This window comes from Petaurus breviceps, unplaced genomic scaffold (genome assembly GCF_028583685.1).
Source record: "Petaurus breviceps papuanus isolate PSGF00001 unplaced genomic scaffold, PetGlider_PUasm1.0 91133, whole genome shotgun sequence".
Classification (NCBI taxonomy): domain Eukaryota; kingdom Metazoa; phylum Chordata; class Mammalia; order Diprotodontia; family Petauridae; genus Petaurus; species Petaurus breviceps.
The window spans coordinates 6,380,744-6,442,986 of record NW_027187419.1 but is presented as its reverse complement, the minus strand read 5'-3'; the positions used below and the strand labels follow the sequence as shown (position 1 = coordinate 6,442,986).

At 40.8% G+C, this 62,243-nt stretch overlaps 2 long non-coding RNA genes across 2 annotated transcripts in view; both read left to right on the top strand.

Moving 5' to 3' along the window:
- LOC138154943 (uncharacterized) overlaps positions 1–19,798 on the top strand; it is a 40,358-nt gene extending 20,560 nt beyond the window's left edge. The window contains exon 4 of the long non-coding RNA XR_011166713.1: positions 19,743–19,798. This is a non-coding gene — a long non-coding RNA (uncharacterized lncRNA). The remainder of the gene's footprint in view (positions 1–19,742) is intronic.
- Positions 19,799–31,830: 12,032 nt separating this feature from the next.
- On the top strand, positions 31,831–53,938 carry LOC138154999 (uncharacterized). Its single transcript, XR_011166733.1, has 4 exons — positions 31,831–32,173; positions 32,445–32,541; positions 48,190–48,269; positions 53,318–53,938. It is a non-coding gene; the product is annotated as an uncharacterized lncRNA (long non-coding RNA).
- The last annotated feature ends 8,305 nt before the right edge of the window (positions 53,939–62,243 follow it).

Below are 62,243 nucleotides of genomic sequence, written 5' to 3'. Positions count from 1 at the left end.
GGAAGGAAGGAAGGAAGGAAGGAAGGAAGGAAGGAAGGAACATGGTGATCAAAACATCTGACACTTCAATCTATAAAAAGACTAAGGAATAGTCTGGGGGAAGAAAAAGCAGAATGCTTTGAGAGTAGCACTTGGAAGATATTCATGCTCACCTACTAGGGATGAGTAAGGAAAATGAAATAACATGGCTTCTCTCTCTTTGAGCATAAATGAAGGCAACTGATTCTCACTCCATCATCTTTATCATCCCCTCTTTTTCCAAATCACTAATTTATGAAGACTAATGAGATTCCATAGAAGGGAGGGCAGATTGGGGGAAGGGGTGGTTGGGGTGTACGTTGTCCTGGAATGGGGGGAGGGGAGAGATGAGGAGAAAATTTGGAATTCAAAATCTTGTGGAAACAAACATTGAAAACTGAAAATAAATATATTATATGATTAAAAAAAAACTAATGAGATTCCAAGATTGTTCAAGTTGACAGGCTCCCAGCAGTCACCTTAGCCTAAACCTTTGTTCAAATTTCTGGTTCTGCCTGAAAGAGAAAATGACAGTGCCAGCTGAGGATAGAGGTTTGCATGCTTCCTGCCATGCAAAAAGCCCAAGCCATAGACCCAAAAGTAATAGTTCTAATTTGCATATGGTTTACATGCATGCTGGTTGTTTCATGGTAAAACACATGAACTCTTAGTTCTTGGAAGCTTGAGCAGGCCCAGTCTAGGAAAACTATTACCTTAGGTTCAGGATAATCAATTTAGGAATTAGAAAAGACAAGGGAGGTCACCTTGTCCAACTCCTTCATTTTGCAGACTAGAAAACTAATGTCCAAGGAGTTCAAATGACTTGCCCAAGTAGTACTTGAAAGAGGCAGGATTTGAATCCGAATTCTCAGATTCCGGAATCAGTCATTTTTCCATATGATCTTCTATAAAGGCATATTTATGTCCTCTAGATATGTTTAGATTCCCAGTCTAAAGAGGGATCTAACCCAAAGGTTCTTAACCATTTTTGGACCCCTTTGGCAGTTTAGTGCAGCCTATGAACCCTTCATAAAATGTTTTTATTTTTGCAACAAAATACATAGAATTACAAAGAAAATTAAATATATTGAAATATAGTAATCAAAATATTTGAAGAAAAAAATTCACAAACTCCAGTTTGAGAACTTCTGCTAAGCAGAATAAATCTTCACATGGTGGAGAGGAGAGGTAGGAACTAAGAGTGCCCCACCCCAAACCTAAGAGAAAACTGGATGCAACTGTAATGCCTTTTGGAAGCAGGTATGCGGGTCAGCCTTTCCTGTGTGTTCCCTCCCCCTTGACAGTAATCAGTGTCATGTTTCCAATCCATATATCCCTGAACAAATAGGGAAAAAGCCCGGGTCAGGTGCAGTCCTGGAAATCACTCCCCACTCCTACCTTTCCTATTACTGTCAAAGGTAACGCTATCATCCCAGACCCTGAGACTCACAATCTAGAAGTCATCTTCTTATATGCCTCGCTATCTCTCACACTCTATGTCCAAGCTGTTGCAAAGACCTGTCGATTTCACCTTTGCAGCATCTCTCCAACACTCATCCTTCTCTCCTCTACACTCCCCCTACTCTAGTGCTGGCCCTCACCATCTCAACAGCTACTGCAATAACCTGCCGGCAGCTCAGCCTGCCTCAAGTCTCTCTCCACTCCAAGTCATCCTCTGTTTAATTACCAAAATGATTTTCCTAATACTCAGGTCTGATCATGCTGCCTTCCTGATCAAGAAACTCCAGTCACTCCCTGTTGCCTCCAGTAGCAAATACAAACTTCTTTACTTGGCATTCAAAGCCCTTCATAACCTAGCTTCCTCCTATATTTCCCATCTTCTTACACCTTATTCCCTATGATGAACTCTTCAATCCAATGACATTAGCCTTGTTGCTTCATGAACAAAACACCCCATCCCTTGGTTCCATACATTTTCTTTGACTATCCTCCATACCAGGAGGATACCATTCCTTCTCAATTCCAGCTACTGGCATCTCTTCAAGTCCCAGTTCAAGTACAGTCTTCTATAGGAAGCTTTTCCCAACCCCTCTTAATTCTAGTGCTTTTCCTCTCTGTTATTTCCCATTTATCCTGTATATAACTTGCTTTGTATATTTTTGATTGCATGTTGTCCCTTTCATTAGATTGTAAGCTACAAAACCAACTCTACAGTGGTCTTCAGACTATGTCTGCCTTTCTCCTCCTTACCTATCACTAACTTAAAGATAATACTAATTTAAAAAGATAATTATATTACACTTCAAGGTTCTCATTTTATCTTCACAACAACTTAGTGAGATAAGTACTAAGGGTATTGTTATTCTCATTTTACAGATAAGGAAACAGCTATTGTTCAGTGTTGCTGGTTTTTTTTCTTGGTGACCTATTTGGTTTTTTTTTTTTTGGCAGTTACTACAATGGCTTGCCATTTCTTTCTCCAGCTCTTTTTACAGAGGAAACTGAAGTAAACATGGTTAAGTGACTTGCCCGGGGTCACACAGTGTAAGAGTCTAAGGCCAGATTTGAACTCAAGGAATGAGCCTTTCTGACTCAAGGCCTGGCATTCTATCCACTGTACCATCTAACTGTTCCTAATAAAACAGAAGCTAAAAGATTAAGTATTTTCCCCTGGATCACATGGCTAATTTGTTTGAGGCAGGATTCCAATCTAAATCTATGACTCGAGTTCAACGTTCTCTCTACTCCGCCATCTTGCCTTCCTGAGAAGTGTCACAGGCACTGGGGATAGTATCATCATTTCCTCCCAAAGTTCCCAAAATTTCTACTTGAATGGACATTTACTTCTTATTGATCAGAATTGGATTAAAACACACACACACAAAACCCTCACCATTTTTCTGACTGCTTCCTTTATCTTTAGAAAAGTAAACTTAAGCCACTAGACTAAAAGCTCCATGAGGTCAAGGACTTAATCTTATTTAAATTTTATATCTATCCTGGTACCTAGTACAATGGTCTACACACATAGGAACTCAATAAATGTTTACTGAATTAAATCTAATATATAAAAAAGTTAGTATCAGTGATTTGGAAATTTTCTGTCCTGGGAGAGAAGGTGGGTTTTACAGTAGCAAACTTTCAATTCAATTCAATAAACATTTGTTAAGCACCTACAATGTGTGGGCCCTGTGCTAAGTGCTAGAAATGCAACTAAGAAAAAGATAATCTCAGCCCTCAGTGAATTTACAATCTATTGAAGGAAGACAATACACACAAAATACATAGAGAAAAGGGCAGGGTGGATGTCTGGATGGGATGCAAAGCTGAAACAAGATCTGTACTTTTTCTTTTATTAGTACCTTTTAAAATATAATATTATTTATTTCATGAAATATTTCCCAATTAACATAGAAAAATTTTTAACAATATTTTTTTAAAAAAATTTGAGTTCCCAATTATCTTCCTATTCTTGCCCTTCCCATCTCTTTTAGAAGACAAGCAATTTAATATCAATTATGTGAAATCGTACAAAACATATTACCATATTAGCCATATTATAAAAGAAAACATAGGCAAAAAAAGAAAGAAAACCAGAAACATAAAGAAAGTTTCAAAAAGTATGTTTCAATCTGCATTGAGTTCATCATTTCTCTCTCTGGAGATGGATGGCATTTCTTATCATGGGTCCTTTAGAACTGTCTTGGATCATTGTCTTCATCAGAGTAAAGCCTTCCATAGATGAAGATCTGTGCCTTCTCACCAGTTGGGCACCATACCTGGAATTTTCTTCCCTCCACACCTCTGTCTCCTGGCTTCCATAACTTCCTTCATGACTCAGCCCCAAAACCATCTTCTGAAGGAAACTTCCCAGTCCACTGCTAATGCCATTGCTATTAGATACCTTCTCTCTACTTTGCATCTATCTTGCTTATATATAGGTGTTTGTATGGTGCCTCTTCCACTGGAATGTGAGCTCCTTGAGGGCAGGCACCATGCCCTTTTTTGTGCTTTTTCACACATAGCACAGAGTAAGCACTTACATCTCTGACTGACTGTCTGGGACCAACAACCTCATGTCCTCCTCCTAATGCATGCTAACTATGTGATCCTTCATGAGTGACTACAAATTACACAGCATAGTCTAAGCCGCATTCAGGAGAGGAATTTCTTCATTGGGAGTTTATCTAAAGCAACTATAAGGTCCAGAGAAGAAAATGAAAAGAATACCGGACTTGGAAATCAAGGACCTGGGTTCAAATCTTTCCTCTAGTACATTTTACCTGTGCGACCCAGGACAAGTCACCCTCTATGAGCCTCAGTTTCCTTATCTTTCAATGAGAAGGTTGGACTAGATGAATCTTTAAGGTCCCTTCCAATCCTCAGTCCTATGCCTAACTAACGGCTGTGACTCCCTACATCCTTTTACTATCCAACAGGATCTTTAGTACTAACTGCTCACTGAAGCTCATGATCTTGGTTCCAAAGTCAAATCCTTACCAAACTCCCAGGATTTGTTTTTCTTTCACTGTCCTTATTATCTCCACACTCATAAAGCTTCTTTCCTCGCTCTATTTTCTCTTTCCATGCTTCCTATCTTAGAGCTGGCCCTTTGCCCAAATATAGAGTCACAATCCCCAAATCACTACATTTCATTCACTCTAATCCAAGTGAGATGGAAATGGGGGGAAAGAGGAAGTACATTTCAAACATGGAAGACATCATTAGCAAAAACACAGAGGTGTAAGCATGTGGGACGCAGCATGTTCAGGGAATAGTGAGTAGACATGTTTGGCTGAAACATAGAATATGAAATAAAATATGAATAGAATTGAGCATGAAATAGGAATAGAACATGAAAACTGAGGAAGAGAATGGTAAGACTGAAAAGGCAGGGTGAAACCAGATGCAGAGGGCCTTGAATGCCAGGGTAAAGAGTATGAGCTTCATGCTGTGCAAATCCAGATCTTCCAGTCCTCCCCCTACCCCCGAAGCTATCCTTAAAATCAGTTTACAGAGGGCTTTTCTAATGAATCCCACCTCCCTCATTTGGGAGACTTCTCATGTCTTTTGTGCACCAGAATTATCCTAGGGCTGCATTGATCTTTGGCCCAGGGACACGCTGGACACATAGCCTTTCTCTGAAAGGCATGCAGACCTAAGGTCCCTGCAGCTCACAACATCTCTAATAAATTTCCGAGGCTGTGTGATGGGAAACAGCAGAGACATTAGACACCAAACTAACCATGGAAAAAGGCAACTCATGCTTAACTGAGCCAGCACAGGCCGCATCCTGCTCCTTGGTAATGAGCCCCCAGCACAGGTGTGTTGCTCTAGGGGACCCCCCCCCCCGGAGTCTCAGCCATCTGGGCACTCTAGCCAGGTGTTGAAGGGAAGGGAGGGCAGGTAGACAGGGCAGGGTGAGAAGCCTGTGAGTGTTTTCATGGTATTATTTTTCTGATGTAATCTCCTTCATTTTCCCCTCCTCCTCTTCTCTCTGCCTCCTTCCCTCCCCCTTGGGGAGCAATTTGTGTGTCTCTGGCTCCTTTTAGATGGGAGATAGAGCTAATTAAGTGTCTGATACATCCCAGGCCGCCAGTCCCAAGATACTCAACTGCCGAGGCCAGACTGGAGCTCTGTTCGGGCTCTCCCTGGGTTAAAGAAAAGCTCCCTCTGGGCACAGTGAAGCCCCATCTGACGCAGGCAGGCAGGCAGCAGATCGCTCAGCACCAGGAAGGGGGGGTTTGGTGCTTCTGCCTGTGTCTACACTGCACCAGGGATCCAGTGAACTGAAAACTTATCCACATCAGGAGAACCTTTAACCCTTTCAGGCCCTCTCCTGGAAAGCTGTTTGCTAAGAGAAGTGCTAATGAACTGTCTCCTGAGGCTCTTCACCACATGCCTTGTTTTCTCCTGGTCTGTGGACATCACTGTCTGTATTCCCCATCGGCACCCTGCCTGCGTTCTCCAGCATCACTGATTGGCCTGAATGAGTGATTTTTTTTTGTTTGTTTCAAATCCTCACTCCAAATCTGAGAGCAAGCCTTTGAGGGTTTACAGTTATAACTAGGACATTTGCTGACTCAAGACAACTGAGTTTTGTTTTTTTTTTTTCTGGTGCAGAAAAGGAATAAGCATTTATATAGGATCTATTATGTTCCAAAGCACTGTGCTAAGTGTTTACATTTGATCCTCAAAACAACCCTGGGAGGTAGGTGCTATTCATATCCCCACTTTGCAGTTGAAGAAACTGAGGCAAACAGAGGTTAAGTGACTTGCCCAAATTTGAACCCAAGTCTCTCCTGACAGAAGAAGGCAGCTAGATGATGAAGTGGATAGAGCACCAGGCTGAAAGTCAGGAAGACTCATCTTCCTGAGTTCAAATCTGGCCTTAGACACTCACTAGCTGTGTGACCCTGGGCAAGTCACTTAATCCTGTTTGCCTTATTTCCCTCATCTATAAAATGAGCTGGAGAAGGAAATGGCAAATCACTCTACTGTCTCTTCCAAGAAAATCTCAAATACAGCCATGAAGAGTCTGTACCCAACTGAAATAAGTAAATAATAACAGCTATCCCAACTTTGGGGTCAGTGCTCCATCCACTGGGTGGCTAACTGGGAGGTTGGCAGAGAAGAGAGGGGGAAGGAAACAATGGAAGAGCAGAGGGACTAGTTATAGGTGTTTTGAAGGTTCTCTGAACTTAATTTGGACTACTCTGGAATTTATTAAAATCCCTGGGAAACACCAAATCAGTGATTCTTAACCATTTTATGTCATGCACCCCTGTGCAGTCTGGTGAAACCTATAAGCCCCTAATCAGAATAGTATTTAAATGCATAAAATAAAATACATAGGCTTACAAAGGAAACCAATTATAATGAAATACAATTGTTCATTTTTTTAAGTTCAGAGGTCCCACTTTAAAAATCCTTACTTTAAGCCTTTGGAACCCTCCTGAAACTGTGGGAAACACCTCAGGGCACATGGGATGAATTCTATCTCTTTCCTCCCCTTACCCAGGCCTGGTCCAGGTCAGATCTAAATTCTTGAGCAATCCTAAACTCTCAAGATGCAAGAAGGCCTAGGGGTACCAAAACCTAAACTCACTGATAAGTAATCAAAGCAAACTTGCATTTAATTAAATTGCAAGCAGATTCAGAAATTTCCAACCTGAGGTGAAGCGATATGTGATATATAAATATATTCTTGTGTAGATCCAAAGGAAAAAAAAAACATGTAAATTTGGGTTTTAGACATGTGTACATCAGAACTAACTGATGAATGATGAATTGAAAATATGTTCAGAAAATGTGTACAGAGGCTGGAGACTGGGCTTGAGTAGCAGGCATAAGAAAATAGAAAGGAAGCTTTTAGAAAAAAACATTCAAAAAGCAAGTGGATTTGATGTAGCCCAGAGAACTACAGGGGCAGCTATAATGCATTAACTGGCCAGAAACAAATTATCTAGAAAAGGCTTAAAACTTGGGAGCGGCTGCTAAGGGGATTTTGTCCAAGCAGACAGAAAGAAAATGAAGGAAAGAATGTTGATAAGAGGTGCTGAACCAAGGACAGGATGGCTAAGGAGGAGTTCAGGCTTCAGGGAGAGGAGTTCTAACCCAGATCTGAGGGCTAGGGAGGAAAGAACCCTTTCAAAGGGTTCTGAAGAAACAAGCTGGCCAGCCTGGAGGAGATCCACCATTAAGAGCCAGACTGAGTTCCAAGAAACAAATTTAAGTACCCAGACTCCACAACAGTGACTTGCCTACCTCAAAGAACCCCAGTGCTCAGCCCTCTGCCCTATGGCACTCTTTTCTGTCTGCTTGCAAACACAGTTTGGTGACTTTCTGCCTGCCTGCCCACACAAGGGCAGAAGCACAGAATCTCAGAGCCCAGAGGGATTTCAGAAGTCATGTAGTCTAACCTGTATCTGAACAAAAGCCTCCTCTTTAATAAGCTCCACAAGTGGTCATCCAGTCTCTACTTAAAGCTTGTGAAGGATGGGGAGTGACCTCTAGACTATTGCATGGGGGACCATCTCCAGTCATCCTGATCTATATCTCACCACTGGACCCAGGTGGCTCTGGAGGAGAGAGTGAGGCTGGTGACTTCAAATAGCCCTGCCTCACTTAAATCCGATTCACTTGCATGTTCTGACATCATGTCATCCCGATGTCATGGTCCTCTTTGAGAAATGAAGGACAAACAACAACATTGCATGAGTCACCAAAATATTTGGTTTTTGATACAGACGCTTGCTGAGTAGAGGGGGAGGGAAAACAACTTTGGACTGGAAACCATGTTAGAAGAGGAACTGGAGGCAGCCAGGTAGCACAGTGGGTAGAGCACCAGACTTGGAAGGAGGAACCTGAGTTTGAACACATAGCTTGCTAGAAGACCCAGACAAGTCACTTAAACCCTCTGTGCCTCAGTTTCCTCCTCTGTAAAATGAACCTGTCTCACAAGGTCATGGAGAGTAACAAAGGAGATAAGCATTTTGTAAACCTTAAAGGGCTATTCAAATGCTAACTACTATGATTAGTGCTTTACAATTTGCCACCTATTGTATCTCATTGGAGCCACTAGAAAACACACTGTTATTCCCATCTTATAGATTAGCCATGGTCACACAGCTGATAAATGTCAGAAGTAGGTCTCTAATCACCAGACTACCTAGTGTTTGCTCTTACATGAGTCACAGAATTTCAGAATTGGAAGGAACCCCCAGGAGTCATCTAATGCAACCAAAAGGATTCCCCACTTCCACGTGCCTGAGAAGTGACTGATCTGGCCTTTGCTTGAGTCCTACAAAGAGAGGGAATCTACTGCCTCCTGAGGTGACCCATTCCATCTAACTCTTAAGAGGTATTCACCTATGGGTTCTCTAGAGGAAAAGTCTATTTCTCCTTTCTCTTCCTATAGAACAGGTTAAGATCATTGGTCCTTAGCTCTACTGGTGTCCTCGTCCCCTTTGGTGGTCTGAGGAAGCCTATTAACACTTTCTCAAAATTATGTTTTTAAATGCATAATCTTTATATTATGTTATGTTATGTTATATAACATTATACTATATTATGTTAGGTTAGGTTATATAACATTACATTATATTATGTCATATCATGTCATGTCACGTTATATCATATCATATCATATTAAAATAAAGATCTATTTTTATCCTTATCCAAGATCAAGGATCTCCCCAAAACTATCCATAGGCCCCTTGTGGGGTCCATAGTACCCATGCCAATAACCCCTGCTCTAAAGGTAGCATCACACAGTCCTTTATATATACAGTGCTCTCCAAGGCAGAACCTCTGATTTTTTTTCTTTCCTATGTCCTTTATTTTATTTTAAAAAATTAATATATTTTGTTTCCCCCAATTATATGTTAAAACAATTTTTAAAAATATTTTTAAAATAATAAAGTTTTGAGCTCTAAATTCTATTCCCTACTCCAATAGGAAGCAAATACAGGTTATACATATGCGATCATATAAAACATTTCCACATTACTCATTTTGTACAAGAAGACTCAAGTAAAAGAAAAAGAATTAAAGTTGATCCAAAACAATCCCAAAGGCCTCTGATTTTTTTAAGAAAATCATCTAAAGAAGGGCCTTTGTGCACAGGTTCTAGTTTTTGAGGAAGCAGCCAGATTGAGGGTTAAGAAGACCTCAGTTTGAATTCTGATTGCTCCTTTGCTACCTCTGTGACTCTGGGCAAATCACTTCTCCTCCCAAGGCCTCAGCTTCTCCAGCTATAAAATTGAGAGGGTTGGACTCTATTATCTCTAAAGTCCCTTTCTGCTCCAAAGCCTATGGGTGACCTTCAGCTTGATAATAACAGCCCGTTTATTTAAAAGTCAGGCTTCCAGTGATCTCAGACCTCTGAAACATAGCCCCATCCCAGAAGTAAGCTTAAAAAGGTCTCTCAAGGCCCAGAGGAGCTGTCCCAAAGCTCTTGCAGTAAAGCCACTCACTTTCCCCCTTTGGCCCTTGTTCAAAGCCTTATTGATTTATTCAACATACAATTCTTCACAGGCTTGAGCATCTAGTTTCTCCCCTGGCAGATTAAAAACAACAAAATAAGTGGAGGCTGGGAAGGCAGTTAGAGACAGACCCAGAGACAGCAGCTGACAGTCTGACATCAAAGAAAAGGCAGAAGACTAAAAAACAGGCAGAACTATACTACATCACAGTCAGATTAGATTTAGTATCCTCTGTTTAATGAGTGATGGAACAATGATATGTATTTGAGAATTATTTTCATTTTTAAATACTTAAAATTTAAAAGCTTTGATGATTGAAGAGGGTCAAATTAAGTCAACAAGCATTTATGAAGCTATGTGCCAGGCCTTGTACCTAAGTACTGGGGGATGAAAAAAAGGGCTTAAAAAATTCATTCCCTTGAGGAACTCATAATCTAAGGGGGGAGATAACATGCAAATATCTATGAACAAACAAGATATATAGAGGATAAATTGGAGACAATCTCAGAAGGAAGACATTAGTATTCTGGGGTCCTGGGAAAGGTTTCTCGTAGAGATGGGAAGTTAGCTGAGCCTTGAAGGAAGCCAGGAGACAGAAGTGAGGAAGGAAGGAGGACAGATGATGCAAATGTGAGGGGTCAGTGATGGAGAGTTGTGTGGGGGCTGCTTGGTCGTTGTCCTTAGCTCTCAAAGAGACCCAAAATGACATCACTATGCTAGAGTCAAGTTTCAATGTGTCCAACTGTGGCTGATCAGACCAATGCGATCTCAGAAGGTTCTAACACAGGTCAGGCACGAATAGTCCTTGTGAATATTTGGGGTGGATAAGGAGCAGGAAAGGCCAGACTCACTGGATCCCAGAGTACAAGGTAGAGAGTAAGGTATTAGAAGAGTAGAAAGGAAGGGGACAGGTTATAAAGTGCTTTAAAAGTCAGAGGGAGGCTTTTGTATTTGAACTTGGAGGCACGGGAGATTTTGGAATAAGGGAGTAACATGAGCAGACCTGTGCTGGGGGCTCCTCTTCTAAAGTTCTACTCTGATACCTCCTGGTACTGTGGCGGTGGCATGTGATTCCAGGTTCTTGAAGGTGATGTGAGTAAAGTGTTAGCTCCAGCAGGGTCTACTAAGCTGGAAAGGCTGAGATTAATAATAGCTGACATTTAGATAGTCCATTAAGGTTTGCAATTGCTTTATATCCTTTCTCTTATTTCACCCTCACAACTTGACCTCTCTGTGTCTCCATTTCCTCAACTATAAAATGGAGATAATAATAGCACCTACCTCCCAGAGCTATTGTGTGGACCAAATGAGTTAACATAAGTGAAGCACTTTGCAAACCTTAATTTGTTGTTGTTCAGTTCTGTCTGACTTTTAGTGATCTCACATGGGGTTTTCTTGGTAAAGATACAGGAATAGTTTGCTTTTTTTCATTCTCCAGATCATTTTACAGATGAGGAAACTGAGGCAAACAGGGTTAAGTGACTTGCTCAGGGTCATACAGCTAGTACGTGTCTGAGCCTGAATTTGAACTCAGGCTTTCCTGACTCCAGGTCTGGTGGTCTATCCACTGTACCACCTACCTGCCCCTTTGCAAACCTTAAAGTCTTATATAATTCCTAGCCAGTAGAAGTAGTGGTGGTGGCAGTGCTGGTAGTAGTAGGAGTAAGAGTAGGAATGGTGGTGGTGGTGGTGGTGGTAGTAGTAAAAAGGTACTATAAGTATTTTTAGGCCCATTTTACAGAAGAGAAAACTGGTGTCCTCAGAGGCTAAAAGACTTACCTGTCATCATAGATGTAGTAAACATCAGAAGCAGGATTTGCTCGCCTGTCTTTCTGACTTGTCCGCTCTATCTACCAATTCATTTAGCCTCTCAAGGACTCAAAGGACCTACGTATCTGCTGTCAAAGAGCTAGCTTCAGTTTATAAAGGTTTGTCACCAGCTTGGACACAGCAACCAAAGACCATCTCCTAAGTCAGAGACAGAGAGGATTGACTGCCATCTGCATGAGTGAGAAAATATACACAGTGAGGAAGTTAGAAATGTTTGAAATATTGATTGGGATTGAAGGGATAATCTTCAGCCATCCAAAGAGTTCCCCACCAACAATAATAACAGTAAAATCTGATGTAGCACTTTAATACGTACATGTTGTTTCATGTGCTCTCAGTGTGACCTCACAACATTCCTGTGGGGTAGACAATGCTGGTGTTATTATCTTCATTTTATAGATGGAGAAACTAGGTGGGACTCAGATTTCAAATGGTTATGCCCATGGTCATACAACTGCCATACATGGCAGGGCTTGGACTTGAACCCAGACATTCAGACTCCAAATGCACTATAGACCTAAGCGTCCTTAACAGAAAGGTGAATTCCAGTCTGATAGGGTTCACCATAGCTTTGAAGCCCACCTTCCTACTCTTTGGAGGTCTCTGGGAGTTAGGGTTTCTCTCCCTGAAGTTGAGGTTGGGAGTGACTAGTTTTTATCCTAGGGCTAGGTCTCTATCCTAGAGCCTTTCTGTACTTTTATTCCCAAACTAGGCTTAAGCTAGATGGTGCAGCAGATAGAATGTTGGGCCTGGAGTGAGGAAGACTTGGGTTATAATCTGGGCTCAGATATTTAGTAGTTGTGTGACCCTGGGTAAGTCACTTTACCCTATTTGCCTCAGTTTCCTCATCTGTAAAATGAGCTAGAGGAGGAAAAGGCAAACCACTCCAGTATCTCTGCTAAGAAAACACCAAATAGGGTCATAGAGAGTCAGACACAACTGAACAACAACACTTTTCAGCATGGCTAGATTTGAATAACTTTGCCGACCTTAGTCAAAGGGTCCAAAGAGGGGCCTACTGAGGCAGCTCTCACAGCTGTGATGCAAGAGACAGAGGCCACTGGAGCGGCTAGGTGGTGCAGTGAATAGAGCACTGGCCCTGGAGTCAGGAGGACCTGAGTTCAAATCTGGCTTCAGACACAACACAAAACTATCCGTGTGATCTTGGGCAAGTCACAACCCCAATTGCCCTACCTTCCCCCCTCCAAAAAAAAAAAAGATACAGAGGCCACCACTGGAAAATAAGGGAGTGGGCCACCAGAAGACACCAGAAGAGTTTGAATTGAAGGCTTGGTTGGGAACAATGCTTGACTCATTGGGTTTCATGACTTTTCAGTGAACAGAAGGAGTTGAAAGAAATGGGATCCAATCACTCCATTTCATGATTTTTTAAAAACCTCTCATCTTCTCTCAGCCTTAGCCCAGTTGTCCTGTGGCAAATCATTCATCCATCAACAGGTGTGAAATCAGAATAGAGGATGAAAGGAGCAAACAGGCCTTTTAGTGAACTGGCAAAGTGACCAGTAGCATCAGCCTGAAAAACCAAGTTTCAAAACATTTTCTTATCAGTCCTGGGTGGAGCTGAAAAAACCAAGTGTGTAACACCACAGGGAATAATAAATGGATTTGATGCACCTGTGTGCCCTGTGGTCACCATGGCAACTGCCCAATTCTCCTAGGATAGAGCTCAGCCATGCCTGACCTGGATTTTAGGGACAGAAGCCTTGTTTCCCAGGGGCTTGCAAGGGGGTAGCCAAGTGGGCCTCAAATCTTGGGTGTGTAAAAGACGGGCACTCGCCTTTGTCTGGGTCACTTGAAGATCCCCCCCCAGGTCTTCTGAGGCTCTCCCCTTAACACTGTCCCTTATTAAACACTCAGCCTCTCTCTTGGTTGGGTACCTCTGAGAATTGCAGGAAATCTGGGGTCTCTTTCATCACTGTAGGTGCTCTGTATTACTCATTTGAAGGTAGCAACCTTGTCCCTACAGACTGCAGGCCCTCCCCACCACACCCATTCTTTCTCTGGCTAGCATTTCCTGGGGCACTTGGGTTCTATGGTCTGACAAAAGGGTAAGTCTTTCTTAGATGTTTTGTGTTTTCCCTCTACCCTACCCCCTGACTCCCTGGACACTCCTGCTTCCCCTCAACTTCAAGAACAACTCTAATATCCAGTCCTGTTAGATTTAGAACTTATGTTCCCACATGACATTAGGGGGCTCTCCTAAATCTCTCTCCACCAACCCTACCGCACCCCAGCTCTCTTCATACAAGAGAGAGAGGCACAGGCCATGAAATCCTAAGAGATTCAATCTGTTATGAGGGCCTAAAGGGATTTGGTGTGTCAGGAGCCCTGGATTTGGAATCAAAAGACCTGGGGTTCAAATGCTGACTCTGCCACTTATCTGAGCCTCAGTTTCCTCATCTGTAAAATGAATATGTTAGACTAAATCATCCCTAAAATTCCTTCCAACTCGCAATCTGAGCAGATCCAAATGATGGGGAAATGGGGTGGAGGGGGGGGACCTCTCTCCCAGGAAGGCAGCACTGCTTTCCACTGAAGCCCTGGTGCAATTTTGAGGGGTACTCAGCAGCTGCACCTTCCTCCTCACAATGAATCTGCAAGATCATTCACTCGGGTTTTAATTGCCTGTCAAGCTTTGTTTCTCTCTCTCCTCCCTCCCTTTCTTCCTCTCTCATAAGATGTCACTTTTTTATTATTATTATTCCTTCTGTGTTGACAAGCCATTTAAATATTTCACTGAGAAAGGGGGGCATTGGGAAGTTACAGTGGGGAGAGTAATCTGGGGGTGGTCATTTTTTTTCAGATGAACAAATAAGTCACTATGGATATGTAATTAAAATTAATAAATTAATTAGAGAACATTTTAGATCCGTCTGAAAACAATCACTGATTGTCTCTTTCGGAGGCAGATCACAATTGCAAGAGCTAATCCTGACTCCATCTGCATTACATATCCAGCCACAGTGATTTTAGTCTCACTACAAGGATTTTGCTACAAACCTGCTTTGTCTCATGCTTGGGTATCCAGAGTTGATATTTACTGAGAAAGACCCCAGAGAAGGAAAACTGAAAACTGTATCCAGGTTCTTCCTAGGCAGAGGAAGAGCAGCTGCTACTGAAAAGGACAGATATTTTTCTAGTCTCTCTCGCTGGCTGGCTGCTCCCCGTCTGTCTCCTCTCTGTCTCTCCCTCCCTGGCTATGCTCTCTTCCTCTCTCTCCCTTTCTGTCTGAGTTAAGCTCCCAGGCTCCCAGACAAATGTGATTTCAGGGAGTGTCTGTGCACTGACAAACCTTCAGAGTTGGGTAAGGGACAGAGTCAATAACCCCGAGAGACTGAGAGTGGGAGGGAGGAAGCATGTAGTAGTGTTAAATTCACTTCTGCCTGCTCGCTGACCATATCCATCTGGCCTGCAGGCATGGCCTCCAGTAGAACTCTCAGCTATGCCCGGGATTAGTGTGCAGTGATCCAGGGATGTGTGGGATGGTCTGGAAAAAAAGTGGTTATAATGCTTAATCAGCCCTGTTGAGGCCCAAGCCAAACCCAGAATAGGGGGAGGGAATGACCTTGGTTCCCCATCCTCAACTACACTCCTCTTCCTGTATCAGCCATGTCTGGAGCTCAGGAATGGATCTTTAAAGGCAAAATGAAGCGTCCATTGGGCAGTTGTCCAACATGGTATAATGAAAAGAAGCATTGGGGCTTACAGTCAGAACACTTAGATTCAAATAGCATCTCTTTGACTTGTATCTGTGTGATGAGGGGCTAATTCATTTCTCCTCTCTTGACCGTAGTTTCTTCATAAGGGGGGGTTGGACAGAATGACCTCTAAGGTCCCTTCTCACTCTAGATCCAACTGAGACTACTACAGGCCAAATCTGTTAGTCCCTGAACAGGCCATGGATGGGATATCATGGGAGACATGAAACCTAAGAAAGTTTTTATTTCAAATTCTCATGCTAAGGTATATCTACTATTGCCTAAGCAAACCCTACAGTATTTGTTGTTGTTCATTCGTGAACTCTTTGTGACTCTATTTGGGGTTTTCTTGGCAGAGTTACTAGAATGGTTTGCCATTTCCTTCTCCAGTTCATTTTACAGATGAGGGAACTAAAACAGGATTAAGCAACTTGCTCAGGGTTACACAACTATTAAGTATCTGAGACTGGATTTGAACTCAAGTCTTCCAGACTCCTGACCCAGTACTCTATCCACTATACCACGTAACTGCCCCTACATTATTTAGGGGGCCATAAAATACAAGTTGAAGCCATTCTAGTAGCAAATGATCTCTCCCTCTTTGGGTTCCTTGTGGTACTCTTTATTTTTCCTGTGGATCTGACACATTCTAATTTCCAATTATGATTATTGGTATGGAATGACTTATTTCCCCAACCAAACTATAAGCCACTTGAGGGTAGAGACAATTCATCTTTGTATTACAGGTGAATATGCATAGTGCCATGTGCATAGCAGGTGTTCAATAAATATTTGTTAAACTGAGAAAGAAGGAAGTCCTTATAAATAAATGTACCCAAATATCTCATCCTCCTTCCTTCCTCAAAAAGCACAGGGATGGTTTCGACGGCCTGCTACACATTGATGCTGCTACATTGGAGCCATAGACCTAACGTAGGAAAGAGAAACCACAATCCTTCACTATGTTCTTCTCTGAGTGAAATGATCTCAAAATCTCACCTAGAAATTAAGCAGAACTGCCATTTTTTTCTGAAAAGCACAAACAAGCTGAAATTTCAGCCTGCAAAGGTCATCTTTGCTAAATGTTTTCCCTTATTCTGAAATGCATTATTCTCATGCATGTCTGGCAGACAGGTGACTCAGTGGGTAGAGGACAGAGCCTGGAATCAGGAAGACCTGAGTCCAAATCCAGTCTTAGACACTTAGTAGCTGTGTGACCCTGGGCAAGTCATTTAACCCTGTCTTCCTCAGTTTCTTTATCTATAAAATGAGCTGGAGAAGGAAATGGTAAACCATTCCAGCATCTTTACCCAGATAACCCCAAATGGAGTCACAAAGTGTCAGACATGACTGAAAAATGACTGAACAACAACTCACATGACTGGTTCTCTTCTTCCTTCCTGCACCGTCTCCCAAAACCCTACACTTTACAGTTTCTGCATTTCCCTGGCAGGGAAACATCCACTCTGACTTCTAGGATTCCTGTGAGGTTGCAGACAATCAAGCCAACAAAAAGGGGAACTTCAGCCAGCGCAAAAAGCACCTATGTTAACAACCAGTTAAAGAAGAGGTAAATATAATTCTTTTCCCAGGTGGAGGAAGAAAAGAGGATGTACAGAAAGCACTGGGATTTGCAGCCTTGCTTCATTCTCTGTTCTTTGAAGAATAGGCCCAGAAGTCAAAAAGCAATTAGTTCAAAAGACATTTTAGATCATCACTATAGAACTATTAGACAATTTCTGACCCTGAAGCTTTTGCTCCTTCTGGGTCCCCCTCCTCCATTAAGCATCCCTTTATGCCTCCTTTCTCCACATGCCGAAAGCAATTTCTCCCTCCTGGGATCTCTCATGGTGTTTTGGACCTTTCCTATATACTTATCATATTCGATTTCATATTTTGATTATTTTTGTGTCCATCTGATTTCTCCTCCTAGATTGCAAGCTCACTGCCTGTCTTGACAGATCTTGGCCAAGAGGGTTCTAGGTCTGTGGCTAAGGGCAGTATATAGACCACTCCGCCGTTAGTGGAGGTCAGTAGTAATTATTACTCGTAGTAGGCAACGCCTAAAGCAAAGGGATTCATTATCCTTATTGATACTTGGAGAGCCAATTAAATAAGCCTAGTCAATAGGGAACCAATCATGTAATCCTGTTCAGACAGGGACCAATCCACTTGTTTCTCCCATCTAGGGCATTTGAGCCTAAATTCCCTCCTGCTGTGTGCTTGTTTACAGTCTCTGACATTTGTGTAGAGAAAGCAGCACCAGAAGAAGGGGAAGCTAAACTCCTCCAGGCAATGTCAGTCTGAAGAGCCTTAGAAGACTGAAGAGCTGGGGCAGAGATCACAGACTGAGGTCTCCGGCTCCCGCTGTCCCTGCCTAGGGCTGAGCTGGGCTCATGACTTTATCTGTATTATAGGACAGAGCAGGAATCCCCAAGGCCCAAGGCTTGTGGTTTGGAAATGGAAGGAATGGGATGCCCGCAATGATGTTCACTCTTCACCATGTGATGTGACCCTCTGTCCTGACTTCTGTTCAGCCCAATTTAGCAGACATTCCAGTACCTACTTTGTGCCAAGCTCTGTGCTGGCCCTGGAGGAGTTGTACAGACACAATCTCTACCAGTGTAGACTCACTCTACAGTGGAGAGGGGGTGAGAGTGAGGGAAAGATAAGGTGCACACATGAATAAGTATAATACAGAATGGAAGACAAATCCATAGGAAAAGTACTGGCAGTGTATGAGGTGCAAGGAAGGGAGGATCATTTCTGACTGGGAGAATCAGGGAAAATTTGGTATTTGAGCTAAACCTTGAAACATTTACTCTTCCCCAAAGCAACACAGCATAGTTGCTCATCTTTGAGAATTTTTGATCCCCTTGGACATCAGGAAATGAGGGCCTATGGTTATCCATATAGATGTGGCCTGTTCCAGGGACAATCAGACTCTGGGTTAGGTCCATGGATGGTATATAATCAGAAACCTGATGCCACATCACTCATCCTTCCCTTACAAAACTGCACACCTATGTGGGTTTTAGAACAATCTGAGATTTCCACCACTCAGCAATTCTGCTCTCTAGCATGCTGCCTAAGATATTTGATATATCCCTTATCTTTGGAATACCACCATGGCAGGTATCCCCAGCACAGGCAAAAAGGAAGACCAGGGGACTATAATCCCCTGGCACATAGTAGGTGCTTAAGCCACGTTTATTGATGGATTGATCAAATTTGAGTGCTTTCAGGGACTCTATGGGATTCATCACATCTGAATTGTTAATAGGGAGGGCTTAGGGGAGAGAAACATTGCACTTTTTCTCTTGGTTGCTCAGGAGTAGAGGTCTCAGGGATTAGGAAGCTTCCATTACTCCTTGGAAAATTTAGCAGTAATTCCAGACAAGCCAAGCAAGATCCTGGGAAAACTATGAGCTTTTTGAGAGCAGCAATACCTAACAAGGGTCTTTAGTGATATAGAACCTCAATTCATGGTATTGATTTAACTAGATTTGAAAGCCTGCAGCAGAAAGTCCAAACTTATTTATCTGGCTTTGAACACTGTGTGAACGCCCTCCACAATCTGATCCCAAATTACCTTTCCACAGCATATCGAGCACAACTTACCTCTAAGAAATTTGTCATGCTGAGCCTCCCCTTGTAATGCCCTATGATGCATGATCCACCCCCATCATTAGTCCATCTACCCTTAAAGACACAGCTCAGATCCCAATGTCTCCTTGAAACCTATCCATCCTCACCATTTTAGCCTATAGTGATCTCAAAAATTACTCACTGCTTAATGCAACTCATTTACTTGGCACTCAAGGCCCTCAACAATCTGTCTCCAAACTTTCTTTCTTTGGAGTGATACTACTTAACTCATGTAAGACAGAGATATGGCGACTCTAAATACATAGATGGCATAGCACAGGGTACCATGAAGAGATACAATCTGAGCGCTGGCCCACTTTGTGAGGAGCAGGGGGAGAGGTATACCAGTACCACTAGGAGACTAGCTGTTGGGAAAAGCAGGAAGGCTCAAGGACCACTAGTGCTCCAACCAAACCAGCATGCTTGCTGTTCCCTGAAGACATTCAATACTTTCCTTTCCCCATATTTTTTTTGTTTGTTTTCTTCTTTCCCTATGAATAAAATATCCTGTTCAACCATCACTAAGATCAATTCTTGCCATCCTTCAAGGCCCAGCTCAAATTCTCTCTCTTTCCTATAGGTTTCCCTGACTCTCATAAGGAAATGAACCTTCCTGCCTTTGACCTCTCCTAGCACACTGTAAGTATCTAGTGGATGTTCACACTCATCAATTTATTTGTAGATGTATCTCCTTCTTCCTACTAGATTTAACTATGTTGTAAGCTGTATGAGGACAAGGTTTCATCTTATTCATTTTCTTATCCTCCCTCTCCCCCCATAGTACCTAGCTCAATGCCTTGCACATACAAAGGGCAAGACAATTTTGAACTCTGTTCTCTAAATTCCTTTGCCTGTCATCTGATAGTTACTCTGTATACCTTCATGTAATATCAAGCTGTTCTTGATATGTAAGTCTTCTTTCCCAAATAGAAGCCTGTAAGCCCTAAGAGAGAGTAGGACCACATTTTAAATCTTTATAACATTTCTCTTCACCTACCCCCAACCCCACCACAACTTAACACAATGTTGGGCACATAGTATACATTCAATAAATATTTCTGATGTATTAATGAATGCTGAAACACATACTTCCAAGGCTCAGCTTGTGGAATGGAATTTATGTTTCTATGGCAATTAGGAGTACACATAGATACCTAGGGCTCAGGGTAGCTGAACTGGAAGCTAAGTTGCCTTGTAGGAGCCACACTCTCTGGAGCCGACAGCCTGGAAAGGGTGGTAGGCTTGAGGTCATAAGACTTTAGTTAAGATCCTGGCTCTGATGCTTCGTATCTATGTGACCTTGGCCAAGTGGCTCAGCTGCTCTAAAATGAGGGATCACTAAAGTTCATTCTAACTCTCAATCCATAATCTCATGAACAAGCAGTGCAACTGGTCACCTAAGGAGTCTGGGGAGCATGGAATATATACTCAGATTTCACCAACGTCTCCTTCTCCAGTTGGGTTCTATAGTATAAATGGAGATCATTTTCCCTGAGAGTCGTGACTATAATACCATTCAGTGAACCGCAAACTGATGGGAATAGACGGGACCTGACCCGCATCCTGCAGATGTAATGGTCCCCCTTCTTCCCAACTCTGTCAGGAACAGATTCATAGCACAGTTAGAAAGGAATAAGAAGTCTCTGCAGGGAGCACGAAACTCTGGTTCTTCCGTTTGAGGAAGATGACAGTGAGTTCTGAGGGGAGGAGGGTGAATCTTTGGAATGTCATCTCCTTGATGTGTGCTGGAGACCCCACTGTGCAATTGTATCCCTGCTGCTATACCCGACACATTTCTCTTTCTCTCAAGAGGGGGATCCAGGAATAGCCCCACTCAGTACCAGTGATCCTCAGAAAGAGCAGGCACCAGAACCAGGGGCTCATGAATTTACTGAAAGAACAAGGACTCTGAAAACCCACCTGTCTGCCTGGCAGTATCTCACTAGTCTGTCTAGCAGCTCACCAACCTTCCTGGTGATTCTCCAAATCCCAATGCCACTGGTTTTCCATCACATGCTTGTGCTAAGCTTACTCTCCTCCTCTATTATTTTTAGTCCTCTTCTTTTCCCTGCTGGATTCCCATTCTCCTGCCCTGGGCAAATGCTTAGCAACAAAGCCCAGGAGCCCAGGGCCTGTCTGTAACTCTCCAAGCACCTTTCTGTTCAATCTGACTGCTTCTATGACTACCAATTTGACTTTTTTAATCAATAGAAAATGTGTTTCTCTATGTGCATTGCCTGACAGCTGTTCACTTTTCTTTCTTCTCCATACCCTCTCTGTTTTCCAAGATATAAACCCCAAGAATCCTGGGACAATGCCAGCATGTATTCTTGTCTCTTAGGGGGCAATCAAGGTATTAAACTGATTGTTTCCATGCAACAGGTTGCATCATGCTAGAACAATCTAACAAAGGTGTGTTTTTCTTAGAAGATGCAGAGGTGTGTCTGTGTATGTGTATTTATATACATACATATATATATATATACACACACATATATGCCTATACACATATACATGTAAAATCATACAATGAATATGTTAGGTATCTCTAATGCATGGCCAATTATATGCTACTTATTATGCTACTAAAATGATACCCTTTGCTTAATTAAAGTAGCCACATGGTGCCTGTGCAAATCAAATTCTTATTCATTAAAATTTCAAAATATGTAAGAAATGAACAGCCAGCAGCCACCAGGAAAAAATGTGATCATATCACAGCTTCTTTCTGGCCCCTGATCAGCCTGAAACTGCTCCCACAAGCAAGCCTAGCACCTTATACTGGGGATTGCTAAACACTCCATAAGCCCACTGGGCCAGACGTGCATGAGATAGCAGCTCTCCAGCCACATCCCTGCCCAATACACACACACTTCCACAAACCTGAGAATACTAACATTTAGTGATGAGAGCAATAGGCAGATTGAAATCAGAAACAACAGCTGCCATATATGGGACTCAACACCATTTCTTATTTCCAGACCCTTAGGATTTATAGCCAAATGGCTACTAGGTACCATTTAGAGCAATCAAAAGTAACAGGCCAATCAAATCATTTGACCTATTGTGACCAGCATCATCTCATACTTCACTGAGATGAGAGACCACTGAATGTGAGCTTTCTCTTCCTCCTTTCTCTGTATCACAAAATCCTTGACACCATCCCTAACCTTCTACTGCTTTATTCCAGCCTATGATCATGAAGGGGTGGCCCTTTCCCTCACTAAGGCCAGCGCCTGTAAATATACTCTCAGTCCTATCCCCTCCCATCTTCTCCTGGAGACTTCCATGATAATTATCACCTCTCTCTCCAATCTTCCATGTCTCCCTAACGTGTATATCTGACAATGTCATCTCCCTAATCTCTCCCCCATTTAATACATTCCAATGATTCCCAATTGCCTCTAAGATCAAATATAAGTGTCTGTTTAGTTTTTTAACTGCATATAGTCTTTATTCATGACAGAAGAAACCATGACCAAAATATTACAAAACAGCTACCACACAGACTGCGTGTGTACAGCATCTATCAGGCACCAATCCATTCAGGACCAGCCTATAGTATGTCCCCAACTCAAGAGTTCCTGGACACAACTTAACTGCCCAGGCCCTGCTATTCTTTCTAGAAATTGTGAGCGTCTCCAAAGCTTTCCTGACTCCTGTCCTTCCTCTGATTCAGACGTACCTTTTGTAAAAAGTCCTTTTAGTTGCCCTTGCACTGATCACCAGCCTTACCTGGTTCTGAGATACAACGTTCCTGGTAGTATTTTCACAAAACTAAGCCACTGTTTTCCTATTTCATTCTATTACCTGCCCTTGCTTCAAGCTTCTACTGAATGTCTTTTTTTTTTTTAAAAGCAATTGGGGTTAAGTAACTTGCTCAAGGTTACACAGCCAGTTATTTCTGGGTGTGGTGCTAAGTATCTGAGCCCAGATTTGGTCCCCAGGTCATCCCAACACTGGAGCCGGTGCTCTTATTCACTGTGCTACCTGGCCACCCCAATGAATATGTCTTTTTAAAATAGTTGGTCAGCAAGCTTCTGGTTCATCTATATCTCTCATTAGATAGAACCTCATTTTCTTCCTCATCAGAATCATTTTTGCTACTTGAGCCTCTATCCTGTTTATGATCTCTTTTAAGTCAACCTTCCAAAATCAAGATTTTCTCTGCAGAGGAGATCTAGGAGATGCTTAGATATGTACCATGCCCCTCACTGCTATATCTTGTCTCTCTCTTGGTTCTGTGGTTTATTTCTAGAACTCATCTTCCATTTCCTCCACATGAATGGGTGATCTCTAGTATATTACCACTACTATAACACTTCTATTTCTTTCTTCATTGATCATAATTCACATTGGTATGGATAACTTTAAGGTTTACAAAATGCTTTTCTCAAAATAATCCTATACTGAAATCCCTAGTACAAAAATCCAAATCCCATTCTTGAATATTTTCTTAGTTTTTCTTTTATTTCCCATAGCCATCTTTCTCTATATTTTCTTTTAAAAAATAAGGTTTTATTGATGTCTTCTGGTTTTGTTTTTACATTATCATAGTTACTTCTATTTAATTTTAAAACCTTTCACAATTTGACCCCAATCTACCTTTTTTGTCCTGTTATACATTATTCCTTTTCCTGCACTCTACAATCCCCTCAAATTGACCATTTTCCCCATCTATGACACTTCTTTTCACCTTTGCACTAGCTGTCTCCCATACCTGAACTATACCCCACCACACACACACACTTCACTGCTGCTTCTTAGAATCCCTGGTTTCCTTCAAAGCCCAACTCAAGTTGTACTTTCTGTGTGAAGCTTTTCCTGATCCCCCCAGCTGACAGTGCCCCTTTCCTCCCAAAGCCCCTATAAGTCATCCTCAGAAAGATAGAGGACAAGAGAGTAAGGACCTGCATGGAAGTGCCAGAGTGTTGCTTTCTATAGAGACCTGCATGGAATTTTGGGATATAGGGCACAGTCAATAGTGTCCTATGCCAGCTTCTCCCCACAAAGCAGAATTAATCTCTTTTAGCCCTCGCTCAGCTGGTGGCTGAGTGTTTTGTCCAGGGAAGTTCCAGGCATTTTCCGACTACAATGACTCAAAAAGTTGAGGTTGGATGGTTTCCACCATTACCTCTTGCCCTGGGAAACCAGCTTCTTTACTGGGTGCTGGCTTCTCAGAACATTTCCAGGACTCACTAATATTGGAGCCTTGACTATTTTTTGACCAGGGTTCTCGATGAGTAGGCTGATCACTGCCAATCTCCACTGCCCCCAGGGCTTCATACTGATGGGGATTTTTTCTTATTTTTGGCTGAAAATGGGAAAAAAGAAAATCCAGTTTGTGCTTGGCACAGGAATGCTTTGGCTGCCCACAATAACATGGGATGGATGTTGATTTGTGCCTGAGATAACCTCTTCAGACAATTCTTAGTTTTCTGTCCTTTCCCCCCATCCTGTCTGGAGTTGTGTCTGTATGAAAACACCCACAAAGTGCAGAATCAAGTGATTTATTGGTAATTAAGATGTTTTGCAACTTCCATTCTAGACTTGACCCGACCCAGGCGTTCTTCTCTTCCAGGCGTTCCATTTAAAAAAGCAAGACCAACCCTCCCGCCATGTTTTCACTAAAAACTAGAAAGAAATAACATACTCTTCTCTAGACATCCCTAAACACTTTACACCTTACTTCTCTTTCCAATCAAGTAATTAATCAAAAAATATTTATTAAGTACCTCCTATGTCAGATACTATGTGGCAGGAAAATAGAAGCACAAAGAATGAACCAACCCCTTCTCTCATGGCACTCACATCCTAACAGGAAAATTGGTAAATACATCTATAAATACATACAGAATGAGCATAAAAAGAATAAATACAAATAGCCACACAGTAGTTATACACAAAATAATTTGAAAAGGAGGGCAGTGGCTGTTGGGGGGATCAGGAAATACTTCGTGGTGTTTGAACTATGTCTTGAAGGAAGAAGGGGAATTCTAAGAGGTGGAGACAGGAAGGGAATGAATTCCAACCATTGGGGACAGCCAATGTAAAGACACTGAGATGGGAGGTGGAGAACTGTGGGTGAGGAACAGAGAGAGGACAATTGGACTGGATCATAGAGTATAAGAAGGGCAATAATACACACTGAGGCTTTGAATACTCATTGTGTTCCTCATTTTAAGCCATCCCTACATTTTTTGCTGCTTGATCAACTCCTCCATGATCAAAATGGAAGATTGGTTGGGAAGGAGTATATACTTCATTTTATCCATGTTTGTCAGAATTTTAAAAATATTTTGTATAAATATTCAGTAATGATATTGGCCCATACTTTTCTTTTTCCGATTTAATTGTCTTTTTCTCCCTTTTGGAAAACAGTTTATGTAGTATAGGGATTATTTCTTTGAACGTTTGGTACATATGGATGGGACTTTTTTAATTTCACTTAGCATGTTTAATTTCTTCTTTTGACATTGCTATATTGTATTATCTATTTCCTGTTTTGTCGATTTGACTTGGAGGCAGGGGTGCCAGAGTGAGGGAGGATCCAGCCCTTTGATTGCAATGGCTAAGGGAAGTTCCAGTGAGGAAACTCCCTCTCCTAATATATAACAATTTCTATAATTTCTAGCTTTGAAGAGTACCTTTAGGTAACAATAGATTACATGACCTGCTAAGGATACCACAGTCAGTTTTTGTCATAAGTAGGATTTAAACCCAGATATTCCAGAGTCCAAGGCTGGCCTTGGTCCATTGTGCCTTGATCCTTGGTTATTTTATAAGTATTTATCTATGTATGTTAAAAGTTTTATTCATGTATAACTATGTATGAGTCCCTCATAAATTTCTTATTTTCTCTCATTAATTGTGATGTCCCCTAATATATGATTTTGATAATTTGATTTTCTTTCCTTTTTTAGAGTAAATTTAATTGTTAATTTTATCAGTCTTTTCAAAAATAGTTATTTCTAATAATTAGGATTATAGTGTTTAAGCTGAAAAGGACCTTAGGGGCCATCAGTTCCAACTGCCTCATTTCACAGATGAGGAAACTGAAGTAAAAATATTATAATCTATTCCCATACCTATTTCCTATCCTCTCATATCTCTCCCTATTTCCTAAGTCTATTCATCATATTCTCTGTAATCTCCAATCTCTCCACTCTCTGTACTTTCTCCAGTTCTCATCTGCTCTGACCTCCAACTCCGTTCAAACTCTTGACTAACTCTCTGTCTCTCTATATAAATATAGATATAATATATATTATACATATAATATGTGTATTTGTATAATACATGCAGATACAATAATAATTCTTAATATTTATATAGCACTTAATATGTGTTAGGAGCTATTTTAAACCTGTTATAATTATTCTGTCATTTGATTCTTTCAAGAACCCTGAGAAGTCATGTTATTAGTATCCCCATTTTACAGATGAGGAAACTAAGACAAATAGAAGTTAAGTGACTTGTGCAGGGTCACACATATCGTAAGTGTCTGAAATCAAATTCGAACTCAAGTCTTCCTGATGCCAGGCCCAGCATTCTATCCACTGGATCATCTAGTTGCCTTGTGAACCCACTACCAAATCTTGATTGATATTACTTCCCACAACTTCCTCTCCCCTTTGATTGGATGGCTGGAGGGCAGAGTAACAAACTCCTCCCACTGCCTTCCTTCATAAAGAGTAGACTCTGGACTCAGCTCACTCCTGTTTGCATCTGCTTCCCTGCCTGGCTTCAACTCTATGGGACAAGATGCTGGGACACTAACTACCCTCTGGTGTCCCATCCTTCCTCCTTTTCCTCTCCTGTCTCCTTTTGTATCTTATCTCCTCCTTTAGATTATTAGTTCTTTAAGGGCAGGAACTATCTTTCTTTTTATTAATTATATCCTTAAGACTTAGCTAAGCGACTCAATGAAGAGAGCTCTGGGCTCTGTCAGGAAGACCTGAGTTCAAATCTGACCTCACACTGGCTATGTGACCCTGAGCAAATCACTGAAACTCTGTTTGTCTTAATCTCCTGAAGAAGGAAATGGTGAACCACCCCAGTATCCTTCTGAAGAAAACCCCATGGAAAGTATGATCCATGGGGGTCACAGAATGTCAGACACAATTGAACAATGACAACAGTGCTTAGTACAGTGCCTGGCCCATAGTAGATGTTTACTAAATGTTTATTGGATCGGGTTAGATTAGACTTGAGCAATCCTACCTTCTCCTTAAAAATCTCTTCTTGTAGCTCTCTTCTCTTTCATAGTCAAACTTTAAAAACAACAAAAAAAAGCTGTCTACACTCATTATCTCTACTTTCTTGTCTCCCACTCACTTCTCAACTCAGTCTCCTCTAGTTTATCTCCATGGTTCAATTGGCATTGCTCTCTCTAAAATTACCAATAATCCCTTAATTGCCAAATTTTATAACTTTTCCTTAGTACTTATCCTACTTGACCTCCCAGTCGAATTTGACACTGTTGACCATCTCTTCCTCCTAGACACTCTTTTCCTGGGGTTTTTATGACACTGTCCTCTCTAGGTTTTCCTATCTCTTTGATCACTCCTTCTTAGACTTATTTGTAGGATTATGACCTTTCTCTCATCCTTTATGTTTAGGTATACTTCTGGGCTCCCTTCTGTTTAGATAGCAGTTTAGATAAACTAAAAATCTCAGTGATTTTTCTGACTTCTATGAGTTTGATTCTCACATATATGTAGACAACTCCCAAATCTAGCTATCCAACCCTAGTCTCTTTCCTGAACTCCAATCCCACAATAACTACTCATTGGACATATGCAGTGAGATGCCTTGTAGGCATCGTGACATGTTTGAAACATGTTTTCCTTAAATTCTTTCTTCTTCCTCACTAATTTATTTCTTATAGTCACCCAAGTACCCAAACTTAGAAACATCCTCTATTCCTGTTTCTCCATGATCCCTAAGGGCCAAATAAGTTGACAGATCTTATCTCTTTTACCTGCACAGCAGTGCTTAAATCCTCTCCTTCACCCTCTTCACCCAGTCACCAACCAAATTTAAGCCTTCATCACCTCTTGTCTATACTGTTGTAATTGGTCTCCTTGTCTTCAGTTTCTTTCCTTGTCTTCAGTCTTTTTCCTCCCCAATCCATACACCAAACAACCACCATCTTGGCATTCCTGAAGCACAGTTCTGACCACGTCACTCCCCTGCTCAAGAAGCTTCAATGGTTCATTTTTGCCTCTAGAATAAAATACAAGCTTCTCTGTTTGGCTTTTAAAGCCCTTCACAATATAACTCCAGCCTACTTCCCTAGCTTATTTCCTTTTACTACGTCCTTTACACACTATAAATTCCAGCAAAACTGGTCTGCTTGAAGTCCTCCATATAGAACTTTCTACCTCTTATATCCATACCTTCATAAAAGCTGCGCCCCCCATGTCTAGAATATAGTCTCTCTTCACTTTTGCATTGTAGAATACCTAGCTTCCTTCAAAGTTCAGCCCCAGTGCCTCTTCCTAGAGGAGGTTCACCACAATCCCTCTAGAAATAACTACATATATTCTGTATTTAAATTCCTATGCATATGATGTTTTTTGCCCCCATAGAATGTAAGCTTCTTGAGGACAGGTATCATTTCTTTTTTTTTTTTTTTGGTCTTGCCACATATTATAGTGTCACCATTTAGGAAACAAAATAAATATTTGTTGAATAAATGCTTGTGGAATATATGCATTATGAATGAATGAATGAAATTAATATGACTGAACCAATCTGAACATTATTTTTCCAGGCTTATGTGTTTCTATCTCATGAAGGTTCATTTGTGTAGGATGTGGAATGACAAGCAAAGTAGTTTGAATTTTGTTGTAGAAGAAAAAAGTAGCCAGAAAATACAGGGAAATAACTAAAAATTCACATTTCCCCAAGATGCTGGTGCCAAAGATTGTGGGGAAGGGGAGTTGCTTTCTTTTGTTGAGCTCTAATTCCTCTTGAATATTTTGATTCTTCCTACTCTCAAGTCAACTTTTTACCCAGAGAAAAAGTTAAAACAAACAAACACATGTAGAAGCACAAAGGGAAACAATTAAAATCATGAGTAGAGGATTTTGAATGAATGAATGAAGATTAGATGGGTAAAATCTAAATTATTTGCACCCAACAGTTAAAAAAAACCCACAAATCTCAAAGGCCAAAGTAATTGTGTTTGACATTTCCTACATGAATGACTGTGGGCAATTCACATAACTGTGGGGAACATCAATTTCCTTATGTCTAAAATGGAGTAATAATACTTAATTTAAAGGGTTTTTGTAAGGAAAGTACTTTGTAATCCTTAAAACATTATAAAAATGTGAGTAATTTTTTATTAGATTAAAGGCCCCATGAGGAACACACAGTAGGCAATTAATAAATGTCGAATGACTTAGGCCGATAGTAGTCTTTTGTTAATAGATTAATCACTTTCAACTCTTTGAAGTTCAAGCTGTTAAAACTCTGGCCTCTACCTAACTGTCTTGGATTTGAACTCAAGTGAAAAAAAATTTAAAAGGCACTTAAATTCCTCCTGCTGAATTCTGAAAAAGTGTTCCGTACTCTCTGTGTCCTGGGGTGGCTTTCTATCTATCTGCTCTGTAGTCACTATGCTTAAGACATTATCACTCTGCTCTGTAATCAACTATGTTTAAGACATTCTCCTCCATCTTCTTCCCTTCTGAAATCCCCCATTGGAGGAATAATTGCCCCACATAGCAGCAACACAGGGTACAAAGAGGAAGCTCAGCAAGCCCCAATATAGGGGTAGTATTCTAAGCATGTCGAGGGTCTCTTAATAGCTTTTGGTCTTTGTTTTGTTTTAATATTTTTAAAATTTAATTTTTTGTTACATTGTAAGCTCCAAACTGTTTCCCTCCCTCCCTTCCCACCCCAACCTAGAGAAATCCTCTGTTTAGCATAGATAGATAGCTATGAATATATATCTATGTATATATGTATTATACATGTATATGTCTATGTATATGTCTGTATGTATACACATGTGTATACATGTACATATACATACATGTAGAGTTTAATATGCATGCTTCTATTTATCAGTTCTTTCTCTGGAGATGCATAGCATCTTCCTTCATAGGTACTTTGTAGTTGATTTGGGTATTTATAATACTCAGAATAACTTCGTTGTTCACAGTTTATTCTTCAAACAATGTTGCTATTGTAATACATGTGCAATGTTGTATGTAACATTCACTTGGTTCTGCTCATTTCAGTCTTCATTATTTCATGCAAATCTTTCCATGTTTTTCTAAAATCAACCAGTTCGTCATTTCTTACAACACAGTAGTATTCATCACAATCATCTACTACCACTTGTTCGGCCATTCCCCAGTCGATGGGCATCCCCTCAGTTTCCAGTTCTTTGCCACCACAAAGAGAGCTGCTATAAACATTTTATAACATATAGGTTCTTTTCCTTTTTCCTGATCATCTTGGGAAACAGATCTAATAGTGGAGCCTCTGGTCTTTTAAAAATCAAATCAACATGTGCAACACAATGGTCAGGCACCCTGGTTCATCATCACTAGTAAACATTATTTGAACACTGTAACAGATGGGAATGGTACAAAGTTGTACAAGATATTGCCCTTACCCTGAAGAAATGGACAGTCTCATTGGGAACAAGACAGGATAGAATACAAGTGGCAAATAGTCAACAGGCCTTTATTAAGCCTTACTATGGTCCAGGCACCATTTGAACTCTCTGTGCATGACATGGGGCAAAGACTTACTGTAATTCCAGCAGTATGCAGGTTGAGTTAGAATAGGAGAAGACTGGACACCACTACAATAGTGAATGTACCTCTACCCAACACAAAGATACACAAAAGTGAATGTGCCAATGCACATATATCTACAAGTACACCCCTAAGCACATAGGGTGGGTTGCTATACATCAGGCATACCAATCCGGGCCTACATTTTAAGTAACCCTCATTTCACCATGACTCACCTGTAGGTCAGAGACATAAGGTGGAAAGCCAGAATTCTTGACCTTGTTTCCTGGTGCTTCAACCTACAATCTGAATAGCACACCAACCAAATTTTGGGGTCTCCATTCAAGTCAACTATGACTACAAAGACAGGGATAAATGAAAACACACACCTAATATGTACATATGCAAGCTTGAATGTATATGTGTGTGTGTATACATATATATATATATATATATATGTATATGTAAGAAAATTTTGGGAAAACTTAGGAAAACTATGCAGAGGGATCTCTGAGGCCTTTGTTGCTACTATCTCTCATCTCACCTTTGCCGGATGCCAGGAATGCCATGGCCCTTTCTGGACTCCCAGCTGTGAGAAGGCCCTGTGTCCTGGATTGGGGGATGGAGGAAAAGACTGTTGGCAGGAGAAAAGAGAGAGGGAGGCCTGGACAAGCTCATGGGGCAGTATTTTCCCCAACTCCCCCATTAGCTCTTGCTGCTCCCTGGGCCCCCAAACAAGAGGCCACTCATAGAATATGGCTCAGAAACAAGGCACCATTGTATGGGAGGCCCAGGGGCTCTCCTGGGGCTCTGGTGAGGGACGGAGACAAGAGAAGCCTCACTTGGCCTAGCAAGGTCTAGACTAAAGCTGGCACCTGGAGAGGGACAGTTTCCCAAGCAGCTTATCCAATCAAAGTACCCCCAGAAAGTTCAATGTGAGACAAAGTCTTCCCCTTCCTGCCTAATTAGATGTTCCCAGAACCTCTTCACTACCAGCCCCTGTCCTGGAGTTGCCCTGACTGAAAAGAGCTGGTTGTCCCCTTATGGCACTAATCCTAACCTTCTCTCAATTTTCTGAGGCCCTGAAACAAAATAGAAGTGTAACCTGGAGCAGCCTGGAGAATAAGAGAAAAGGACCCAGGAGAGGTTGCCTTGCTTGACTCCAATTCAAGACACTGACTTCCTTCCCAAAAGACTCCATTCTGCTTGAAGGCCAGACCTCAGGCAGTCCTAGCCCTAGTGTCTCCAGCTGGTATGTCACACCTATGTATCACATTCTATAACCTCATGACCTTTACTGACCTCTGGTATTTGAGGGGATTCAAGGATCAAATTCAGGGAAGAAAAAAAAGAGCCCAGATTCCCTTCAGGAATGATTGAAACCCACTTCATATCTAGCAGGACCTGAGGGAGTCACACTGGTATGTGCTCTCAGGAGAAGACACTAACCAAATGCAAATGTTACTACCATGACCAGAAGCCTTCCTTTTCCATTCATGCCATCTCTCATCCTTGTACCACAGGAAGCTAGATGTCGCAGTGAATAGAGAACTGGACCTGGAATATGGAAGATCTGAGTTAAAATCCAACCTCCAACACTTATTGGCTGTGTGACCTTAGGTAAGTCACCTAATCTCCATTTGCTTCAGTTTCATTAATTTCAAAATAGGGATAACAGTACCTACCTCCCAGGGTTGTCATGGGGATCAGAGTAGGTGCTATATAAATGCTTATTCCTTTCCCTTATACCATTCCCATGCCCTCTTTCCGTAAGATGGTCCAAATGGTCTCATTATTGAGAAAATAAAAACAAAAAGAGGGTGTCATTTACAGGTTGGCTTCCAATAGACCCCTGGCAATGCATCCCCCCAGCCGTGAACCCCTGGCCATCTTCCTGACACTCCATCCTGCTATTTCTACTGTATTGAAGCTGGTCCTCAAATAACCATACACTGGAAGAATTAAGTCCCTCAACCTTGGAGCTCCTACCCTGGAGTCATGCTGCACTGATTGGTGAGAGCCCATTTTTATCAAACTGGCCCGACAACAGGATTCACAGTAGTCATCTTCCCCCCATGCTGTCACTCTCCGCTTCTTGCTCTAGAAATATGACTTGAATCAGCATTACAATTTTTTTTTCCTGAAAAGGGTATGACATTTCATTGCTCTATGGCTCCCCACACCAACTCTAGATTTCCCAGACCAAAACATTTTTCCCTACCCACCACTTTCTTGAAGGTTACCATCTGATATTAGAATTAATCAACCAACCTTTATTGGAAATAATGGAAATTCCTTGAAGACAAGGATTGTATTTCTTTTGTATTTATATCCCTAATACTTAGAATGGTGCTTGTCACATTATAATGCTTAATAAATGCCTTTTCATTAATGCATTCATTCATTCATTTAGCAAGGACAGAAGAGAACCTGACCTCTTTTCATAATTAAACGAGCCATTTCGGCTGTTCCATGGCTTGTGATCTGTGTCATTTCATCCCCAGAAAAAGATGGCTTAGAAGTTGGAGATCTCCTTGGAAAAAACTATCTATACTCAATGCCTTCACCTCCTCCCCTCTCACTCACTTCTAAACCCTCTGAAATCTGGCTTCCCATCTCATCACTCAACTGAAATTGCTTTCTCCAAAGTTACCAATAATCTAATTACCAAATCTAAAGGACTTTTTTCAGTCCTTATCCTCTTGACCCTTCTGCAGCCACTGACACTGTGAATCACTCTCTTGTCTCTAGGTTTTCGTGACACTGCTGTCTCCTGGTTCTTTTTCCTGTCTGACAGCTTCTTCGTAGTCCCCTTTCCTGATTCGTCATTCATGCAATACCCACTAATTGTAGGCATACCTTCCCAAAGCTTTGTCACTGTCTTCTCTTCTATCTCTACACTCTGTCACTTGCTGACCATAACAGTTCCTATGATTCAATTCTATTACCTAGGCAAATGACACTCAAATCTGCATATCAAACCATAGTCTGTCTCCTATCTATTGTATATTTCAAACTAGATGTCCCAACAGGCATCTCAAACTCAGCAAGTCCAAAGCGATTCATTATCTTTCCCCAAAAGCTACTCCTCTTCCAAACTTCCCTATTACCATGGTAGGTATAACCATCCTTCCATTCCCCCCTCCCCCAATTCACAACCTCACTGTCATCTTTCACTCCTTGCTCTGACTCCACGTATTCAATCAGTTGTCAAACATTGTCATTTCTATGCCTTATCATCTTTCTCGTCAATTCTGCACCATCTCTCACATCCTACCCTTTCTCTCCACTTCCCACAGATACCACCCTCATAACATCCTTTTCTCACCTACGTTCTAAATAGTTTCCCTATCTCAGATTTCTCTCTAGTCCAATCCATCCTCCACAAAGCCTCTAAAGGATTTTCCAAAAACACAGGATTGATCATATCTCTCCTTTGTTCAGTAAGATCCAGAGATAACCTTTTACCTCTAGGATTATATATAAATTCCTCTGATATTCAAATCTCTTCACAACCTGGACCTTCCCACCTTTTTAGTCTTCCCTCCATGTGCTATACAGTCCAGCCATAGAAATTCACTTGCTATTTCATTTGCATCTCTGTGCCTTTGCCCTGACTGAATACTGTCCCTCTTCAGCTCTGGCTCTTAGAATTTCTCATTTCCTTCCAGAATCAGTGCAGGCAAGACCTTTTAAAAAGGTCTTTCCTAATTCTCCCAGCTGGTAGTGCCTTCCCTCCGCACGGTAGCATACATACATTTATATTGTCTCTACTTATAGATATACATACTATCACATGGTTTAAATGTAAATTCCTTAAGGACAGGGATTGTTTCACATTTTTTTTTCTTCATTCTTAATATGTAATACAGTGAGTGGTGTGTGTGTGTGTGTGTGCATGTGCGTGCACACACGCACAGAGTAGATTAATAAATGCCTGTTGACTGATTGATCCCTACTGGTCTAAGGATGGGAGAAGGCAGAGAAGGTGTTATGCTCAGTTTAGGCCTACTGAAAGAGTAGTTCCTATGCCTCATTTCCCTTCTCTTTAGCCCCTTATTTTCTCTATGGCCTTGCCTTAATCGTGTGTGTGTGTGTATGTGTCTCAAATTGCTTCTCTTCTCTATTTAATTTTTTCATTCATCTTCTACTATACTTTTCCAATTTCCTTTCACAAATACCTCTAATCATGAGCATTCAAAGTCAGTCCCAAAGATATGTAAGGGCGAATGTAAGTACAGACACGCACAGAGGGGAAAATGGTGTTATCCTGAGGTGAGTGTTTATCTATGTGCTGAAAAATTAAATTATCAACCCTTAGAGCAAAGGGCTCCCTTTCTGACATAAATGAAAGATTAGCTGCTGAATCTAGAATTTCACCAGATTCTTTGAGAAGCATTTTTTCAGTCTCTCCTCCTTCACTGTCTCATTTCCTACAACCTACAAACATGTCCATGTCTCCCTACCCTAAAAACACCCTTGTTCAGTCCTTCCATGCCTGCTAACTATTGACTCTATCTCTTCTGCTCTTTGTAGTGAAACTCCTCCAAAAAACTATTAAGAGGTGCCTCTACTTTCTCTCCTCTCACCCTCTTCCTAAACCCCTAGAATCTGACTGCTGATCTTATCATTCCACCAGGACTGCTCTCTCCAAAGTTATTAATGATCACTTAGCTGTCAAATCCAATGGCCTTTTCTCAATCCTCATTCTCCTTGACCTCTCTGCAGCCTTTGACACTGATGACCACTCCTCTTTGACTCTCTTCCCTCTAGATTTTTAGGACATCACACTCTCCTGGTTCTCCTCCTACCTCTGTGACCATTCCTCCTCTGTCTCTGTGTCCTTTGCTCTCTTCTCCAGATCACACCCTCTTACCATAGGTATCCTGCAAAGTTCTGTTCTAGGCCCTCTTCTCTTCTCCCTCTATTCTACTTTACTTGGTGATTTCATCAGTTCCCATGGATTTAATTACCCTCTCTATGCTGATGATTCTCACATCTACCTATTCTGCCCCAAACTCTCTGCTGAACTCTAATCTCACATCTCCAATTGCCTTTCAGGCATATTAAACTGGATGTCCGGCAAACATCTTAAATATGTCCAAAACAGAGCTCATTATCTTTCCCCCCTCAATCCTACACACACACATATACCCCTTCTCTATTACTGTAGGGGCCACATCATCTTCCCAGTTCCTCAGCCTCACAGCCTTGGACTCATCGTGGATTCCTCACTATGTCTCAACCCTCATATTCAAGATATTGTCAAGGTCTGTTGATTTCACCTTTGCAATATATCTCATATATACCCCTTCTCTCCTCTGATACCTCAGACCCTCATCACCTCACACCTGGACTACTGCAATAACCTACTTGTGGGTCTGCCTATCTCAAATCTCTCTCCAATGCAATCTACTCTCCATTTAACCACTAATGTGATTATCCTAAAGCAGAGGTCTGATCATATCACCACTCTCTTCCCCACCTACCCCCGCCCACCCACCCACCCAATCAACTCCTTTTCCCATATTGCCTTCAGGAGCAAATACAAAATGTTCTGTTTGGCGTTCAAAGCCCTTCATAACCTAGCCCCCTCCTCCCTCTCCAGTCTTCTTGCGCCTTACTCCCTGAAATATACTCTTCAGTCCATTGACATTGACCTCCTGGGTGTTCTATGGAAAAGATACTCCATCTCTCAGCTGTGGTCATTTTCTCTGTCTATTCACCATGCCTAGAATGCTCTTCCCCCTCTTCTCCAACTAAGTTCCCTAGATTTCTTTAAGTCCCAACTAAAATCCCTCTGTCTACAGGAAATCTTCTTCTACTACCCTTCTTAATTCTAGTGCCTTCCATGTATTAATTATTTCCCATTTTTCCTGTATATCTTCATTTGCTTATTGCCTCCCCCATTCAATTGTAAGCTCCTTGAGGGGAAGGGCTGTCTTTTGACTCTTTTTTTGTATCACCAGCACTTAGAACAGCACCAGGCACATAGTGGGTACTTGATAAATATTGGTCAATTATATCCATCATTCCCATCCACAGAAAAAGGAAGCAGGAAACATGATTGAGTTTGGTATAAGACCTGAAATGAATGAAACTAAAGACCCAAATCCCAGAACAGACATTTAGCGTGCTGAGCAGAACTTACCATCTTTTTCCAAAACCTACCCTTCTCTTAAATGTTGCTATTTCCACTGAGAACACTACTGTCTTCCAGACACCTGGATTCCCAACCTCAAAGTCATCCTCTATTCTTCACCATTTCTCATCTCCATTTATCCAATCACTTACCGCATCTTATTGATTCAATCTCCAGGACACCTCTGGTACCTGTTTGTTTCTCTCTGCTCAGGCAGCTACAACCCTGGCTAGCTCAAGTCCTCATCAGCTCTTGCCTAAACTATTGAAGTAACCTCCTGTTTTGTCTTTCAGCCTCAACCTTCTCTCCTCTTCAGTTCATCCTCTACACAAATCATCCTCCAAAGTAATTTCCCTAAAGCATAGGGTCCACAGAATTCTCCTCCTCAATAAACTCCAGTGGTTCCCTATTATATCTAGAACCAAATACAAACTCTTCTGTTTGATATTTAAAACCAACCTACTTACCCTGTCCTATGATATAGTTTTCCCCTTGAACACTTTTGGTTTAGCCAAATTGGTTCCCTTACTATTCTTCATAAACAACATTCCCGTCTCCTGTCTCTATACTCATACATTTGCTGGGCCCCTGAAATATACTGCCTCCACATCTTACAATTCCTAGTTTTCTTCAAAGCTCAGTTCAAGCACCACCTTCTTCTACATGAAGCCTTTATCACCCCAGCTGCTAATGTCTTCCCCCTGCAATAACAAAACAAACAAAAAATCTTATATTTATTTTGCGAGCTCCTCAAGAATAGAACTGGTTCATTTATTATTTTTTTTTTTTTGTCCTGTACTCTCAGTGCCTAGCACGGTACCTGGCATAGAGTAGACTCTTAAAAATGCTTTTTGATTGATTGAAGCCTGAGCAAAACCAGACCCAAGGATTAAATTATTCTTATCTGACTGAATTGTGAACCATATCACAGTTTTAAAAAAGAAGCATCTAGCAAAACCAATTTTAACATGCGCTATACCTGTATATTTTCTAAAACTATAGAACCATGAAAAAAAAAAACCAGATCATACAAATTATCCTGAAATCCAAAATCCTGCCTAAAACTGACATTTCAATTATTTAAAATCCCTAGCTTTGGAATAAAAATGGGGAGAATGGCGGAGTATATAGAACATTTGGCCCAAATTAGAGAGAGATATTCTTTCAGGGACTTTGCTCCTGTCCTTAATAATGCTTTGGCAGCAAACAGGACTTTACAGCAGTGGATAGAGTAGGCTCTCCTGTGTTCTGTGAGCAGACAAGAGGAGATATGCTAATACAACTGTGGCAGTGGGTCCAGAGCTTCTGTTTTCCTATTGGTCAGTGCCCAAGTGAAGCCCATCGATGTTAATTGCATGGGGGGCAAGGGCGCCTCTTGGTAACAGGAGGGAAGGTGAAACAGCCCTAGAATAAAGGCCTCTGCTGTGGGCTCACATGTCAATATGTATACCCCTTTCTGGGACAGGCAACAAAAATATAAAGGCACAAAAGAGGAGGCTTGGTCAAAGCCAGCCGGTGATGATGTCAGTATGAGAAGAGCCAAACAAACAACCTTTTGGCCCCTGAAATCTTGCGTTCTGACTGTTGCTCCAAGGTTTCTGATGGAGGAGAATTTCCATTTTGCAGATGCCTTGCGATTATTAACAAGGAAGGATTGGATCCTTTGCATGTTGATTTAGGTGTTTCAAGGAAGGCAGATGACTTTGATCAGAACAACCCCTGTGCATGCAGACTCCTGAACCTGAATCTGTCATCCTGACTAGGGCTGCCTGGGGCTGCCCTGAGCCAAAAAGATACATGGGAACCTGAACATCAGGCACAGGACTCTCAGAGGAAGATGCAGTGTATGTGGCTGGGGGTAGGGCTAGGAAGAATTAAAAGGCCTAACTTCCTTCAAGGCTCAAGTCATATGCCACATGCACCACTTCCTACGGGAAGCCCTTCTTTGTCCCCCATTTGTTAATTCTCTCTCTTTATTAAAATTATCTTGTATAAACTTAATCACATTCATGTGATATCATTCCAGTAGAATGTAAGATCCTTGAGGGCAGGGATTGTTTTTATTTTGTATGTTTTTGTTTTTCATTTCATATCGTTAACCTTCAGAGCCTAGCACTGTGTGTTGACTCAAGTAGATAAATTCTTGTTGGAAGACAATCCCTCCTGGTCCCAAGTCCAGTAAACTCCTGTAACAGTGTGGAAGGGATTATAATCTGACTATGTAGCTAGGTGGCACAGTTGATAAAGTACCTGGCCTGGAGTCAGGAAGACCTGAGTTCAAATCCAGCTTCAGAGACTTACTAGCTGTCTAACCCTGGGGAAGTCATTTAACCCTACTCTCCTCAGTTCCTCAACTGTAAAATGAGTGGGAGAAGAAAATGGCAAACCACTTCAGTATCTTTGCCATGAAAACCCCAAATGGGGTCATAGAGAATCGGACATGACTTAAACAATACAACAACATGCTACTGCAGCCCAGGTTCTAATGTATGGACATGTTCACTGTTTTTTAGAATGTATTTGGAGTCAAACATTGGTGATATTTAGAAAACAACTCTGTGTACTCAAGGTGCCCAAAGCCCTAAGAAACATTTCCTTATTCTTTGCCCATTTATTACATACATTTCCTTTAGACTGAAATTCATGAAATTCGTGTCTCTCTAGGGTTTTCAGTTAGCACAATAATGAACTTACTTTACTCTGTAATGAAAACCACTTCTAATTTCTTTCCCTCTTAACCTGTTGTTGTTCAGTCAACTGCAATGCCACCTTGAGAGGGAAGTCAATTCTTCTCTTTTATCTACCTTGTGTATACCGTGTTTCCCCGATAATAAGACCTATCCCGAAAATAAGCCCTCCCCTTACTGTGTAAGATTCCTCTAAAATAAGCCCTCCCCCGAAAATAAGCCCTATTGAGATTGCTACTGTAGTGAAGGTGATCCCCTGTGCTACACGCTACATTATGGTACCCTCTGTATGTACCGTCCCCCCCCCCATGAAACACACGCCGTGATCCAAGCTGCATCCAAACAGAGCTGCAGCAGTGAGCGCGTCATCCTGTTCTTCCCCAGTGATTTGCTTATTGAATAAAGGTACATTTTTTTGTTCACATTTACCTGTTTATTAAAATTGCTGTCAATGTTCATTAAAATAAGCCCTCCCCTGAAAATAAGCCTTGTGGTGTTTTTCTGTCCAAAAAAAATAATAAGACAGTGTCTTATTATCAGGGAAACACAGTAATGACATGTATATATGTTGTCTCACCCAATAGAATGTACACCCCTTTAGAGCAAGGATAGTTTCTCTTCTATTTCTGTATCCTGACTTCCTGGCATATAGTAGATGCTTAAATATATTTGTTGATTGATTGATTGATTTTTCAAACTCAGACACTAAATCTATGTATTACCTTAAGCCAATCACCGCATCTCTGTAATGGTAATGGGAATTTGAAGACTTTCCCTGCCCCTTAATAAGCCTAAGGGAGTTTGAAGACCTTCTCTGCTTTGAAAATATACTCTGCCCCCTAATAGGCTGAATGTAATCACATGGAGACTGTGGTGGGAAGAGTGCTGAAGGGTGGGGCAGAGCCCATAGGAAGCTGGGAGTCAGAGCAAGCTAGACAGCTGGGAGGAGAGTTTGTTTCTGAGGGAGACAGATAGCCTTGTGAGTAAATATTGGTCTTGTATTGGTTTGTGGGAAGGCGAAAGGATGGTGTGGCTCTCTGTTACATTGTGGTGCATTAATTTCTATGTTGCTAAGATGGATTTGGTTTCCTGGTATTGGGATTCAGTTTTCTCGTGTCTGGGTAAATGTTTTGCTTCTGTCTTCTATATGGAGAGTCTGTTGTATTTTGCAGTTGAGCACTATGCAGGTATATTTACAGTGATCATGGGCACTGTTAATATTGCATTGGAACTACAATCTCCTAGTCATTACTTTCCCTATGTATAAAATGAGAGAGGTGACCTCCAGGGTCCCTTTTAGCTCTATCCATGTCGTATGTGCCAATGGTAATCAATTTCCTTGTCTATAAAACGAAAAAGTTGGTTTAGCTCCAGGTGACATCTAGGGTCCTTTCTAGCTCTAAGGTTCTATGTCATATGTACTCCTGGGCATTAATCTCCTTGTGTAGAAAATTAAAAAGTTGTATAGCTTTAGATGACCCCCATCTGCTTTTGACCTCTTAGCTTCTAGGTCATATATACTACACTGAATAAGTATCCATGACATTTAACATTAATAGTTCATAAATGATCATGTTGTAGTTGTGGCCTGATTGTTCAGGAAGTCTGATTATTAACTTGAACAGAAAAACCTATTCCTCAATAATTATGACCAAACAAAAATTTATTTTGGTAATTAAACAAATTCAATAACACACACTTATTATGTGTTCTCCACTAGAAATACAAAGATGAAAATTGAGACATTCTTATATTCAAAGAGATTACAATTTAATGGGGAAGGAAGGAGAAATGGCACAACAAATATGTCTGACTCAAAATAATGTGATGGGGCAGAGGAGAGATCCATATGAAGTGTTTAAAGGAAATTTGAGGAAGGAGTGTTTACATAACATATATGCTCAATTCTTCAACTCAAAGGTTTGGAGCATAGAATAGGTTCTAATAAACCTTTTTAGAGGGGTCAGCTGCGTGGCACAGTGGATAGAGTGCCAGGCCTGACCTCAGATACCTACCAGCTGTCTAGACCCTAGACAAGTCACTTAACCCTGTTTGCTTCAATTCCCTCAACTGTAAAAAAAAATAAATTGGAGAAGGAAATGTCAAACCACTCTAGTATCTTTGCCAAGAATACCCCAAATGGATCATGAAGAGTCAGACACCACTGAAATAACTGAAAAACATTAAACCTTTAGATAGCTGTTGGAGGTAGGAGGGCAGTTACAACTTACTCATTTACTTGTCAGGTGACCTTGGTCAAGTAACCTAACTTCTCCCAGACTCAGGAAAAAGGGATCATGATAAGCTACACTTGCCTCAAAGGATTGTATATTGTTTGTGAATGCATATTATTATTCAAATATAAAGAATGCACAGGTGTTGAATGCTTTCTGTATTTGAAGCCAAAAGACCTAATTTGAATGTTTTTCCCTGGCTCTTGCTAACTGTGTGACCTTGAGTAAGGAAGCTAACCTCTCTAAACCTCAGTTTCTTCTTGAGTAGAAATAAAAGGGTGATATTAGGTAACCTCCAACATCCTTTCCAACTCTAAAACTGCGATCTATAATACTGTTATTATGGGATGTGGTACAAGAAGAATTTATAACATTCATCTCCACTTAGCGACTGCTTTCTTTCTCCTTCCTACCAAAATTAAGGTGATTAGGAGTAACCTTTGAGGATCTCCAAGGGGGCAGGGTGCTATGCCCAGATGATCTCCCACAATAGTCTGCAGGACTCCTGAGGAGTATGTAGCAGATATTTCTTTCTTTTAGGCTCTGGAATGAACATTTCCCATCATGCTGTGGGAATCAGCCTCATGAAATAACAGATTGTCTCCTTGCAGGTCACTTGCCAAACAGATGATGAGAACTCAGACATTTGGGCCTGCCCAACCTTAGCCTCATTATCACCCCAAGGCCCTCCATTTACCAACACTATATTAAATACTTATTAAAGGAATATCCATGGGTAGGGGACATCACTGGATGTGGCTACCAGCCAACCACTTTGTTCACAATGAATCTGTCTGATGGTTATGGCAGATCCATCAATATCAGTGATCAATGTTATGATTAAGGTCAACAAGGCTGACCAACAAGTACTTAATGGGCATCCATCCTTACAGTCTCTGGTTTGGCTAAATTCCATCCCAGACAACTAATATCAGACAACCCTTAGAGGGAAACTGAGAGAAGTCCCAGTGGTCTGATGTCTACATAATTTTCACAGATGGGGACATCTTCATATATAAGGAAGCCCAGGAATTCCAGGGAATAAAGCAACAATATCTCATGGTACCATAAGACAAACAAGCTTGAAGGAGCACAGGGTTTTCCATCGCTGTCTTCATGTAGTCTCCCATATTCGATAGACCATGAGCTCCTTGAGAGTTGGTACTGGGTATTTGGGGTTTTGTTGTTGTTGTTTTGCCATTTTTAAATATTCTCAGCATTTAGCACAATGCCTGGCATATAGTAAGCACTTCATAAATGCTTGTTCATTTGTTGACTTATTTAAGGAAATATCTAGGTCAAAGAGAGGACATCAACAGAGGTAACTACTGAACCTTCTCTACCCTCTTAAAACTACTCCTGCTTGCAAAAGGAAAAACAGTCACAGCTGTTACACCACTGGGATATAGTTCCATGTGGCAGCTGCTGGGTCCCCATCAACAGTTGTTAGATTTGGCAGCTGTGATGGGAAGTAAATAAGTCCTGGTTTCCCTTGCCACCTGGTCATCATGTTTCTCTTGCTTCTTTTTTCTGGGGAGATATTAATTCTACTGTGCCACACCATCTAAGCAGAGGCTAGGTTACCTCCTTCTCTAGGTCTTAATTTTTCCATCTATAAAATGAAAGATTGAGATGAAGTGAGGTTCAAAACTAAAAAAATTTAGTTTTGAAATAAGTTGCTTTCAAATACTTGTGGATGTACCTGAGCATCTTTTTGCTTCCAAAATTCTCTGCACCGTAGTTTCTACTCAGAAGGAGAGGGGGAAAAAAGAACAATTTAAATATGTTCAGCATTTTCTATTCTAGAAGTCAGTCAATAAACATTTATTAGATTTTTTAATTAATTAATAAATATTTTGTGTTTTGGACATGTTGACTTTGAGATCCTGAAGGAATATCCAGGTATATATATCCAGGTATATATCAAGGAATATCTGAGAGACACAGTGAAGACAGAGTGGAGAATGTTTTCTCCAATCATCAGATAGTGACAGGGCAAGACCCTGATATCCAAGGTATCAAAGCTTTGTGGGTTTTTTTTGTTTTGTTTTTTATGATATCATAGTTTTATTTTTAAAATAACACATATAGCTGCTTTTTTTTTTAATCATCACTGAACATGGTGCCCCAGGGAGACTTCCTGAACTGAAGCTCTATACCCATTAAACTATAGTCTGCCACCACGTGGGAAGGAGGGGGGAAAGTCAAGGAACAGTTGGATAAAGTAGTCTGTCCTGCAATGCATAGCTGTCTCCAGCTAAGGATGTGCAGAACAATTGCAGTTTAGAAATTTGGCTTAAGGGAAGATCAGTCCCTTTTAAGATATGGAGCTAGGGGAGAGAAAAATCATTGTCCTTCCTTCCTGGGCCATGGCCGTTCCTATGATATGACAGGTTCGGGAATAGGATGTGATTTAAGGGTAGAGGGAGCATCCAGTTATTTTGCCAGCTACATTGTATGGCTGAAGAGCATTGAATTCTGAGCAACTTGATCTTGAGACCTTGGATGATCAACCAGAGTGGTCTAAGACTTTTCTCTGCTGAATTCTAATGTCTTGATGAATTTTGTTATTTTCTCAAGTTCTATAAAGTATCCATTGAATAATTTGATTGGTATAGCATAAAACAGTAAATTAAATTTGGTAGTATTGTTATTTTTATTTTACTGACATGGACTGCCCATTAGCATTAAATATTCCTCCTACTATTTAAATTTTTCTTTATTTCTTTAAAGAGCACTTTATAACTGAATCTATGCAAGTCTTTTGTGTACTTTGGTAGACTGTTCCCCAGATATTTTCTGTACATTGTAGTTATTTGAAATGGAATTTGCCTTTCTATTTTGCCTCTTAGATTTTGTTGTTTTTATAGAGAAATGATGTTGATTTTTGAGGACTTATTTTATTGCTTTCAACTTCGCTGAAACTGTTAATTGTCTCAATTGGTGCCTCTGCTGATTTATCAGAATTTGTATCATCAGCAAATAGATAGTTTTATCTCCTCTTGACCAATTTATATTTTAATTTATTTCTCTTGTCATTACTATCGATAGAATTTTCAGAATAATATCAATTAATAGTGAGCAAATAAGATTGCTTTACTCCTGTGCTTAATGGGAAATGTTCTAACGTTTCCCCATTCCATATAATTCTTGCTTTTGGTTTTTATGTGGAAACACTTCTTGGTATTAAAGGGTCTCTCTGTGACTCCACTTTGTAGAGCTGGATCTTTTAGTTTTTAGAACAAATGAGTACTGTACTTTGTCAAATGTTTTTTCATATTAATTGAAATTATGTGAATTTGATTGTTTTTGTTTTTAATATGATTATGTTGGAGTTTTTTTTATAGTGTCTATTCATCCTTGCAAACCTGAACTAAATCTAACTTGGTCAAGATGAATGTTTTCTTTGATGAATAGCTATAATATGTTTGATAGGATTTTATTTAAAATTTTTAATTGATATTCATTAATTATATTTGTTTCTAGTTCTCCTTCTCTGCTTTATTCTTCCCTGTTTAGATATTAGGACTAGATTTGTCTCATAAAAGGAATCTAGTAGGGTATTTTCTTCCTCAAGAACAATTTGTGAGTATTATTACTAATGTTTCTTTAAAAGTTTGGTAGAATTCTCCCATGAATCTATCAGGACCAAGAAAGTTTTTCTTTTGTAGTTCCTTTATGGCTAGTTCTATTTTTTTCCTGAGATTGAATTAATTAACAATATTTATTTGGTTTTCCATTACCTTGGATATTTTTTAAGGTATTTCTCTATTTTTTTATGTTCTGAGTTAGTATAAAACTGAATAGTAGGTTTCAATAATTCTTTTTATTTCTTCTGACTTTATTGTGATTTCACCATGGTTCATTTTGTTGATTTGATTTTTCTGCCCTCTTCTTTTTAATCAGGTTCATTGATTTTGTTAGTCTTTTCAAAGAAACAGCTTGTAGCATTTAAAAAAAAAACATTTCTATAGTCTTTTAGTTTCCAGTTTATGTATTTCTCCTCTAATTGTCAATCTCTCCTCTTTTGTATTTATTTTTGAGTTTATCTATTGTCTTTCTAGTTGTTTAAATATATATATATATATTCAGTTCATCAATCTCCTTTTCTATTTTGTTATGCTTTAACTGCATTCTAGATATTTTGGAATGTTGTTTCATAAAGTATAACTAGTATAGAGGTGATGGTCTATAATGGAACTGAGGAGAAGAAAATGTAGAGATCATAGTGAGGATAAACATCAGGGTTAGAGGTTATAAGACAGAGGGAAAGATGGAATGATAAAAAGCATTGATCAGATTAAGGAATTTTGGAGAGCATAATCATGGAGGTACAACATTTATGGATAGCGGTATGCAGTATTATTAACATTCTCTCCATAATTTTCTTAGGTCTGAACAATCAACAAAACAATAAGTCAAGTTCTAATTTGTAGCCTTTACCAATTTCAGAGGTACAAATGCTCACATTGAGCATTTTAAAGTGCATTTTTAAAGCAAACTTTTTAAAAAATATATTTTTATTTATTTCATGAAACATTTCCCAATTACATATAAACATTTTAATAATAATTTTTATAAATCCTGAGTTCCAAATTCTCTCTCTCATTCCTGCCCCCTCCTTGAGAAATCAAGCAATTTGATTTTGATTATACATGTAAGGTCAGCACATTGAAAACTTCACAGCTGGTTCTCTAGCTGGTTGAACACAACTCTAGAACACCCCTGCTTGTGTGTGACGGCAGGATGATCAGGGATGTTTTGAGACTAATGAAAAGTAGAAACCTTGAAGACCAAAGGCGAAGTCTGAGGTTAGATCTGAGAGAAGCTCAGAAGATGAGTCTTCCCCTACACTGTCATTGTGCTTCCAGGAAATGTTCATCACAAGGAAACTCACTATCCAGGAGATTGTATCAGCTTTTATACTCATACCTTTATAGTCAAGAGTCTCTGCCCCACCAATTCTAGGACTGGGTGATGGAGCAAAAACTTCCCATGACTTTCATTTGAAGATGACTCATGGCCCCACCATTTCCTACCAGCAGAACTCCTTAGATTCAATTTTATCCTCATCATGCCCCTGATGCTGGGGCATCTTCCTCTCTTCCATTTCAGCTTCCTTTTGTGTGTTGTCTTCTCTCATTCTATTATGAAGTTCTTGAGGGCAGGGACTTCCTTTTTTTTTAACTTGTATTCCTAGTGCTTTGCACTATGTCTAGCACATAGTAGGTCTTTAATAGATATTTCTTGAATTGATTGAGGCTAGTGAAGTCTAAGGTCCAAAGCTAATGCCTTCTCTACACACAACCACAGCCTTCTCTCAAAGTTTTCCACTCTAACATCTTGAGATCTCTAGACTCCTCTTAGCCATATTTCTTACTTCCCTTGGTGATCTCAAACAACTCTTTCTTTTACCTTCCCTGAATGGAAATGCAGCCTTAAGGGGCTCAGTGCTACCCAGACTGTTACTTTCAAGTTGCTAACATTTGCAAGCAAAAGGTTTTGTCTGTTTGCTTTCTACAGTAAAGACAGTGCTGTCTCTGTACATCCACAATGCAATGTCCCCAAGAGAATTTTCTGTGTTTATTGTATTTCTATTTGCTTTATGGTTGCCTATTTTTTCGTGAATTTTGTTTACTTTTCTTGAAAGTCCAGCATTTCTCTGAAATTCACCTTAAAAGTTTAAGAAACATGAGGTTTACAAGATGCTCAAGTGATGAGAATTATAAGCCATTATATTTTGTAAAGGCACGAATGGTTATCAAAATTTAGAGATGATTTTGGTAATATGTCCTAAATGGAACAAATTACTAATGAAGTGCTAAATTACTGGAAACATCCCTGTACCTTATTAAACACTTTCATTAATTAGAAGGATGGAAAATCAAGGGCTGAAGTATAGTTTAATGTCTCCTGAGACCAGGTCAGAAGTGAGCAGATGTGTTTCTATAGTGCAGCCCAGGGCCATGCACTCAGGTGAGAGCTTCAGAGTAGCTTCAGGTGGGGGGTTTATATCTTCCAAGACCCTGGGTGAAAACTAAATAGACACTCTGCTGGGCTTTAATTAGGTAGAACTGGTCAGTCACCTATATTTGTGACCTTGATGTATTAGATGAGCATGGAGAAATGGGACTGGAAGGGAAAATAAGAAAAATGGGGGAAAAAATAGAAGGAAAGATTCCATTATTTTTTTTTTCCATTGCAGAAGACTTCCTTCCTTTAGACTATGACATCTCTGAGAGCAAAATTGTTCCTTATGCCTATCCATGACATTAGCCCATTCTGGTAAGTGCCTTGGACATCAACCTAGCTAATCATTAGGGAAGTATTTATTACCACTGCTACTGATAATGGTTATTGTGATGGCTGTCTGCCTTAAAGAATAATAAGTAAGGGGGCAGCTAAGTGGGACAGTGAATAGAGCACCAGCCCTGTAGTCAGGAGGACCTAAGTTCAAATCCAGCCTCAGACACTTGACATACTTACTAGCTGTGTGACCTTGAGCATGTCACTTAACCCCAATTGCCTTGCCTTCCCCCCTCCAAAAAAAAAAAGAAGTAGAACTACTAGGTGGCTCTTGTGGTGATATCATCTTCAAAAAAATCATAGGATTATGATGCTATCAGCTCCTGGAGTCATCTATTATTATTCCAGTCAAAGGAAGTGTTGTGGTAATGTGATAGTAATGGAATATAAGTACAGTACAAAGCAATGCTCACCAAAATATTCTTTGCCTCATTGAAAGTCACTGCCTGAGGCAACACAGTTTGAATCAGGAAGATCTGAGGTGAAAGCCTGCCTCAGATGCTTATCAGCTATGTGACTCTGGGCAAGTCACTTAACATCCCTCAAACTCAGTTTCCTCATTTATAAAACAGCGCCTGCTTCTCAAGGTGGGTGTGAGAGTCAAAAGAGATATAGGTTAAGTGCTTTGCAAACTTTAAAGCACTATGTAAATGATAGCTATCATCAACATTGAACATTATTACTATTGTTATTTTCCCAGACTTTTTAAAAGGCACAGTCTGAAATCACGCTGATATTGGCAAACCTGTCAAAGGATATCATGCCAGGCAGCCAAGTATGCAAATAGCAACAGATTAAGCACATATAGAAGTAAATGAATAACTTACATTTGTAAAGGGCTTTGAGGTTTATAAGGACCTTTCCTCCCTCCAACTTGGGGAAAAGGTACAACAAGGACCTTTATCCCTGTCTTACAAATGAGGGAACAAACTATGGCTCAGTCAGTTGATCAATAAACATTTATTAAGCTCCTACTATATACCAGGCACTGTGCTACTCATTGTCTCAGAGAAATGAAGTGGCTTACCCCATGGCCACAAAGCCAGAATATATAATCCTTGGGTGGAGTGTATTTAATGATGTAGTAAGTGAAATATATATGTATATGTTAATATATGTGTGTTTACATTTATTGGATATATGTGTGAATGTTTATTGTGCACACTTACATATACATGTATATATGTGTTTGTATACATACATAGATACACACATACATATGTGTATGTATATGTTACCCATAAGACATTCAGGAAGAGAGACCCACCATGTCACAGCCTGAAAGATAAGTCATACATGGAATATGTGGCACAAAGATACCTCTCTGATTTTTAAAAGGAACCTAGACCAAACAAGACAAAGCTTTTGCTTGCCACATATGGCTCAGAGAGGACCAGCGAGGTTGGCAGAGGTTGAAGCAGTATTGGGGTGGTGATATAAACCTCTGGAGAGAGAGTAGGTCAATTTCAGTTAGCTCTGTGGTATGCTAAAGGTTCCCATGTTCCCCTGTAGTGTATGCCCAGGTACCCCCAGGGCTGCTGTAAAGCTTACTACTTCCTGTGAGATCTATCCTTCTCTTTTTCAGGGATTTAAAAAAAGGGGATGTGGCAGCCAGGGAAGATGGTTGAAACTGCTCAGTTCACTCTCCTGTTTTGTGAAGGGGAAATGGGAGAGTGATAGAGAAGACATGCAATGAGAAGTGAGGAAAGAGTTTACTGTGGGCATCAGAGGTAGAGTGTATATATGGGCAGGAAAACTTGCCCTGTGTATGTGAGTAGGAAATGTTCTGGGTGCATAAGAAAGAGCACTACGTTTGGAGTCAGATGACTTGGGCTCAGATTCTGGTTCTGCCATTTATTAAATGTGTAATCTTAGAAAATCATTTAGTTTCCCTGGGCCTCAGTTTCCTCATCAGTAAAATAAGGGGATTGGATTAAATAACCTTTTCTAGTTCTAAACCTGTGATCCTATTGTCTTATTTTGATTTGCTGATTGATTAAAGGTCTTTTGCTTTGAACTTTTGATTTGAAATTTGTTTAAATTTTACTTTAGTCAAAGAACATCAGTGGGGCTCATGAGCTAATTAAGCTGTGGTTTTAAGGGGATACTGACCAAAAAATATGCTAAGAACCTGGGATTCTTTTGGTGGTTGGGGAGGGGGGGGACCAGTTGGCCCCTGAGAGGGTCAGATGGGGCAGGTCATAATAGGTCTTTTGTTCCATGATTTTCTAGGGCCTTGGAGAAAAGAAATTACCCCCCCACACACACTTTTTTTTTTTTTCCAGTAGCTACATTTCTTTGAAAATGCTTCACAAAGATGCCAAGATATCAAGAGTTGTTTGAATGAAACAAATTGCAAAGGGAAGGACGTGGTCCCAGGGTATGGGCTGAAAGGCATAAAGGAAGTAGCCCTGCGTAGTAGAAAGATGATAAGTCTGATGTATTGAACATGTTCTGCTTACTCACTGCTTGTATGGACTTGGCCAAGTCCCTTCAACTGAGTCTCAAGTTCCCTTTTCTGTAAAGTAAAGGGTGGAATCAGTTGATCTTCAAGGTTACTTCCAGTTAAAAAATTGTTTGATTCTATGAATGAAGAGGTTAATGGATAAATAAGTAAGCTTGCGGAGTGAGTGAGGGGGCCCAGTGGATAAAGTGCCAGGCCTGGGGTCCAGAAGACTCATCCTCCTAAACTCAGATCTGGCCTCTGACACATACCAGCCATGTGATCCTGGCCAAGTCTCTTGATCTTTAAAATTAACTGGAGAAGAAAATGGCAAACCAGAGTAGTGTATCTGTCAAGAAGACCCCAAAAGGGGTTACAAAGTGTTGGACATGTCTGAACAACAAATAAACTTACCTGGGAGCTCAGTTCTTACATAGAATTGGTCCTACCAAGTTCAACTCCAAATGCAACAGTGGCCACCAGAGGTGTCCTCTTTGGGCTGGATTCCAAAGGTCACTCCTTGCTTTTCTGGGAACTAATGCTTATCTGACTACTGAATCCAGATTCTGGGACTCCAGGCCACCAGGGTGCCTTCCTGATTTTTCAAAACTCATAGGTTTGCAAACTTCAACACCTTCACCTGGAACAGAAACACACATTCTAAAAATGTGAGCCCATTTTATAGGACCATGCGGCCTGACAGGGGAAAACACTACACAGCCTGAACTCTTACAGCATCATCTTTCATCAGGTGCTTTGAGCAAAGAAGTCAAACCACAAAAAAGCAGCTGAAAGGACTGATTCAAAAAGAGACTACAGAAGCCTGCAAAAGCCTTTTGGATATCTCTGCAGTCCATCAAAGAGCCTCCAATTCACCATGTGGCTAGTCAAATGGAACCAGTTACAGAATGTTTATGCATGCTCTAACATTCTCTCTAATGCATTTCTATTACACATTTTCACAGCTTCTCCCAGAAGCAGGCCCTCCAAGTAGGGAGACACCATCAGAAGCACTCAGCACCTGAACCACACCCGGTAACATTGTGATGTGCATCAAACCCAGCTAGCTTCTCCAAAAAGGGCAGCCAGCTCCTTCCACCAGCTCAAGCCAAAGAAGGAATATCCTGATTACCTTTGAAGGCCAAACTGCCAATCAGGAGAGCTTTGTGCATTGAGAGATGAGCTATACTTCTGTAGAAGTGACTTCTTGAGTTTCTTTTCTCTGAGTCTTTTCTATTAAGCACTCAAAGGCCAGGCCTGGTTTTTCTTTTGCCTCAGAAGTGTCACTCACAGTGCTACCTTATACTCATTTCAAGGCAATGGAAGCAAGTGAAACTAACATCAGACCTGAATGATGAACAAAAGGGGAAAATATTCCATTTCATTTCCAATAGTGGAGCAGAAGGAAGCTCATACTAAACTGAATTCCCTGCTTCTTATGAGTTTACAATAGATCTCACATTAGTTACTTCTGTAGTATTTTTTTCTCCTTGCATTAGTATTCCCCAGGGAACAGAGAAAAAACCAAGTTGAATGTGAACAACACAAGACTTAAAGTACTCAATCTATTTTAATCCTTTAGCAACATATTTCTGAAATAATTTTTAGAGGGCGTTTAGACTTTCAGGAGGAAGAGTCTTATCTTTAGTGAATTACTATTTATTGAGACTTTAATAAATGTTTGTCTCTTTCTGGCAGGCTGCTTTTGTAGCCCATTAAAGTAAAGATTATCTTTAGGGGAGAAAAGCACAGAGTCTGATTTCCATCCTGAGTAGAGCAGTGTTGAAAACATCAGTCAGAACTTCCACATGATCAGTTCTCATTTCACCTGAGGAGCTGGGTTTTGCTAGTTAATGATATATTTTGGTAATGGTTGTGACACCAAAGGTCATCTGTAAATAGAGCTTACAGGGAAGGAAATGAAAATCGCAAATTGGATTCATTCGCTGGACTAGACAGCGGGAGGGTTCAGATCTTTGTTCTATTTGTGGCATAAAGAATGAAGAGCCAGTGACTGGCACAGAAATCTATCTTTGGGGGACTAGGTTCATTCCTTCCATATTTGTTTTCTCTGGGTAGTCATGGGACGAGCCCCTGTACAGGATTTTTTTTTTTAATTTACACTTGAGCTTACTGAAAAGCCATTCAAAGGCAATTTTGTTGAATAGAAACATCATGTGGGCCTAGAAAGATGCATCTTTATTCTTTAGTGTGCTGATCAAAGAAATCCCTTGATTGGTTTGATAAACTTATAGAATGGGGAGCCTTTGGGATTTTTAAAAAGCACCCCCCTTTAGAGAACATAGACATTTCATAAAGGTTTATAGATCTAGAGCTAGAGGGACCATCTGAAGCCCAGAAATATTAAATGACCCCAAAGTCACATAAGTAGTAACCATTAGACATGGAATTTGAATACCCCCTTGTGGAGGCTGGAATTCACTGATGGGGACTGGCCCCAAGATGAATCTCTTGGCTCAGACTCCTAGAAGGACAGGCTCTTCCCAGCTACTTTGGGTCAACCTATTAAAGACTACCTGCAGATCTTCTTGGCTTCACCTTTTTATTTCCATCTTTCTTTCAGAGAGATCCTGAAAGCACAGCAGATGGAGGTGAGTCTTCCTTCCCCCAAAAAAACCATCATTGGCTGCCTTGCAACAGTAGGAGACATGATTGTCCATGTGGAACAAGGAGGCACCTGGAGAACACCACCCTGAACCCCTGCTGCCTCATTAAAGGAGGAAAGATTTCTGAGTTATATTGAATGAGAAGTCTTTAGTCCTCTCATAGATGACAGTAGACTTATTGACAGCCTCCATACTGAACAACTTTCAATTCCCAAATGAGGACTCACAGTGAAGACCATCAAGCTGACCAGAGAAGTCCCCTGATCAAAGTCCCCTACATCATTATTTTAAAAAAATTAATGTAAAATATCCAGATTTCCTACCCATACAAAGGAGTTGTTGTATGAAGATATCTCAGAGAAAACAATAATCCTGTTTCTATTCTAAGCATCTCTATTAATACCCATGTGAGGAGGAAGGGAATGTGCATTTTTTAAGCCCCTACTGTGTACCAGGCACCGTGTTAAGTGCTTTATAAATGTTATCTTTTTTGATCCTCACAACAGCCCTGGGAAGCTGGTAGTACAAAGTTCTCTGTGGCTTCTACAGATGCAAGTCGCTATTATTCAGCATAAAAATCATCTCTGTTCCTTGAGATATTGCTTTTCAAATGACTTAATCTTTTTGCATGCTCTATGATCCCATAAAAACCGAACAGCTCATCATTCCCCAAAGACATCCTATATTTTCTCATCGCTATGCCTTTGCTCACCCTGTTCTTTCTTCACGGAATGCCCATGAAAATACCACCTCTTCCAGTGAAATCTTTCTTGATCTCTCTCTACTGGAAGTGATCTTTTCCTTCTCTCCTCTCCCATAGCATTTCGTACCTCTCCTCCTACAAGTAGAAATTCTTCTTCCTGCATTGTATATGTTCATATCTTATATCCTTTACTACAGAGGCATCAAACTCAGGGAACCAGATTAAAATGTAATTGGGAAATGTTTAACAAAATAAATAAAAATATATTAAAACACAGATGATGTTAATTTGTAGTTTTCTATGTCAATATGCAGCCTTCAGGGATCTGTTTCTATTTGGGTTTGACACCACTGCTTTATTAGACTGTGAGCTCTATTAAGGAAAGCTCTATAGAAGGCTCTCTGTAAGCTTGGGTGTCTTATTCTTCTCTGTACTAACCCCACCCCATAGAGGCTAACACCATGCTCCTGTGTACCACTTAGGCACTCAATAAATATTTGTTTAATTAATTAAGTAAAGTGTATAAAAGAATGAATTAAAGAAAGATTTAGAGGTAACTACCATGATGGACTTGTTTTTTTCCCCATATATATTTCTGGAACTATAATAAAAAGAAGACTAACTTTTTTTTGAGGTTTAGCCTTTCAATGGTTTAACATTCAAAAATACATATTCCAAACTGAACCAGCTACAGGGATATGGAGAAGGAAGGGAATACTGTGGGATAGAGGAGAAGGCCTTAGGAATAAAACAGAGACCAGGCTTCTATCTGGCCCTGATGGGCTTCTCTCTTCTTACTATATGTTTCTAGCATCACATTAAGAAGGTAGAAGTCAAACTCAAAGTGATACCCATCATTGGTTATTCTAGATCTCCCCATCAATCTCTGCCACCTTACCCTGGGTTTCCAATGACAGGTTTAGAATCATAGGTAAACATAGTGTCCATTGTGGAAGATGCTCTTGAAGGTATAGTTATATCAATGCTATTTCTAGATAGTCAATTGTAATTCATTACCTGTTTTCTAAGAACAAGTCTTAGATTCAGGCTACTACTAGAAGTTTAGGAAAGCATATATACCACAAAAGGATCATGGACTGGGAAAGCAAAGTAGATCCCGCTCAATACCTGAGATCATAGGCCTTAGAGCTGGAAAGCACTTTAGATATTACCTAGGCCACCTCCTTCCTGTCATCTTGAAGAAACTGAGGTCTAGCGAGGAGAACTGTAGCTAGGATTTGACCTTAGGTTTTCTGATTCCAAATCCATTGTTCTTTGCACTCAATCTCTACCTCCTCAACTACCACCTCCCTTCAGACCTTAATGAAGAATGAATAAATGAACACCAAACCCAAGAGCCTTGGGAAAAACAGTGCCCTCCTTCCCAGATCATGGGCCCTGCTTCCAGCTGAGTCTCTACAGCTGACACTGGGGAAAGTTATTCTCATGGAGAATGATTCAGTTCTCCTCACCAACTGCCAGCGCCCTGCAACCTACAAGGCAGGCCAACCAGCCTAGCTATGGCAGCAACACACCCTAAGAGAAGGTAGATGGAATTACCATGTAAGTCAAACCATCACCACCACTGCCCTGACTACCACCTCCTTATGACCTTTGATAGAGAAATCCCAGGATCCTAAACTCGAGAGCCTTAGAAGTAGCACCTCACCCTTCCCGCACCCCACACAACACCAGCTCTCCTTCTAACCCAGCCCCAGCAGCCATCACTGAAGGGAGAACTTACTATGGAGAAGTGGAGAAGCAGACTACCTTCCTCACCACCACTCCACCAAATGATGACCAACTTCCACAGAAGGACACATGAGCCCAATAGCCTGTGAGTGATACCATCAACCAGACCACCCGGCTAGCTTCTAGCCTAGCCCCCAACCCTATCATTCTGGAAAGCAACTACTATATGTGTGCACACATAGGTGGTATACATGCAGACATATTGACATGCACATACATGTACATAGATATGTAGTGGTAGAAATGGGTGTGCATGTATGCACAACATATATATACACATGCATGTGTGTCTGTATACATATATGTGACGTGCATAAATGAATGTATAAACATGTGTGTGTGTATGTGCCAGCATTATAGAATGAGTTGATCCTCTATTGAGGGTCACTTTGGTTGAAACTCTTCAGTCCAGTGGTGCTGGTTTCTCGGCTGTTCCATGAACAAAAAGCTCCATCCTTCGGTTATGGGCATCCTCTCTAGCTGCCTCTGTAGGCTTTCTCTCTGCTGCTCTGATCAGTGATCTGCCTAGCTGGCTTCCTGTAAGTCCCAATCATGATCCTTTACTGAGAGCCTCCCTCCCTTCCCCCGTCTCTCTCAATCCTAGTGCCTCCCCTATGCTCATCACTTCCTATTTATCCTGCACATTGTCTTCCCCATTATGCTATAAGCTCCTTGAGGGCAGGGACTGACTGCCTTTGCTTTTCTTTATGTCCTGATCACTTACTTAGCACAATGCCTGGTATATATTAGGAGCTTAATAAATGTTGATTGATTGATGAGAAGCAGTCTGGCAGCTGCTTAGGTAGGTGCTACAGCCATAGCTACTGAAGGCTCAAGAAAGAAAGTTCTCACCACCCGAGTCCTGGCCATGTCAAGTAGTTCAACATCAGAAACAGATGATTTTATCAGTGGAAATAACATGAAAGAAAAGGCATTGCCATCTGCCTTTCTGCTGCTTCCTAAAGACCGCAAGGCCTTTCCACCTGGCTTACAACTAAAATCTATGTATTTTGTTTCTATCCATTAGATTATGAGCTTCTTGAAAATAGCAGCTAGGTGTGCAGTGGATAAAGTGCCAGACCTGGAGTCCCGAAGACCTGATTTCAAATCTAGACTCAGACACTTACTAGCTGTGTGACCTTGGGCAAGTCAATTAACCCTGTTTGCCTCAGTTTCCTCATCTATTAAATGAGCTGAAGAGGGAAATAACAGACCACTCTAGTATCTTTGTCAAGAAAACCCCAAATGGAGTCATGAAGAGTTGGACACAACTGATTAAAAACAAAAAAAACTAGGTTCTAAGCTTCTTGAAAGCAGGAGCTATCTTAATTTTCTAGGAATATCCAGAGATTATTATAGTGCTTTGCATGAAGTAAATGCTTAGTAAATGATTTTCCATCAATTCATTCATTCATGCACCATGTGAAAATTTTTATTTCAAGTTGCTACTAGCATTAGCCAAGAGTTACTGCCATCTCATTATGGATGACACATGGGCCTCAGAAGAAGCCCTCAGGTGCACTGATTTGGGGCAATACAGGTCCCTTGCTTTGGGACACCTTGCAATGTCTTGAATAAGCCGTTGAGTAATGATGCAGGGAAGTAGCCATCAGGGAAAGGAGCTAGCTAAACATGATACTAAAAATGGAAGGAGACTCATACATATATGCATACTTACATACACAGATACAGATATAAATAGGATTCTTTTTTTGTTCCAGACTTGTAATTTCATGGGTGGTAGGGAACTCCTGGTATGGAATCTCCCTCCCCTGGTGCAGACCAGCAACTGCTTCTACTTTTAGAGAATTGCCTGGAACAAAAGTGTCAAATATACAGGCAACAGTCTCCAGTGGGATTGAACCGGATCAAAATGTAATTAAGAAATACTTATAAAAATGAATAAAAAGGGGCAGCTAGGTGGTGCAGCGAATAGAGCACTGGCCCTGGAGTCAGGAGGACCTGAGTTCAAATCCAGCCTCAGACACTTAATACTTACTAGCTGACCTTGGGCAAGTCACTTAACCCCAACTGCCTTACCTAAAAAAAAAAAAAAAGCAAAAAAAGAATGAATAAAAAGACAATTATATATAGATAATGTTAATTTATGGTTTTCTAAGTCAAAATGTGCCGGAAAGTATTTTTACATATGTCTTAGTTGCCTCATTTCTATTTGAGTTTGATGCCATTGGCCCAGAGAATTGAAATATTGTGACTTGCCCAGGGTCACACAGTCATTGTTTGGAAGAGACAGAACTTAGATCCAGGTCTTCCTGACCCTAAGGTCAACCCTTTGTGTCATGCTACTATTCATATATGTGTGTGTATGTGTGTATGTATGTATGTGCATATATGTATGTGTATATATGCATGCATACTGGTTCATATCTCACTTCTTCCCCTCCACTCTCCAGTCACCAAGGCAAATGATCTCAATTAGATAATGCTTCCCACTTCCATGTGCTCCCCTCAGCCTACATGTCTACCCTTAGAGGCTATCCTTGGTGTTCATCTTGACTTTATCCAGATTAAAAATGTTGGGGAGTGGAACATCCTTAGGACTTGTCCTGGATATAGGAAGTAGAGTCAATACTTGATTTCATCCTTATGTGAGATGAATTCTGCATTTGACAGTTTGAAGCAAGGCCAGGTAGGATTGCCAACTAGACTATTTGATTGACTCGGCTAATAATTGATAACAAAAATTAGTTACTTCTTAGTGATGTAATATTATGGACACATCTATCTATATACATGAGTGTGCTTAATTTTGCTTCTGGTAACTCTAAAGCTAGATCCAGAAACAAATAAAACAATAAAAATCTAGACAACAAAAGAGTGGATCTAGGAGACCTAGAGGGTATCTGTCTCCAAGAATTTATTGAATCCCTTCTGTGTGCTTTGCCACTTCTCTCTGCACACCAGTCTGTCCTCCACTCAACTGCCAAAGAAATTTTCCTAAAGCAAAGATCAGAGCCATGTTACCTCCCTACTCAAAAAAAACCTCTAGGGGCTCCATATCACCTCCAGGAAAATAAAATCCTCTTTTTGTCATTCATTGTCATTCATAACCAAGCTTTCTTCCTGTATCTTTCCAGTCTTCTTATATTTAATACACCCTCTGAATTCTCTGACTGATGACATCAGCCTTCTGGATATTCCTATAACAAGACATTCCATATCCCAACTCTAGGTATTTTCTCTGGCTGTCCCCGTTGCCTGGAATGCTCTCCCTCTTCACATCTGCCTCCTGGCTTCCCTGGCTTCCTTTACTCTCAGCTAAAATTCCACCTTCTACACCTTCCCCCCCTTTTCTAATCCCTTTTAATTCTAGTGCCTTTCTTCTGTTGCTTATTTCCAATTTACCTAGGCTTGTTTGTACATGAATGTCTACCTATTGTCTCTCACATTAGACTGTGATTTCCTAGAAAGCAGGGAATGTCTTTTACTTTTCTTTGTGTCTTAGCACTTGATAAATGTTTATTGACTGATAGACTACTTACTTTGTCATGTTGATCACTGAGGAAGGTCATTCAGTTCTCTTTATCCTGCCACATGGGGAAAAAAAAGAGTTGTAGGGTACATCCATTGCTAGGGCACAAGAACAGAAGATCCTAGCATAGGGAGAAGACTCAAAATGTTATTTTTCAGTTTAGATTGCCTAAAAAGGCCACTTCAAGACAGCTTTACAAGCAAAATATTTGTTCATGGCCTCAAAGTCATTCATGCAGGTTTATCAATTCTCCATTAGAGCTGCTAAAGGCCAATAGTAAAAGCAAGCCCATTCTTTCTGAAAGGGTAAAGGATCTGGAAATGGCTCTTCTAGTGGCAGATGAAGAGGTATAATCTAAGGAGTCCCCACCCAAAAGCTTGGGGTCTGTCCCCAGAGCCCCACACCCTTCATGGTAGATCTCCAAAGGACTTACTACCACCATCCACCATTCTCTAAGATTTGCAGAATCTCACTAAGGAGGGGCACACATTCAGAAGCAGTACCATGTCTACCTTCTATTCTTATTCTGCCCATGGTTTTTACTGTAAGCCAGAGGTGTCAAGCAAGTTGACTATGGGCTGTCCAAACCAGACTAAAGCATAATTAGAAAATTTTGAACAAAATTAATAAAAACATAATAAAATAGATAATATTATATTTAAAAACCAAGTCAATATGTGGCCCCCTTTTCTTTGTGAGTTCAACACCTCTGCTGTAAGCAACCCACCGTGTTCTCTCCAAACTGGCACCATCTTACTTTTCCTGTTGCATTTTGCTCCCCTACACACACTTCTGTACCTTGGCCAACATGGAATCCTCTTTTCCCCACTAAATATGCCCTGTGCTCTTCTGACTGTATTTTTTTCTCACAATGTTTCCATTCTAGTCCCTAGAATTTCCTCCCTTGTCCTTTTTTTATCTACACAATCCTTAAAACCTCAACTCAAATATAGTTAGCGACAGAGTGGCTTGGTTTAAAAAAAATCCTTGGATTTGGAAACAAACTCTAGATTTGAATCTCAGTTCTCATTCACTCCTTGTGTGACCTTGGGCAAGTCATTTACATCTCTCAGCCTCAATTAATTTCCTCATCCACAAAATGAGGGGGTTGACCAAGAAGAGTTCTCTGCACCACCCCTCCCCCAGCTCTTAAATCCTGTGATTCTCCAAAATACAAATGGTCTGACAGATGCTGTTTCTGTTTCTGAAGGAGGAAAGCAATCGATATACTCTACTGGTTAGTAGAGACCAGAGGTTTATGGCTGATGCTTAGACCTATCAGACATCTTGTCTAAACAGTTTTCTGTGGGACTCCTGACATCACTGCTGATGTTTCAGGATGCCAGAAAAACAATTAAGGGAAAAAGACCCTTATCAAAGACCATGGGTCAAAAAAAATAGACACACACACGCACGTACACACTCAGCCATTGAAGAAACCATCTGCAGAAAAGAGGGTCAGTGCTAACAGGCATCTTCTATTTCTGCACACACATTTCTTTTTGTTTGAATGAAATGGCAAAAACACCATGATTCTGTGGCTGCCTGCTGAGCATTTCAACCTTTACTTAGCACCAGGATGGGATTTGCTTTCTCTTCCAGTGGGATGTGCTATTGAGAGATATACATAAGGGAGGGTAGACACACACCATCTTTTGTGGTTCAGTGGAGAAAATTGAAGGTCTTCATACTCTCCTGTCATGATTCCAAAAGAAAGTAAAGACCCCTTCCCAAAGTTCTTTCCATCTGGGCAACTACTCAAAATCAGATGATTCCAAGCAGTAAATGGGCTGTGCTCAGGAGGATGGTAAAACGCAGGCAGGGGCACAGGCCCAGCTATGAGCTCAGGGCCTTCTCCTCTGAGCACTAGCAAAGACATCAACCCTGGGACTCCTTGCAACTAATTGATCCAACTCTGGAAGAAGAGCCCCTGCCACAGGACCTAGGGATCAGGTCAAATGGCAAATGGAAATAGAATCGAAAATGAAGGTAATCCTTTACCCTGACACCTGGTGTCAGTCCAGTGCTCCTTTAGGTAGCATAATGTCTTATTTTGGCTGAATCATCACAGTCCTATTGTGCAGAGTGGAGAGGATTGGGGAATATTTGTAGGTACAAGTTTCTTTGAAACCAGGTGCCAGGCTGAATCACTCATGGCTGTGATCCCTGGGAAGCAAGAGAGCTAGAGAGAGGGAAGGGAAGAGAACAACATTTAAGGAAAGAAAAGGTAAATAAAAGGGTTTGATTATAGCATCTAGAACTTCTCAGTTAGCTGATAAAAATTAAACCCAATGGCAGGAATCCTGGAAGAGTGGAAGAATACTGAGCATGGTACCAAAAGACATGGATTGGAGTCCCTGATTTGTCACTTACTAGGTGTGTGACCTTAAACAAAGCATTCACCTGAGTCTCAGTTTTCTTCATTTGAAAAGAAGAAAGGAAGGAAAGAAGGAAGGAAGGAGGGAGAGAAGGCAGGAATAAAGGAGGGAGGGAAGGAGGGAGAAAGGGGGGGGAAAGGAGGGAGGGAAGGAGGGGGAAGGAGGAGGAAAGGAGAGAGGGAAGGAAAGGAGGGAAGGAAGGAGGAAGGGAGGGAGGGAGGAAAGAAAGGAGGAGAGAGGGAGAAAAAAAAGAAGGGAGGGTGTTAGGGAGGGGAAGAAGCTATAGAAGGAAGGGAGGAAATAAAGAAAGGAAGAGAGAAGAAGGGAAGGGAGGGAGGGAAGGAGGAAGGGAAGAAACAAAGGGACAGAATGAGGGGAGGAAGGAATGGAGGGGGGGAAGGAAAGGAAGGAAGGGAAAGAGGAAAGAAAGGGAGGGGGAAAGAAGGGAGGAAAAGACAGAGAAGGAAGGAGGGAGGAAATGAAGGGATAAAAGGAGAGAAGGAAAGAAGAAAGGAAGGAAGGAAGGAAGGAAGGAAGGAAGGAAGGAAGGAAGGAAG